The 70,097-nt window shown below is 45.0% G+C and overlaps 1 protein-coding gene and 1 long non-coding RNA gene across 2 annotated transcripts; one reads left to right on the forward strand and one right to left on the reverse strand.

Annotated features, from left to right (window-relative positions):
- Nucleotides 1–21,262: 21,262 nt before the first annotated feature.
- LOC142495745 (uncharacterized) lies at nucleotides 21,263–24,792 on the reverse strand. The gene is made up of 2 exons (XR_012801806.1): nucleotides 24,696–24,792; nucleotides 21,263–21,918 (listed from the first exon to the last, which is right to left on the reverse strand). It is a non-coding gene; the product is annotated as an uncharacterized LOC142495745 (long non-coding RNA).
- A 212-nt stretch (nucleotides 24,793–25,004) lies between these two features.
- On the forward strand, nucleotides 25,005–60,690 carry HSPA9 (heat shock protein family A (Hsp70) member 9). Its single transcript, XM_075601633.1, has 17 exons — nucleotides 25,005–25,241; nucleotides 33,196–33,254; nucleotides 34,337–34,424; nucleotides 35,815–35,996; nucleotides 36,742–36,866; nucleotides 43,185–43,258; nucleotides 43,627–43,733; nucleotides 43,822–43,984; nucleotides 45,205–45,297; nucleotides 45,773–45,982; nucleotides 47,041–47,268; nucleotides 51,003–51,107; nucleotides 52,065–52,182; nucleotides 54,538–54,632; nucleotides 56,416–56,508; nucleotides 59,229–59,369; nucleotides 59,844–60,690. The coding sequence occupies exons 1-17, from the start codon at nucleotides 25,155–25,157 to the stop codon at nucleotides 59,910–59,912; spliced, it is 2,037 nt and encodes a 678-aa protein (XP_075457748.1). The 5' UTR covers nucleotides 25,005–25,154; the 3' UTR covers nucleotides 59,913–60,690.
- Nucleotides 60,691–70,097: the final 9,407 nt, after the last annotated feature.

Raw genomic sequence — 70,097 nt, forward strand, 5'->3', positions numbered from 1 at the left:
ACACTCTTCTGGACACATCAATCCAATAGAGACACACACACTTGGAATATTTAATCCTTGTTTTAGACCCCAATATTTTAACGTTATGTCAATAATAAAGTTATTTTAAATAATCACCATATCATTTTGGAATAGAGTGCTACCACTAGGGGCTCTGTCTGTCTCTTTTGTGTATTCAAAATCTAAGTATACCACATCAACTGCATTACCCTGGTCTAAATTCCTACTTACCTCCTCAAAGAAACAAATAAGGTTAGTTTGGCAAGATCTATCCTTTATAAATCCATGCTGACTATTACTAATAATTTTGTTTTCCATTAGGTATTCCTGAATATTATCCCGTATTAAACCTTCAAGTAGTTTCCCTACTATTGAAGTCAGGCTTACAGGTCTGTAATTCCCCGGGTGTGATCTAGCTCCCTTTTTAAATATAGGCACCACATCTGCTTTACGCCAATCTTGTGGTACTGAGCCTGTGGAAATGGAGTTGTAGAGGGAGAAAGGGGGTGGCCCGGGATTAAAGGGGTTACACCCCATTTGGCCATCCCCTGACCTCACCAGGGAGACAAGGGGTTAACTGGGCTGAGACCCAGAACTGCGATTCAACCCCTGTTATAACCTGTAAATGTGTATTCCCCTGTTTCTCCTGTTTTATTGTAACATCTCGTCTGCAGCACACACACACTGGGATCCATCCGGGAGCACAAGGGTTAATAGTTGTATAGTGGTTATAGCCCTTTGTGTAATTTTCCCGCCTTTTCAGGCACCATTTTGCAGGTTTCCATAGGCCGCCATTAGGGCTCAATGCTATTTAATGGTGAATCTTGCTGTGGAGTCCTGTACCTGAGAAGAACAGCAGATGGCGTCCGAGAGGGAGAGCGGCGGTTTCCCATTGAAAGTCAATGGGCTCATTGACTTCAATGGAGAAACCCTCGAGAGAGCTTTCCAGGAACGAGTTGGCTGCCGTCCAAACCGCTTAACCGCAAAGCGGATACAATTTCAATAGGAGAGCTTTGATCACTTACAAGTCAAGTTCAACGACAAGTGGCGTGGAAATAAACAGTTCTAGGGCCCCTAGGAATAAAATTCTTTCTGTCCCTAGTTCCTAGACCTCCCCCCACTCGACCACAACCGGGTCCCCGTATCCTGGACCCCCGATAAGGGTCGAACCGAGAAGAGCGGGCCGCGCCATAGGTTCCAATGGCGACGGCAGAAACAGCTCAGGAAAACGGCTAAGTGTCAAATGCAGAAATTTGGTATTCCATAGCTCCGGTTCCGGAGGGTCCAGAGAGTCAGGGTTTGGAGTATCTGTAGCAACTGCTCCGGCATCGCTGCAGAACCATCCTTGACCCTCTGGGACCAACCCGACGGAGTATGGACCCCCTTGAAAGTTCGGGATTTTTCCCATAGACTCCAATGGCGGCCAAATACCATTGACCGGCTACGGCGGAAAACTCCCATTGACTTCAACGGCGGCATCGCCCCGTTGAAAGTCTATGGCGGGGATTCCCATAGCCGCCAACGGCGGCGGTTTTCCATTGAAAGTCTATGTCGGCGAAGCCCATTGTTTTCAATGGGGATTTAGTGAAAAACCGTGATTTCATTTACAGCGGAGATTTGTGTATTAAAATGTAAAACGGTTTTAAGTGTATTTGTGTATCTCCGGTTTCCCAGGTTGTAGCAGGTCGCAAATTGGACCATTGGGTGTCCCAGTTCCGGCATTGAGAACTGGGAAGTTTGGACCTGCTGGACCCAAAGGAACCGGATATTTTAAAATGTTCATGTTTTATCCAACATACTGTATTCCGAGATATGGGTAAAACTCAGAGGAAATTCCTTTGCATACCAGGGTAGCAGATGGCCAGAAAGGCGACCCAATGTCTAGGACCTGAGTATGTTTCAAAGGATTTTGTCACCTCCACTGTTTGCATGAGGGTGGAGACTACTCAAACCAGAGCAGTCTTCAAGTGTTCCATTTCACACCTCTCAACAAAGGATTTCCTGCCAGGTACTCCATTTGGTAGACTAGCTGGCATTCCTGATATAGAGGAGGGGTTATAGAAATGAGACCCCAGAGCTCTACTGCGCATATGCCAACTAGCCGGGGGGCATGGGTCAAAAAGTGTTCCCACGTTAACCACTGGCTGGAGTTAATTGAAAACCAATCCACGGTACTCAAGGTTAAGGATAGGGCACAAAAGGTTTATAAACTGATGTCCACCCTGTATCCATTGTCTTCAATTTATCATCTGAATGCTACCTGATTGCGAGAGAATTGCTATGCTCCATACTTCTCATTCCCGAACCCCAAAGTAAGTGTACTTCTTGTTTGTTACTGTATTATTTGTGTGTTCACCTATCCAAAGGAATAAATATACTTTATTATATCTAAGACTCGTCCCAGTTCAGACCCAGTGATAAATATATATCATCTGTTATATATTTATGTGTGACTTATACAGCCTGCCATAATCTCACCGTGACAGGCTTGTATAATAACTGGTGGCAGCGGCGGGATTGAACTGGACCTGGATTACAGTATTCTGCGGGGTACTGTGATCTAGCAGGAACTTGATGGTAATTGCGAGTTCTTGGGTCTAAAGATATTGAACACACGTTAGTGCAACAAGTAAAACAAGTTGTCACACCACCTCACCTACTGCGACCCAGAACCATGAGTGAAGCAGAGAACGCCTATTACCTGAAAACTAGAAATCAGCTAAAGGACAAGTGCCGTGCCTATGGACTGGAATATGTGGACCAGGAGGTCGAGGACATGATTACCGCAATCACAGCACATGAAGCCGAGCTTGCAGAGTCTCAGGATACGACTCAGCTCACCCTGGTACAGCCGCCCGGAGATCAGAGACTGAACCAAGTGCCGGAGCGGCAGGATGCCGGGGAGGGGACAAGTGCACCTCCCGGGACAAGTGCGACGAGGGGCGCTGATGGCTGCGGCCACCAGCTCGTTTACCCCTGAAATGTTGGCACTGATCACCACGTGGGGAGACCGAGGGACAGCGGAGGAGCGGCTAAAGTTTCTCTCAATGGCAGTGAACAGACCCGCTTATTGCCCCCCGGTCCAACCCTGCAAAGATGAACTCCAACTGGACAAGCACAGTCTCACCAAGTACGTGGAAGGCACTGATCGGATCGACATGTTTCTAAGGAACGTGGAAATGCAGTGCCGGCGGTACGGGGTGCTTCCCCAGCATAGGGTTGCACGCCTGGACCCGCTACTCTCCGGCTTGGCTAAGCAGACCTTGATGGCGCTTACAGATGAGTTCGCTGAAGACTATGACCACCTGAAAGAACTTTTGCTATTTCAGCACGGTTTTACCCCTGAAGCGTACCGGGGTAAGTTCCGGCTGGAGGAGAGGCACCCTCAGGAGACCTATGTCACTTATGTGACCCGCATGGCTTTGTACGGGCTACACTGGGTGGAGGGCTCTGAGGCCAGGACTTACCAACGCCTGCTTGACCTCATCTTTCAGGAGCAGCTCCTGCAGCAGTGCCCGTCGGCGGTGAGGGCTTTTGTGTATGATAAAAAGCCCAAGACCTACACCGAGGCGGCGAGGATGGCCGATGACTATGTGGTCAGCCGGTCCTAGATGACCGCCAAGGTACCAGCCAAAGCGGTAACCCCACCGGTGCCGGCCAAGAAAGCTGTGAGTACCCCCCTGTGGACCCAAAAGCCACCTGCGGGCAGCGGGCCCCAGAAGGCGGGAGAGCTCCGGCATGAGCGCCGGTGCTACAATTGCAATAGCACCGGTCACCTCAGACCAGATTGCCCGGAACCCCTGCATTCCAACAGACCCTATCGAGGGCATCTCCCCTCCTGAAATCCCTCTCCTGGCTTCCAATCAAATCCCGCATCTCACACTCCATTCTTCTCCTCACTTTTAAAGCTTTACACTCTTCTGCCCCTCCTTACATCTCAGCCCTAATTTCTCACTATGCACCATCCCGACTCTTGCGTTCTGCTCAAGGATGTCTTCTTTCTACCCCCTTTTTATCTAAAGCCCTCTCCCGCCTTAAACCTTTTTCACTGACTGCCCCACACCTCTGGAATGCCCTTCCCCTCAGTACCTGACTAGCACCCTCTCTATCCACCTTTAAGACACACCTTAAGACACACTTGCTTAAAGAAGCATATGAATAGCACTGTGGACATTCTGAACACATGATACATAAAGCTTGGCCCCCTGCAGACGCACTTACCAGAACTCCCTCCTCCTGTCTCTGTACGTTCTCCCTACCTACCAATTAGATTGTAAGCTCCTCGGGGCAGGGACTCCTCTTCCTTAATGTTATGTTTGTCTAAAGCACTTATTCCCATGATCTGTTATTTATATTATCTGTTATTTAATCGATTACCACATGTATTACTACTGTGAAGCGCTATGTACATTAATGGCGCTATATAAATAAAGACATACAATACAATACAATACAACGCACCCCAGCTGCGAAGCCAGTAGCCCGCGTGCGGGTGGCTTCCACCAAAGAACCAGCACCGGTCATGGAAACAACTCCCAGCGAGACGTCCCATGTCGCCCCTATCCCGGTTTCATCGGTGCCTACAGCCAGGAGCGGAGGACATCTCGGCGCAGACCTGCAGCAGACGGACGGCCGGAGCAAACATCTTACCCCGGTCACAGTCGGTGACCGGCAAGCAGTCGGCTTGCTGGATTCAGGAGCCGCAGTGACCCTAGTCCGACCAGATATGGTCCGGTCAGAGGAATTGATCCCAGGCCCTGGGATGCAGATCACTGTGGCCGACGGAGAGCCACGTTTCCTGCAGGTGGCCCGAATCTTTTTGGATTGGGGGGTGAGCAAGGGTGTGCGGGAGGTGGGGGTTTTACCCGGTTTGGATGCTGAAATTCTTTTGGGCAACGACCTGGGACCGATGACCTGCACCTACGACCGTGTGCCCCAGCCCGCTGCAGTAGCGGCGGTTACCCGGAGCCAGACCGCGGCAATGCCGGAGGCGGCCGCTCCAGTCCCCCAGCCTTTGGGACCAACGTTAGCGGAGGGCGCAGAGGAGCCCGGGGAGGTAAGCCAGGATCAGTTGCAACCACAGGCTGACTTACTGTTCCCCCTTACCTTGTCCCCTTCCCCTGACAATGACATGACTGGGGGGTGGCCAGACTTAGGAGCCCAGTTTAGGGAGGCAGTGAAGGCAGACCCTACCCTGGCCGGCGTGAGACTTCGGGCATCCGAATCTCAGGCAGGGGAGGGCACTGAGCGCTGCCTATGGCATAAGGGACTCCTATACAGAGAAGAAGGGAACCCGGGGATAGAGGAGGGATTGACCGGTAAGCGACAGCTAGTAGTGCCCCAGGGGTACGACAACAATTGTTATGGGTAGCTCACTCTATTCCGTTAGCGGGACATCAGGGGGTCACTAGGACGCGAGCCCGGTTATTGCAGCGTTACTACTGACCGGGGGCATCCCGAGATGCGAGCAATTTCTGCCGCTCTTGTGATGCCTGCCAGCGAGTAGGTAAGGCGGGCGACCGTGTGAAGGCACCACTGAGACCCCTACCGATAATAGGGGAACCCTTCCAGAAGGTAGCGATGGACCTGATAGGACCCCTCATGATTCCTAGCATGTCAGGGAAGCGCTACATCCTCACGGTGGTGGACTTTGCCACCCGGTACCCTGAGGCAGTAGCGCTTGGCACCATAAGTGCCAAGACAGTGGCAGCAGCGTTGCTGAACATTTTTGCTAGGGTAGGTTTCCCTAGTGAGATCCTAACCGATCAGGGGTCGCAGTTCATGAGTGAACTGTTACATTGTCTCTGGGATGCCTGCGATGTACAGCACCGGCGCACTACCCCTTACTATCCCCAGACAAACGGATTATGTGAGAGGTTTAACGGGACCCTGAAGCAGATGCTTCGGACCTTTATAGAGGCGGAGGGGAAAGACTGGGAGATTCACCTGCAGCACTTGCTGTTTGCCTACCGAGAGGTACCGCAAGAATCTACAGGCTTCTCCCCCTTCGAGCTACTATATGGCCGCAGGGTACGTGAACCTCTGGACCTATTCCGTGAGGGATGGGAAGGGGAGGCTACCGCTACTGATGCTTCAGTGATCCAGTATGTGGTAGATCTCATAGACCGGTTAGAGATGCTCATGGGGGTGGCCCAGGACCACCGTGGGCTGCTCAGACCAAGCAAAAGCGATGGTATGACCAGCAGGCCCGTAGCAGAGAATTCATCCCAGGACAGCAAGTGCTTGTTCTCAAACCCACTCGGGAGAAAAAGCTGATGGCTGCCTGGTCGGGACCGTACTCGGTTATCCGAAAGGTGAATGAGTGCAACTATGTTGTACAGGTAGCACCTGAGAGGCACAAGACATACCACATCAACATGTTGAAAGAGTACAGAGCACCGAGTATGGGAGCAGTGCTGGCCATTTGTAGCCCACTGCTGGAGGATCCGGCGAGCAATGCTCTGCCTGATCTCGTAGGGGAGGCAAGGCAGGGAAACACGGTAGAGCAGGTAGAGATAGGGGCACAGTTGAGTGCTAGGCAGAAGGGAGAAGCCAGGGACATGCTAGCTCAGTATAGCGCCCTCTTCACTGACATGCCAGGGACCACACATCTCACGAAACACACAGTACACACAGGGGACCTGCAGCCTCTGCATAAGCACGCTTATAGAGTGTCAGCAGAGGTCAAGACCAGTATGGAGAGAGAGATTGAGTAGATGCTGACCCTAGGGGTAATTACTCCATCCCAGAGCCCTTGGGCAAGTCCAGTAGTCCTAGTGCCTAAGAAGGACAAGACCACCAGGTTTTGTGTGGACTACCGGTTGCTCAACGCTGGGACGGTGTCAGATGCTTACCCCATGCCCCGCATGGATGAGTTACTAGATGAACTCGCGGGGGCAAAGTATCTGACCACCATGGATTTGAGCAAAGGCTATTGGCAAATCCCACTGACCCTGGAGGCTAGGGAGAAGTCGGCATTCATCACCCCAAGTGGCCTCTATGAGTTTTTGGTGATGCCATTTGGGATGAAGAATGCCCCGGCTACCTTCCAATGCCTGGTCAATAGGTTACTGGAAGGGATGCAGAGCTATGCCAGGGCTTACTTAGATGACATTGCTGTCTTTAGTAATTCCTGGGAATCCCACATGGGACATGTGTCTGCGGTGCTGGGTAGGATCAGGGAGGCTGGGCTTACCTTAAAACCCACTAAGTGTATGGTAGGGATGGCAGAAGTCCTGTACTTAGGGCACAGGGTGGGTGGAGGGCATCTCAAGCCAGAGCCAGCCAAGGTAGAAGCCATAGTTGAGTGGCCTGTTCCAAAAACCAAGAAACAGGTCATGGCATTTTTGGGCACCGCAGGGTACTATAGGAAATTTGTCCCACAGTACAGCGCCCTGGCCAAACCCCTGACTGATCTGACCAAGAAGCAACTGCCTGTGCTTATTACCTGGACTCCTGCCTGTGAAACTGCTTTCCAGGCCCTGAAAACTGCGCTTGCTGGAGCCCCTATAATGGCTGCTCCAGACTATACCAAGCATTTTCTTATACAAACTGATGCCTCAGACTTTGGTATGGGGGCTGTGTTGAGCCAGGTGGGGGACGACAGTAAAGAACACCCTGTGGTGTATCTAAGTCGCAAACTGCTCCCCAGGGAAGTGGCATATGCCACCATTGAGAAAGAGTGCTTGGCCATTGTGTGGGCACTCAAAAAGCTTCAGCCCTATGTATATGGGAGGGCTTTCACGGTCATCACAGACCACAATCCCCTGAGTTGGCTACAGAGGGTATCAGGGGAGAATGCCAAGTTGCTGAGATGGAGCTTGGCTTTGCAAGAATTTGAATTTACCATTCAACACAAAAAGGGCAGTGAAAACAGCAATGCTGATGGACTTTCACGCCAGGACTATCCCTCTGAGACTGAGTTCATTAAGGGTGCCAGCAGTGCCCCACTCCCCGTTAGGGCCAGTGGGCCACAGGTCACCCATTAAGAAGGGGAGGTGTAGAGGGAGAAAGGGGGTGGCCTGGGATTAAAGGGGTTACACCCCATTTGGCCATCCCCTGACCTCACCAGGGAGACAAGGGGTTAACTGGGCTGAGACCCAGAATTGTGATTCAACCCCTGTTATAACCTGTAAATGTGTATTCCCCTGTTTCCCCTGTTTTATTGTAACATCTGGTCTGCAGCACACACACACTGGGATCCATCCGGGAGCGCAAGGGTTAATAGTTGTATAGTGATTATAGCCCTTTGTGTAATTTTCCCGCCTTTTCAGGCACCATTTTGCAGGTTCCCATAGGCCGCCATTAGGGCTCAATGCTTTTTAATGGTGAATCTTGCTGTGGAGTCCTGTTCCTGAGAAGACCAGCAGATGGCGTCCGAGAGGGAGAGCGGCGGTTTCCCATTGAAAGTCAATGGGCTCATTGACTTCAATGGAGAAACCCTCGAGAGAGCTTTCCAGGAACGAGTTGGCTGCCATCCAAACCGCTTAACCGCAAAGCGGATACAATTTCAATAGGAGAGCTTTGATCACTTACAAGTCAAGTTCAACGACAAGTGGCGTGGAAATAAACAGTTCTAGGGCCCCTAGGAATAAAACTCTTTCTGTCCCTAGTTCCTAGACCTCCCCCCACTCGACTACAACCGGGTCCCCGTATCCTGGAACCCCGATAAGGGTCGAACCGAGAAGAGCGGGCCGCGCCATAGGTTCCAATGGCGACGGCAGAAACAGCTCAGGAAAACGGCTAAGTGTCAAATGCAGAAATTTGGTATTCCATAGCTCCGGTTCCAGAGGGTCCAGAAAGTCAGGGTTTGGGGTATCTGTAGCCACTGCTCCGGCATCGCTGCAGAACCATCCTTGACCCTCTGGGACCAAGCCGACGAAGTATGGACCCCCTTGAAAGTTCGAGATTTTTCCCATAGACTCCAATGGCGGCCAAACCCCATTGACCGGCTACGGCGGAAAACTCCCATTGACTTCAACGGCGGCATCGCCCCGTTGAAAGTCTATGGCGGGGATTCCCATAGCCGCCAACGGCGGCGGTTTTCCATTGAAAGTCTATGGCGGCAAAGCCCGTTGTTTTCAATGGGGATTTAGTGAAAAACCGTGATTTAATTTACAGCGGAGATTTGTGTATTAAAATGTAAAACGGTTTTTAGTGTATTTGTGTATCTCCGGTTTCCCAGGTCGTAGCAGGTCGCAAATTGGACCATAGGGTGTCCCAGTTCCGGCATTGAGAACTGGGAAGTTTGGACCTGCTGGACCCAAAGGAACCGGATATTTTAAAATGTTCATATTTTATCCAACATACTGTATTCCGAGATATGGGTAAAACTCAGAGGAAATTCCTTTGCATACCAGGGTAGCAGATGGCCAGAAAGGCGACCCAATGTCTAGGACCTGAGTATGTTTCAAAGGATTTTGCCACCTCCACTGTTTGCATGAGGGTGGAGAGCAGTCTTCAAGTGTTCCATTTCACACCTCTCAACAAAGGATTTCCTGCCAGGTACTCCATTTGGTAGACTAGCTGGCATTCCTGATATAGAGGAGGGGTTATAGAAATGAGACCCCAGAGCTCTACTGCGCATATGCCAACTAGCCGGGGGGCATGGGTCAAAAAGTGTTCCCACGTTAACCACTGGCTGAAGTTAATTGAAAACCAATCCACGGTACTCAAGGTTAAGGATAGGGCACACAAGGTTTATAAACTGATGTCCACCCTGTATCCGTTGTCTTCAATTTATCATCTGAATGCTACCTGATTGCGAGAGAATTGCTATGCTCCATACTTCTCATTCCCCAACCCCAAAGTAAGTGTACTTCTTGTTTGTTACTGTATTATTCGTGTGTTCACCTATCCAAAGGAATAAATATACTTTATTATATCTAAGACTCGTCCCAGTTCAGACCCAGTGATAAATATATATCATCTGTTATATATATTTATGTGTGACTTATACAGCCTGCCATAATCTCACCGTGACAGGGGTCCTTGAATATTAAATATAATGGTTTTGCTATTACTGAGCTTAACTCCTTGAGAACTCTTGGATATATGCCATCGGGGCCAGGTGCCTTATTTACTTTAATTTTTTCAAGTCGCTTATGAACTTCTTCCTCAGTTAACCAATTGGTCATTAATATGGAAGTTGTGGCTTCCTCCTGTGGCGCTACTATTGAACTTGATTCTTCCCTGGTAAACACAGAGGCAAAGAATTTGTTTAATACCTCTGCTTTTTCCTTATCTCCAATAATCTGCCTACCCATCTCACACTGAAAGGGTCCTATATTTTCTTTTCTCATTTTTTTGTTATTAAGGTACTTAAAGAACTTTTTAGGGTTGACCTTACTTTCAATTGCAATCCTTTTTTCATTATCCATTTTTGCTAATTTAATTGCCCTTTTGCAATTTTTGTTACATTCCTTATAATTCTGATACGATGTCTCTGTCCCTTCTGATTTAAAGAATCTAAACGCCTTCCTCTTCTTGTCCATTTCCTCCCCTACCTGTTTATTTAGCCACATTGGTTTTGACTTATTTCTTTTATACTTATTACCCAAGGGTATACACTGATAAGTGTGCTTTTCTAACAATGTTTTAAAGACTGCCCATTTATCTTCTACATTTTTCCCTGCAAAAACATCATCCCATTGTATTACTACTAGATTAGACCTCAGTTTATTAAAATCTGCCTTTCTAAAGTTTAAAGTCTTTGTTGAACCCAAGTAATCTGTTTTTTGATAATTTATTTCAAATGAGACCATGTTATGATCACTGTTACCCAAATGTTCCAGGACTTGAATATTTGTTATTACTTCTACATTGTTTGATATGACCAAATCCAGAACTGCCCCTCTCCTGGTTGGTTCCTCAATAATTTGGGTCATATAATTATCTTTAAGCACCCCCAAAAACCTGTTTCCTTTTGTTGTAACGCTAATCTCATTGCCCCAGACTATGTCTGGATAATTAAAATCCCCCATTATGCAAACATGACCCAGTTTTGATGCCTTCTCCATTTGCAAATGTATTTTAGCTTCCTCAATCTCACAGATATTTGGTGGTTTATAGCATATTCTCACAAACATTTCTTTATAATTTTACCTCCACTGCTAATTTCTATCCACAAGGTCTCTACATTTTCATCATTCCCTTCATAGACATCATCCCTTATAATAGGTTTTAGATCTGGTTTAACATATAGACATACTCCACCTCCCCTTCTATTTGTTCGATCCTTCCGAAAAAGAGAATACCCCTTTAAATTAACTGTCCAGTCATGAGTTTCATCCCACCATGTTTCAGTAATGCCTATGATATCATACTGCTCCCTTGTAGCTATTAATTCAAGCTCCCCCATTTTATCTGTCAGGCTTCTTGCATTAGCAAGCATGTATTTAAGTTTTTTTTCAGCCTGTACTATTGTCTTATCTGCTCCTTCCTTTCTGCTCCCACTTGGTTTAGTCTTTAGAAGTTTTCTAGTATTATCTCTATTTACTATGTGTATCTCACTGCTTGTCAAACTTGCACTTGCCCCCATTCTACCTCCATACCACCTTGTATCCTCATCTATTCCATTTAGTTCATTATCTGTTTCATTCCCTTCCCCCCTCCATCCTAGTTTAAAATCTCCTCCAACCTTTTTAGCATTCTCCCCCCTAGCACAGAAGATCCCTCTTCATTGAGGTGCAATCCGGCCCTAGAATATAGATGGCACCTCTCAGAAAAGGAGTCCCAGTGCTCTAAAAACCCAAACCCCTCCTTCCTGCACCACTTTCTTAGCCATGCATTAACGTCCCTGATCTCTGACTGTCTCCCTGCGGTAGCGCATGGCACTGGTAGTATTTCAGAAAATACTACCTTGGAGGTCCTTGCCTTAAGCTTTTGGCCTAGATCCCTGTAATCATTTTTTAGGACCCTCCATCTTTCTCTAACTTTGTCATTGGTGCCAACATGTACCAAGACCGCCGGGTCAATCCCAGCCCCCCCCCCAACAATCTGTCTACCCGATCCGCAATGTGCCGAACCCGAGAACCCGGGAGACAACAAACTGTTCGGTTCATGCGGTCCCGGCAACAGATTGCCCTATCTACCTTCCTAATAATGGAGTCCCCTACCACCACAATCTTTCTTTGCATCTGAGCATCCTGAGTCCCCACTGTGCTGGAGGAACTATTCCCCTGGCTGCTAGAGGAATTAGTCTCCCCCAGCCTTGCCATTTCTGCCCCAACATTCCCAATATCTTCACTCAACTTGGCAAATCTATTGGGATGTCAGCTCAGAAACGACCTGCCTCTCCCTATTGCCCCTGCTTCCACTTCTAACTGTCACCCAGCTACATACCTGCTCCTCACTAACAGCAACTAAGCTACCTACCTGCTCCTCACTAAAATCGCCACCATCTGCACCACTAGTCGAAGCAAGGGCCTGCTCAGTGAGCTCTAATTCCCTTTCAAGATTGCCAATGTCCCTCAATATTGCAAGTTGCCTCTTCAGGTCAGCAATCTCTGATTCTAAAGAGACCACCTGCTCACACTTCTGACAGCGGTATGCTCCTTGGAACAGCTGCTCCAAGTGCACATACATGTGGCAAGATGTGCATTGAGTGGCATTTTCAATCCTGCTCATTCTAGCAACTATGAAGTTTAGAAGTACTAACAGTAAACTGTACTTCAATAACTATACCTTGTTTAACTGCTTCCTTGTTCAAACTGCTTCTGGTTCTAACTGTACACACTTTAACCAACCAGCACTTCAATCAACCACACAGATCAATCAGTACACGCAAGCTCAGGATTCGTTAGAAGCCTCTGTTTAAATAGGAACACCCACCAGGTGTGTTAGGTTATCAATTAACTAACCCCACCCACTGCAGGTGTGTTAGGCCAGCCAATTAACCAACCACACCCACTCTGCCTCAGGCACGAGAAAGGGGACAAAAAGTTACAGGCTTCAAATTACAGCACACTTTAAAAATAGATTAACCCACTGCACACTCCCCAAAAACAGCCACCCCTGCTAGTATACCCAGTACTTCCCTTTCCTTCTGGTTCTAACTGCACACACTTTAACCAACCAGCACTTCAATCAACCACACAGATCAATCAGTACACGCAAGCTCAGTTACAGTTGGTACACTTATGCGGATACCTTCCCAGGTGCTCCAGCCCCCGGGTGTAGCTGAACAACAGTCAATGGTCAGTCTGCTCCAATGACGCCTTTTGCCTCCCCGTGGGGTGGCCTCCAGCAGGAGTGTCCCACCATAGAAATTCTCTGAACGTAGGTGGTCTGATCCCAGACCACAAGTTATGCATCACCGTGTGGCGTAGACACTGTGTCCCTGATACTGCACAACACAGGGAAAGGGGTCCCTAACTCTGGACTTCCCTATACAGCTGCAGGTGCCTACTGTGAGTCAGGAACTAATTGGGGCCTGCAGGGGAAAGCTGGCCTAGTCCCAGGGCTACTGGTACCTGGGACCGTACCTCCTTCTTCTGTACCCTGCTTCCAACTGCCACCTCGCGCGCAGAGTGCACCAAATGTATATCTCCCTTTACCGAGATCATGGCAACCCTATTGGCTGTATTCCCCCATATGTTGTGCGCCCCTGAGGCTGCTAGGAGTTGTAGTTCCCTTGTGGATCTTTCCTAACATGGCCGCCGCTGCTACTATGCCACTGCATATGCCCAATGTTCTGTAATAGCCACCGTGATAGTACCTGTACTGCGCATGCGCCATAACATTAAAGATGGCGGTGCCCTATGCTCCAGAGCCCCGGCGACCCAGTCGCCCCTCACAGCGCTGCCCGAAGCTCCCTTAGAAACCCGGAGCTCGCTGGGTGTCTGCACGCCCCGCCGGCGGCGCGCACCCGAGCGCACACCCAGGACCAGCAGGTAAAAGGATATCATGGGGTACCTGGCTACATCAGTATAAACAATAACATTCTCCTCCTTACTTTTAAGATTCTATACTCCTCTGTACCTCCATATATCTCACCTCTGATCTCTGGTTACACACCTATTCACCTGTTACACTCTACCCAAGGATGTCTCATCTTTGCACCTTGTACCTTCAGACCTTTTACCTGCTTAATTGATAATGAAATAAAGAAGGAATAGCCCACACCTGTCCATGAAACAGCTTTTGAGTCAAGTGTCCAATTACTTTTGGTCCCTTGAAAAAGAGGGGGCTACATATTAAAAAGATGTAATTCCTAAACCGTTCCTCCAATTTGAATGTGAATACCCTCAAATTAAAGCTGGTAGACTGCACTTTAAGCCCATATTAATTATTTAACTGTAACTTGAATTTATTTTGGTACACAGCCGAAATAACAAAAATTGTATCAGTTTCCAATTACTTCCGGACCTAACTGTATATTATATATACACATGCAGACATGTATAGTGTCAGACACACTTTCAATTTATAGAAGACAAATGTTTACAGTTATAAATAAATATTAAAGATATTAATGTAAAAATTTAAAAGAAAACATTTCTCTTTTTTTCAAGATTTCTTTCCACTGGAACCCCTTTTCGAGGATTGGCATTTTCATTCAAGATGGGTAGCACAACTGTTGGACTAATAGTGTGTAACCCATCTACCCCCCAACTATATTATTTCTGATTAGCAAGAACCACGTACGGTCCATACCTTTGTGGTACCCGGTGAACAGCGGTGCCCACCACTTATCTTGGTGCTCATACCCTGACCCTTCACTGGTAACTGCATCTGATTCCACTCGTGAGGACACACCTGACGTGGCCGCCTCAGTAGAGTGCGAGCCCCTGCGTCTACTTCTGGTATCATCGGTGTAAATGGTGGGGTTCATCTTATGTACCACCTTACTCCCAGGCCCTGCTTCTGCAGTAGTATGGGACCCTCGGGCCCTACCTCTATGTACAGGAGAAAAAGGCACAGGATTAGGTACATGAATCACACAATCATAAGGTATCTCCCCATCAGACCCTTCGTCACTGAGCTCCCAATCCCTCCAATCTGTAGAGTACTTGGGATTCTTAGTTAACTTATCCCCGCTAGGGCCCGGTGTCTTTACTCGTGACGGGGCAGGGGCAGTGGGCAGGGCAATGGCGCTAGGGGTAGGGACTGGGGCATCGGCAATGTCCGTTATAGTGTCCAGAAGTCGAGCAATGCCGCAACCAGTGGGCATCTTTCAACTTGCCCTTTCTGCCGCGCTTCGTGCTCCTCGGGAAACGCCTTGGGCCTTTAGTGCTGCAAGCGCGGCTGCCATGGCCATCCTCCTCTCTGAGAACAACGCTCCCGGGCCTCTTTTCCAGCCGGACCCGGAAGTGACGTCATCACTGGTGCCCGCGGAATTTCCATCTGCTCCGTGGTCTCGCACCAGAAGTGCGTCGAGGACCGGAAGGGGCGGTGGTGGATCATCCGGTCCGCGGACGGGCAGGTAGACCGCAAGCCTCTCTCTCTCGCCCTCTGCAGGTTCCTTCTTCGCCTGGCGGGAGTAAGTGGGTGGGGGTGTCTCCTTACCGCTCTGCTGCCGGCTGTTCTTTGGTTCCTCTGGAGCCGTCTCGGATCCCGTCTCCGCCGCACTGGGAGTCACCACGGCCGTGGGACTTCTACACGCCTCAGGCCACACCAGTGCTCGCCGTCAGTGGGTGTCCGGACTCGTCTGCTACCCCTCTCTGGTAAGTGGACCGCCATCTTTATTACAGCTGGGGTGGTTCGCCGTTAGGCGCATCACCACCGATGATAGGTCATCTCCTTCCTCCGAAGACGCCTTTGCCGGTTCCTCCGCTTGGGAGTCACCTGGGTCTTTTGCCGCACCGCCAGTGGGTATGGGTACGAAACGGGCCCGCTCCGGTACCTCCACTGCGGTCACGCTCTTCTCCGCCGGGACATCTCTCGGTTCTTTGGTTGGCTGGGCCTCGGTTCCCACCTCAGCGGTGATACAGGGAACCAGGGCAGCCTTCTCCGCCACCTCCGTTAGAGTTCCTGGAGTGGCACCCCGCGGGGTCTTGATCATAGTCCGTGGCTCGACAGGCCAGAGGTAGAACATGCCACATTGAGGGCATCATGCTGTCATGCTTGGGGGCGGTCCGGGTGTCCTGCAATGTATGCACAGGCACTGGAGATACTCTCGGCTGTCAACCTCCACCACCAGGAAGCCTCCTGGAAACTGAAAGGTTGTCATGTTTAATTCAGACATCTTTGCCGCGGGGGTTGAACAGTTCAGTCCTTTAGCTCCTTGCTCTTCAATTGTCAGACAAAAGTGAAGTTCCTCGCTCTCACTTCCTGTCCCTTTCTCTGGAGAGGACAATTATGATTGGTTCTTGCAGTGTCCCCTCCGTCTGGTGGAAACAAGAGGAGGGGCACACTCTCGCTCAGCGTGACGTGGCTTCTTTTGTCGGCCAGTCACTGCACAGGTGGATGGGCTTTCGGCTTTCGCGCCGCTTCTTCTACAGGGGATCTGGGTTTGGCGTCAAACCCCTGCACATCTCTCGCCACATTTCTCTTGCAGCTTGCTTGCACGCGGCACGTGCACGATCCAGGCTTGGCGGGAGTCGCCATTTTGGAACGGCTGCTAGCTGCTGGGCCGTGAATGACGCTGCTGTCGCCATCTTTAACTCCTTCATGCTCCGCAAAGCATATGTATTGGCGGCCGCCATCTTTAGTGAGCCCTCCAAATGTATACTATCGCTATTCTCAGTGTCTAGTGTGTAACTCTTTCCTAGACACTGACTGTTCTCACTGATACTCTCTGATGCTCTCTGCATGCTCTCTGAATGCTTTAACCCACTGATATGATGTGGCATACCCCAGGCGAGGCAGAACTCTTTCTTGGTACACCGCACTCGCTGACGGTTCCTGCAACTACTCTGTGGTGTGTTTTATGTGGGTGCTGGCTAGTGTACCGGGTATCTCCCTAAGTACGGGCGTCTCCTACTTTTGGCCACACATAGTGCAGGCCATGGTCCCTGGACTAGTTAACAGGCTAACCCCCCCCAGTTGCCATACACTATCTGCCTCAAGGGACTAGAACAGCTATAGCCAGATACCCTTCTTACAACACCCTCTTAGGGCACCCAGGGCGTACTGTGCGAGAGTCCACGCTCCCCTGACTACCCCTGATGTGCAATTGCGCCCTACTTTCTATAGCACTTGCATGGAAGATGTACCTAACACTTCCAGCTCTGCTTCGCTGTAAACCTGTCCTGTTAGATCTCAGCAGCTCGCCTCCAAATGTAACCCATCTACCCCTCCCCCCCCCCCCGGTCGCAGATCGGACCCCTAGGGTGTACTGAGGGCTGGCTACATGTCTCAGGGTGGTGCATACCTGTAAGGGACAGGAGGGCCCGAGTCTCCCGCGATGGTATGGGGGACAACAGGGACAGGTTTCTGGGGTTCTTGCCTTCATTTCTCAGTGGTGATACAGTGCCTCCATCTCTGGCAAGCCCTATCAGGGTAGGGTGAAATCCTTCCAGAGAACCCCTCGACGGGGTGAGAGATTTCAGTCTCACTCAAGTCTTTATAAAACAGCAGCAGCTTCTGTATTGTACACAGCAGCACACAGCAACAGCAGTAAGGTACAGCAGGTCTCCTTTCTCCAGACTGTACATCTTCAGGATGGTCTGGGGCTTCCAGTTGTTCCCTTCCACCACCCCAAGTCACAGGCACTCAGGGTGGGGCCAGCTCTTCCCTCACCCCCTAAGCAGGGTGAGGGGCATTGGTCCACCACAGTTCTATAAGCTCTACTCAGGGCCTGCCTGAGCTCCTCCAATGTAGCACACTCTCCTGGAACACCCTCCTCCCTGAACCCAGGACAGAACTCAACCAACTGTCACTGACAGGAACAGGCAACTAAATTTAGACAGCCCTGCCCCTCATGTCAGCAGTCCCCTCCCCTGTGTCTCTTGCCTTAGACACAGAGTCAGGTGGCCTACCTTCACCACTCAAGGCAGGGCTTGAGTGGGGAAACCCATGATAACTACTGGCAGCCTGTCCTTAGCAGGACTTACACCAGTAGGAGGAAAGACATATAGCCCAATTTCTTACCAGGGCTACAAGTGCATCAGACCTGCGATGCTATATACAATCATATTCATGCTGATCATATGCCATTTCCAACAGTAGACATTTTGTGTACTGTTGAAAGTGAATTTTACAGCAGATGGAATTTTCCTAATTGTGTTGGCTGTATAGATCAGCGGTGCGCAAACTGGGGGGCGCAAGATTATTTAGGGGGGGCGCAGGCGGCGTGCAGCGACACCTGGTGTGGGCGGGCCGGCAGACGCTGTGTGCGGCTGAACAAGCTCAAGCTCCGTGCTGGCTGCTTCTCTGTCTCTGCTTGAGGCGGGGGCAGGGCCTTGCTGCGGGGGGAGGGCATCCTCCTCCTGTCTGTTTCCCCACCCCAGTTTACAGCAGCACACGGGGGACCGGAACATGCTTAGTACTTCCCCCCCAGGAGAAAGTGTGTGACTGTTATGATTGTGTGTGTGGGTGTTGTGATTGAGTGTGTGTTGTGTATGTGTTGGTGATTGAGTGTGTTGTGTGTGTGTGTTATGATTTGAGTGTGTTGTGTCTGTGTGTGTTGTGATTGAGTATGTGTGCTCTCTGTGTTGGATTGTGTGTGTGTGGGTGTTGTGATTGAAGTGGAGGGCGTAGCTAGTGTGTGTGGCGAAAGCTGGTGTGCGCGGGCCGGCAGACACTGTGCACGGGAGGGCAAAAAAGCTGTGTGCGGGCGGGCAGCCGAAGAAGCTGTGCGTGGGCGGGCAGCCGAAGAAGCTGTGCGCGGGCGGCCGAAAAGGATAGTGCAGGTGGCGGCCACGTGATGGTGTGTGCACGCGCAGGGGCTGCGGTGGTTCGGGGAGGAGCACGCCCCAGCGCTGTGATGTCAAACGCTCCTCTTACGGTGTCTGTCCTGCAATAGCGCTGTGTTCCTGCTCTCCTCCGCTGGCAACCTGCTTTGCTGCGATCCTCTGCAAGTGAAAGGGTAGGCTGCCACTATATCAATCATACTATGAATGTACAATTAAAAATTTAAAAAAAAGTGAAAACACAACATTGAAAACGGAAAATAAATAAATAATACATAATACTGTAGGTAGGAGTGTGGATGACACTGGGGACAGCAAGCCAAAGAGCAGAGAGAATAAAAAGGCAAATGGGAGAAGGAAAAAGGGAGGGGGAAAAAAAAAGAAGGGGGAGGGAGAGAGGGAAGGGAGGAAGAGGTGGATGAATGCCCCCCCAAAAGGATTGCCTTTGTGTACGTACGCTCTCCCAAGCTTGGCGCTAGGGGAGACAAACAAAATTGACTTTGAAGCGAGCTCAGTAGCAGTCAATGCACACACACACAGCCACACACACATACAGAAATAAACCCGATCCATGTACCCCCCCCCGCTCTTGCTTAGAAATTGATGCAGGCCACCCTGTGCTCATGCTTGGAGAAATGGTGATGTCACCGCTCTCAGCAGCATCGTGGACGCAGCCTAATTTTGCAAGCGCGAGCTGTTGAAATATGTAAGTATTTAGACATATTTGTATTTACATTGTATACCGTTTAATAAAGTTTTTTTTTTTTTTTCATGTGATTTTGATTACATCAGGCAGGGGGGTCCCTGAGAAATTTCATGGATGAAAAGGGGGGCTCGGCCTAAAAGTTTGCTCACCCCTGGTATAGATGGAAAGCATATTCGTATAATGCTCCCCAAGATGTCTGGAAGCAAGTATTACAATTACAAACATTACAATTCAATTGTATTGCAAGCTGTTGCTGATGCAAAATTTAAATTTATAGCTATAGACAGGCACAAAAGGAAAACAAAGCGATGGCGGTGTGTTTTGAGCAGCGATTCCCAACCTGGGGGTCCGTGGAGCAGTCCCAGGGGTTCCGCCTAGCCTCCCGCACTCACTGTGCGGGCCGCAACGGCTTTCCTGACTCTCCCCCTCCCTCCCAAAGCTTGCTCTCAGGACTACAGGAGCGAGCTCTAGCAGTGCGGCACTTCTGGTGTCTGCAGAGCAACCGCGTGCATGCAGTCCTGCCTGCTCTTAGCTCACCGCCTCCAGCCCACTTTCGCCGCCGCCTTCTGCCTGCCACCGCCTGAAGTAGGCATATGAGGGGGAGGGAGATGTGAGATCCAGGGGGGTGAGGGGTGATGTGAGATGCAGGGGGGGTGTATATGAGGATGATGAGGGGTGCTGGGGGAGATATGAGGATGATGAGAGGTGCTGGAGGAGATATGTATTGGGGCGGTGGGGATTTTTTTTTAAATGTATTGGGCTGTGGGGGTCTTTTTAAAATGTATTGGACGGTGGGGTCTTTTAAAAATGTATTGGGGCAGTGGGGGTCTTTTTAATATGTATTGGCAGGGGCGGGGTATTTTTATTATGTATTGTGGGGTGGGTTATATGTATTTAGGGGGATAGGGTTTTTTGTTATGTATTTTGTGGGGGGATTGAGTGAGAGTAGGGTAATTGACGGAAGGTAGGGGCGAGTGAGAGGGGGGAGTGAGCGAGGAAAAGAGGGAGTAAGAGTGTGACACAGGGGAGAAATACATGCGAGGCGGGAGGGGGGGAAGAGTGAGTGAGACGGAAGGAAGAGAGATACTGTACATGGTTAGAGGGAGGGAAATAGAGGGGGCTCGTGAGGTGTGAAATTTTGTGATTTACCCGTTGAACCTAATATGTATCAGCTAGATAGGGGTTCCCTATAATCTCAGCCGTATCCGTTGCTCATATATAATGAAACCGTACAGTCATCAACGTTTATCCAGAGAAGAAGACATTTTCAATTACAGACAGTTACAGGCAATACGGTGTGTGGAGTGTTCCTTTGGGATTCTGACCGCTAAATGGCGTATACTATTAAAAACTCTAGAAACATCGAGAAATGTGTGACTATACTCAACAATATTGTTATTGATTTGGAAGGAACCAGTGATGTGACAATGTGTGATCATGTGCCCATACCTTCAACAGTGCTGCAAAGAAATAGGGCAAATAATCCTGCAAGTAAGATAGCTAAAATAATTTGTGATTCATTCAAAACTTATTTCAATGCTTAAGGTGCTTTGCCTTGGCAAGAACCTCTGTAAAAATTGATAACAAAATTTAAATTAAGGTTCTGCGATTTAAAAAAAACAATGCATTCGATGTGTTCTCACTGTTCAGTTAATAAAAATTTACATTTTTGAGTTTCTTGTCACATATTTATATTTTTGTGTATGTATGTCATTATATTATACTTTTTATCAGTCAATAATTTTAATTGACACACACAAGGTTTCAAACTGTATAAAAAATGTTTATAATTATAAAGTGCCAACAACTGTAACATAGTTAACTTTTTATAACATGGGGAAACAAAAAAATACAAAGACAAAAGTGCAGTTACATTGAAACGGAACCACAATGATTAAAAACTGAACTACTGTTTTTTATTTTCACGAACTGCATTGATCACAAGGTCAATCATCTTTTTACGCAACTCCAACTTTCGCAGCGGCTCCAATTGTTTAATATGCGGTAGGAGGCTATAAAAGAAGTTCACATCTTCATCACGTTTCCCTTGCATTGTAGTAGTCATAAATTCAGACATTTTTTCTTCCATGACAAGGAGTTGTTTCTTTATATCATTAATTTTAACCTCGCTTGTCAACTTGATTTTTTTCTTTGGCGGTGCTTCTGGAGAAGTGGCAATCTCACTCATTGATGCATCTAGAATATTCGAGGTGGGCATGTCAGAAGGGACTTCTTCTAGATTAGAACTGGTGTTGGCCGGAGTCATCTGCACTTTTAAAAATGACATTAAAGAAAAATAGGGCTAAAATGAGGTAAACTCCTGGCTGCTTGGTCCTGGGTCCCAGAACGTGGAACTTTAACTTTCTTTAATTCTCTCCGATTAGAATTGCGTAGATTCTTCCACTTATTTTTTCCAATCTATATATAAAAAAAATGTTAACATTTGTCATGTTTATGTTTATAACACTCCTGTTTGACAACAACTGTACTTTTGATAATGGCCAGCACATTTATTAAGTTATATCAATAGCTGCAAAATATTTTTCATATTGTTTATAACATCAATGCGTACTTTATTTTTACATTTCTATATTAATAAACCAATACACTTACTTGATAAATTCATTATCCCACCAATATCTCCACAACTTGTCATGGAGGTATCCATCATAAGCTTAAATAAGTTGGTTACACAGGGCTTGCCTCTCATACACCAACCCAATCAATTCCTCTATAGAAGATTTGTCAATAATTACTTTTGAATTATTACACTGGAATTTGCTGTCGGTATACTCAAATCTTAAAACTTTCTGTTGTCTGGCAGTAAATGTAATGTTTTTGGTGCACTGTGATTGGCTACCATTTTGTGGCCTGTGATTGGTTTGTAAGGGATGCCCTGTGATTGGCCTTTCAAATCACGTGACACGGCCACCACATGAATAAAACAAATTTGCAAGTCTGTTCAACAGTCTCCACTGCGCGTGCAGTATGCTCGCTACTATTGGAATTCAGCATTTTGTTTTTGAGCCACGCGACGCCGCCGGGCGATTCTGGTATAATCACGGCCTTACACGTGTGTGACTTTCTCTACTACAGTTACTTATAGCAATATTTATATCGCCATTCTTTGGGGCTGTGCCAATACATTTTTTCAGACCCCAGACTACCTTGCATTTCAAGTTTGCGTGGTTTTTCATTATTTTCCCTTGATTTGAGAGATATTTTTATCAAAGTTTAATTTGATTTAAAACTAATTATGTATCTGTTACTGGTTTTGAGTCCCTTTTAAATGTATTGAATAACCTTCTATATTTGTATCTTTTATAAAATATTTTACACTTTTCGATATGGTTATTAAAAACTCAAGCAGCTTTTGCGCTGGTGGCAACGCTAATAAAAATGTTAAAAAAAGTAATCCATGTAAAAGTTGAAACTCTGATTAGTTAAGTAATGCAGTTTTTTTCCTGTGATGCAAGGCTACAGATTCCCTCCTCCCTCCCTAGTGCCAGGTAAATAAGGCGATTGATTGTTCAGCCTTTTATAACGGGCAGCAAGCTAATTAAAAGGTTTGGTTTGAGGCCCTCACTGTAACCTGCCAGCCTAAGTTTTACTTTAACCCCAATATCCAGCCCACACTGAACCCCAACTAGCACCAGGCCCGCCAACAGGGGGGGGGGGACAAAGGGTACTGGCGTCCCGGTTCCCATGCGTCAGGAGACCAGGGCCAAGCCATTTAATAAAAAAAAACAAAAAAAAAAACGCTGTGCCTGGTCTCCCTGTCGGCAGCGCCAGAAGTCAGCTGGGCAAAGCTTCCCGCGAGCCGACGTGAGAGGGAGGCCCGGCGGGAGCAGCATCGTGGGACAGGTGCCTGCAGCAGGGCCGGCCCCCTCCCGCAGCCTCGGGCACCGTCACCACCGCCCCCCCACAAAACAAACGCCAGCCACTGCCGCCCCCGCAACACCAATGCCTGCCACTGCCCGCCCCGCAGCACCGCCACCACCGCCCCCCACAGTCAATTACCCCCCGCAGCACCACCGCCAGCCATCGGGATCCCCTCGCGCCACCAGGCCCCCCCCCCCCCCCCGCAGTCACTGCCTCCAGCAGCACCACCGCCACCGTCAATGACCCCCTGCAGCATCACTGCCAGCCAGCGGGCTCCCCCCGCAACCACTGCCCCACGCAGCACACCGCCACCCACCGGCCTGACCTGACCATCCCCAAGGTAAGTCTGATTTTTATATGTATTGTGGGTATATTTCTATATGTATAGAGGGGCTGGGGTATTTTTTTTATATGTATTGGGGGGTTGGGGTATATTTGTATATTTATTGGGGGGCTGGGGTATATTTGTATATGTATTGGGGTCTGGAGTATATTTGTATGTTTTTGGGGGGGCTAGGGTATATTTGTATATGTATTGGGTGGTGGGGGTATTTTTTTAATATGTATTGGGGGGGTCAGGTACTTTTTATATGTATTAGGGGGTATTTTTATATGTTTCGGGGGGACGTGTGGGTATTTTTTATATGTATTGGGGAGGGGCTATATTTTTATATGTATTGGGAGGTTCTCGCATATTTTAGCATTGTGTACAGTATTTTTGGACATGCTACCTGGCAACACTAGCCACCGTCCCTCATCAGTCATCCTGCAGCCACCAGCCTAACGTCCCCCCTCCCCGTAGCAACTGCACCCCCTTCGCAGCCACCGGCCGTACCTAAGCAACCGCACATCCTGCAGCAACGGCCCTCCCTTCCCCTTCGCAGCCACCGGCTCTCTCTAAGCCAACGGCCCACCCCGCCCCAGCAGCCATCCCACCCCGCCCCAGCAGCCATCCCACAGCCACCCCCCACCCTGCAGCCACCGGGCCTGACCTGAGACCATCCACAAGGCAAATCTGATTTTTATTTGTATTGGGGGTGTATATTTTTATATGTATTTGGGAAGTGGGATGTATTTTTATATGTATTTGGGGGGTTAAGTAAACGTTGCGCGCTAAAAAAAATTCCTGTGGTTGGGGGGGGGGGGGGGGCTGCTTCTTTCATTTGTACTGAGCCCCATGATTTCTGTTGGCGGCCCTGACTAGCACATTATCATTTCTAATAATCAACCAGCTGCCGGTTAAACAGACACTTCCTTTCCCGTTATGTAACGCACCAAAAAATCGCATAATTTTCATCTGCGTACTTTCTTACCAAACACCATTACTATCCACATGCACGTTCAATGATGCAACCACGCAGCAACCGCTTTGCACTTTGTCCCCGCTGACCTTGAGAGGCATCACTCAACAAGGACCCAAACTAGCTGCCAAGTATTCTGCCTGCAAAACGTTACACTACCCGCGCGCGTAAAAATCGCCCCAAACTCACCGTCCTCAACATGCTTAAAACATGCATCCTTCTGAATGACCTCTGCGTGTTTTAACGTAGTATTTGCGCGTTGTTATTCCAACAGGCATGTAAAGGGCAGAGTAAGGCGGGGAGAGTTGGGTCTTTTCACGCCTTGAACTCTGCAGTCACACCCCACGTGGTTTGGAGACTTCTAGAAGTGGTGGTAGAGTGCCCGGCTCTGTCCTTTTAATTACTGTCTAACTGACAGGGCGAGTAGCCTGTTGTTCTCTTGTGTCGGTCTTCGTCTGTCCCGGTCGCATCATGCTGAATGCAAGCAGAACAGCTGCTCGTCTCCTCTCACACGTTCCCCGCAGCGGCGCCCGCAGTATGCTCACCTGTGCCCGCAAGGTATGTTTCACGCTGTACACCGGTGGCAAGGCCCGAGCACACTGTGCATAGAGATATCTTTACATGTTACCCGTCATATGATGAGGGCTTTGGTACAAATGCACCATGCGGTTATTAATGCGGAGTTTTCTAGTCTACATCACCAGGGTCACAATTTTGGCAGTGTCATGTGCCGCCATCATCTTCCATATACTGTCCTTCTATATCATCGTTAAAGGACCGAGACCGCGATTTGAAATTGGGCAACGTTGTAATGTTGTTGTTGGAGCAGAGGCATGCGTGTTGTTTGTGGAAGAATACAAGGGTAAAGTCTCTTTTCTCCATCAATCATGGGTTACATGATTATCATGTATCGGGATTACGGTGTTCCTTAAAACATGCTGGATTAACAATCTTCGTACATTTGTTTTATTTCCTTTTTTTTTTATTTTAACAAATGGTCTTTAACATTTATCATAACTAACACATTATGCATGTTATGCAAACCTCTTATTCATAAACCTATGGCCATTTTTGTTTGGGTGAAATTTGGTGGAGAGAAACCATTCATAAATGTGACTGGGGAGCACTTGAGTTGAGTTCTTTGAAATGTCATCAAGGTTACAAGAATCGTCTGAGGTTTTGCGTCATCCTGATTTATATTGCTACATTCGGTAACCAGAAACGTGGTTCTGTGTGGAAGTCTACGGAATTTCATGTGATGTTTGAGAAGATGCCCTGTTCTTTTACTTTATTAATGCTCTTTCCTTCGTACACTGTTTGGAACCCGTGCATGACATAATTGTGGTTGATTAAGTTACTACCTTAGTGGGTTTTGCTAATTGCAGAGATGACTAGTTAATGATGGTTGATTAGCAATTGCTGTTCTGTATATTTGGCAAATATATTTCAAATGACCTTCAAGCAGTCATTGACAAGTCTTCCTTTTTTTTGCGCCTCACATGGTGTGCCCCCCTCCTGCGCCTCACATGGCGACCCCCCCCCCCCTCCTGCGCCTCGGCAGTGGATATTCACAGTTGAGTGCAAATAGCCGCACGGCTATTCGCACTCAGTAGGAAATAAAATGGGGGGGAAAAAAGTCAGAACACTCTCCTATTGACATTCTATACCCCCTGCATCTGTAATCAGCGCGGCTTTAGGCTGAGTCCCCAGTCAGCACTGTGACGCGCGCCTGGCGGGGGGGCGGCGCATGCACAGCGCTAGTCTGCGGTCTGATGAGAGAGAGAGAAAGTTTGTGACGGGAGGGAGTGTGGCGGTAGGTTTGCGGGGGCGTGGCCATGACGTCCCGCGGCTGGTTCGCCCTCATTGGCTGAACCGCCAGCGGGGGTGTGGCCACGCCTCCTTCACAAATGCCGGAAGCTTAACCCAGACTACTTCCGGCGCTACCACAGGTAGATAACGCGATTTTTTATTTTTTTTTGCAGTGATTTCTTATTTTTTTTAATTAACAGTACCCTTTCTCCCCCGCTGTTGGCGGCCCTGATTAAGATCAATGGTGTACAGCACATATATCGTAACCCAGTTTATAATTGGTATACATCATTATGCATAAGGCCGCGTCCATTTTTAGTGCTTGCGGGCGGAGGCGCGCTTCCGCTCGGCACTGAGCCCCTACAGCCGCAATGAGAGCGGCTTTAGTAGGGGCTCGCCTACGCTTCTGCGCGCTTGTGGAAGCGTAGGTCTTAGGGAAATTTTACATTTCCCCACTTGCTGGCGCGCAGGTCCGGTCACGTGAGCGGTTCGCCGAATGAGGGCGAACCAGCTCTGTGACGTCACTGGCCCGCCTGCCGACGCACCCCCGGACGGCGCGCTGTCTAAGGCCAGGGAAAGCACCCGCTTTCCCTGAGCCTCAGCGCGCCTCCGCATGCTAGCAGGAACCCTGGCCGAGGCCTTATGTGTCTGGCCAGTGTGAGCATCGGGGCTTGAGACGCTTGCAGAGCAAGCAAAATTGAATTTGCCGCCTCCAAGCGCGTCACGTAAGCGGTTCACCTAATGAGGGCGAACCAGCTCAGTGCCGTTGTGGCCGCGCCCCCAGATGAGCGTGCACCTAGCCACAAATTGCACGGCCGAGCAGGGCGCAGCGCTCGTGTGCCAGCACGCCACGCTCCCTCTCAGGCTTTGAGAGTTTGGGATTGTGCCCAATGAGGGCGAACCAGCCGCGGGACGTCATGGCCACACCCCCGCAAACCTACCGCCACACCCCCTCCCGTCACAAACTTTCTCTCTCCCCTCAGACCGCAGATCGCGGACTAGCGCTGTGCATGCGCCGCCCCCGCCGCCAGGCGCGCGTCACAGTGCTGACTGGGGACTCAGCCTAAAGCCGCGCTGATTACAGATGCAGGGGTTATAGAATGTCAATAGGAGAGTGTTCTGTCTTTTTTTTTTTTTCCATTTTATTTCCTACTGAGTGCGAATAGCCGAGGTGTTATGAACACTGTAATGTCAGTAGGTTTCTATGTCTTTATTCACTACACAACATCATAAAGTCTTATAGCTCAATGGTTATGCTCCAGGCCATTAGCAGAGTGGACCAGGGTTCGATTCCTGGCTGGGGTGTTTATTTTTTTCCATTTTATTTTCTACTGAGTGCGAATAGCCGAGCTGCTATGAATACCGTAATGTCAGTAGGTTTCTATGCCTTTATTCACTAGAAAAGCATCATAAAGTCTTATAGCTCAGTGGTTATGCTCCAGGCCAGCGTTTCCCAAATGGTGGGTCGCGACCCGGCACCGGACCACGGCACCAAAATTGCCGGGTCGCAGCGAGGCTGGCCGCGCAGTGTCTCCTCCTCCCCGCTCCCCCCCCCCCACCCCTCAAGTTAAAAAAAAGGCAACCCCTCCCGAGCCCACCTCTTGAGCCCACCTCCGTGTCACCCCCTCCCGAGCCCACCTCCCGTGTCACCCCCTCCCGAGCCCACCTCCCGTGTCACCCCCCTCCCGAGCCCGCCTCCCGTGTCACCCCCTCCCGAGCCCACCTCCCTTGCCACCACCTCCCAAGCCCACCTCCCAAGCCCACCTCCCGTCCCGGGCAGCAGGGGATATCGGGGGCAGCAGGGGAAAGCATTCGGCGGCAAGGTAAGTCACCCCACCCAGTCACTGTCACCCACCCACCCTGTCACTGTCACCCAGTCACTGTCACTGTCACCCACCCACTGTCTCCCACCCAGTCACCTCACCCACCGTCTCCCACACACCCACCCACCCAGTCACTGCCTCCCACCCAAGTGTCCCAGTCCCCCCTCCGAGTCCCCCCTCCCAGTCCCAAAGTCCCCCCTCCTCCCCACCCAGTCACCCCTCCCCCCACCCAGTCACCCCTCCCCCCACCCAGTCCCCCCTCCCCCCACCCAGTCCCCCCTCCTCCTCCCACCCACCCAGTCCCCCCTCCCACCCGTCCCAGTCCCTCCCACCCACCTAGTCCCCCCCCCCTCCCAAACACCCAGTCCCTGGCCCCCCGCTCCAGTCACTCACATCCGTCATTGCCTGTAATTCACTGTTTGTGTCTGTGTGCGTATAGGGGAGTGTGTGTGTGTGTGTGTGTGTGTGTGTGTGTGTGTGTGTATATCGGGGGGGGGGGGGGGGCGTGTGTGTGTATCGGGCGGGGGTGTGTGTGTGTGTATCGGGGGGGGGGTGTGTGTATCGGGGGGGGTGTGTGTGTGTATCGGGGGGGTGTGTGTGTGTATCGGGGGGGTGTGTGTGTGTATCGGGGGGGGGTGTGTGTGTATTTCGGGGGGGGGGGTGTGTGTGTATCGGGGGGGGTGTGTGTGTGTATCGGGGGGTGTGTGTGTGTGTATCGGGGGGTGTGTGTGTGTGTGTATCGGGGGGGGTGTGTATCGGGGGGTGTGTGTGTGTGTGCTGTGTATCGGGGGGTGTGTGTGTGTGTATCGGGGGGTGTGTGTGTGTATCGGGGGGTGTGTGTGTGTATCGGGGGGTGTGTGTGTGTGTGTATCGGGGGGTGTGTGTGTGTGTGTATCGGGGGGTGTGTGTGTGTGTGTATCGGGGGGTGTGTGTGTGTGTGTGTGTATCGGGGGGTGTGTGTGTGTGTATCGGGGGGTGTGTGTGTATCGGGGGTGTGTGTGTGTGTGTATCGGGGGGTGTGTGTGTGTGTGTATCGGGGGGTGTGTGTGTGTGTATCGGGGGGTGTGTGTGTGTGTGTATCGGGGGGTGTGTGTGTGTGTGTATCGGGGGGTGTGTGTGTGTGTGTGTGTGTGTGTGTGTATCGGGGGGTGTGTGTGTATCGGTATCAGTGTATGTGTATCGGTATCAGTGTATGTGTGTGTCTGTGTGTATCAGTATCTGTGTGTGTGTGTAGCAGTGTCTTTGTGTGGCTGCGTGTGTGTATCAGTGGCTGTGCGTGTGTCAGTGGCTGTGTGTGTGTATCAGTGGCTGTGTGTGTCTGTGTGTATCAGTGGCTGTGTGTGTGTCTGTGCAGGCCCTATAGGCCAGTATAGGCGATAAATTTTTTAGTGGGTCACGAAGGAGAAGTTCAAAGTAACCGGGTCACGGAAAAAAAGTTTGGGAAACCCTGCTCCAGGCCATTAACAGAGTGGACCAGGGTTCGATTTCTGGCTGGGATGTTTATTTTTTTCCATTTTATTTTCTACTGAATGCGAATAGCCGTGCGGGCTATTTGCACTCAACTCTGAATATCCACTGCCCCGCGCCTCACATGGCAACCCCCCCCCCCCCCTGCGCCTCACATGGCGACCCCCCCCCCTGCGCCTCACATGGCGACCCCCCCCTGCGCCTCACATGGCGACCCCCCCCCCTGCGCCTCACATGGCGACCCCCCCCCTGCGCCTCACATGGCGACCCCCCCCTGCGCCTCACATGGCGACCCCCCCCTGCGCCTCACATGGCGACCCCCCCTGCGCCTCACATGGCGACCCCCCCCTCTCTGCGCCTCACATGGCGACCCCCCCTCTCTGCGCCTCACATGGCGACCCCCCCCTGCGCCTCACATGGCGACCCCCCCCCCTGCGCCTCACATGGCGACCCCCCCCCTGCGCCTCACATGGCGACCCCCCCTGCGCCTCACATGGCGACCCCCCCCTCTCTGCGCCTCACATGGCGACCCCCCCCTCTCTGCGCCTCACATGGCGACCCCCCCCCCCCTCTGCGCCTCACATGGCGAGACCCCCCCTGCGCCTCACATGGTGACCCCCCCTGCGCCTCACATGGCGACCCCCCCCCCCTGCGCCTCACATGGCGACCCCCCCCCTGCGCCTCACATGGCGACCCCCCCCCCTGCGCCTCACATGGCGACCCCCCCCCCTGCGCCTCACATGGCGACCCCCCCCCCTGCGCCTCACATGGCGACCCCCCCCTGCGCCTCACATGGCGACCCCCCCTGCGCCTCACATGGCGACCCCCCCCTCTCTGCGCCTCACATGGCGACCCCCCCTCTCTGCGCCTCACATGGCGACCCCCCCCTGCGCCTCACATGGCGACCCCCCCCCCCCCTGCGCCTCACATAGCGACCCCCCCCCCCTGCGCCTCACATGGCGACCCCCCCTGCGCCTCACATGGCGACCCCCCCTCTCTGCGCCTCACATGGCGACCCCCCCTCTCTGCGCCTCACATGGCGACCCCCCCCCCCCTCTGCGCCTCACATGGCGAGACCCCCCCTGCGCCTCACATGGTGACCCCCCCTGCGCCTCACATGGCGACCCCCCCCCCTGCGCCTCACATGGCGACCCCCCCCCTGCGCCTCACATGGCGACCCCCCCCCTGCGCCTCACATGGCGACCCCCCCCCCTGCGCCTCACATGGCGACCCCCCCTCTCTGCGCCTCACATGGCGACCCCCCCCCCTCTGCGCCTCACATGGCGAGACCCCCCCTGCGCCTCACATGGTGACCCCCCCTGCGCCTCACATGGCGACCCCCCCCCCTGCGCCTCACATGGCGACCCCCCCCCCTGCGCCTCACATGGCGACCCCCCCCCTGCGCCTCACATGGCGACCCCCCCCCCCTGCGCCTCACATGGCGACCCCCCCTCTCTGCGCCTCACATGGCGACCCCCCCCCCTCTGCGCCTCACATGGCGAGACCCCCCCTGCGCCTCACATGGTGACCCCCCCTGCGCCTCACATGGCGACCCCTGCGCCTCGCATGGCGCCCCCCCTCCTGCGTCTCGCATGGCCCCCCCCCTCCTGCGCCTCGCATGGCGACCCCCCCCCCTCTGCTCTTCACATGGTGACCCCCCCCCTCCTGCGCTTCGCATGGCGACCCCCCTCCTCCTGCGCCAAGGATGGCGCGGCCCCCCACGGCCTCGCATGGCGCGGCCCCACCCCTCTTGCGCCTCACATGACGACCCCCCCTGCGCCTCACATGGCGACCCCCCTCTGCACCTCACATGGCGACCCCTGCGCCTCGCATGGCGCCCCCCCCCTCCTGCGCCTCGCATGGCGCCCCCCATCCTGCGCCTCGCATGGCGACCCCCTCTCCTGCGCTTCGCATGGCGACCCCCCCTCCTGCGCTTCGCATGGCGACCCCCCCCCTCCTCCTGCGCCAAGCATGGCGCGACCCCACCCCTCTTGCGCCTCGCATGGCGCGACTCCCCCTCTTGCGCCTCGCATGGCGCGACTCCCCCTCTTGCGCCTCGCATGGCGCGACCCCCTCCCCCATCTTGCGCCTTGCATGGCACCGCGGCCTACATGGGAGACGCAACAGAGGCGCGCCTACTGCGGGAACTGACAGTGCCGCAGTATATCAAATTTGTTAATTGACGAACTTGTTTAACTAGGATTTTTTATTTTTTTATTTACGGATTTGTAGAATATCGTCTTGGCCTACGTCCATAGTGCAGGAGATGGCACGAGCCACGTAGCTTGCGCTGAAACAAACACTAGGACGATAATACATAGTGCGCTACGGGAGACTGGTGCTTTGCGCTATAAACCTGTTTGTATTTCCTGTGTAACGAACGGGCCACATGAGCGGTTTGCCCAACGTGAGCGAACCAGCTCCACGACATCACGGCTGCACCCCCGACACACCTCCCTGTCGCCTCTGACTGCAGGACAGGAAATATCTCCTGCTGCAGGTGAGCGTGCGCTGCTCTAAGGAACGCGGAAGCTAGCATGTTCCACTATAGCCGAGGCCTTACACAAGGAGAGCCTGCAGTGCGCACACTTTCTGACGAGTCTCTTCGCATACATTTTTTTTAATGTAATTTTTTATTGTATAGAGTTCTTGGGGCCAGATACACTAAGCGCCATTAAATCTGAGCAAATGTTAGGTTTTCTAAATTAGTATAATTAGAATAAGTTTATTGCATCTCTGTCCACATAGGTAAATATATGCAAAAACATTGTCTGTTTAACTCAATAGCAAACAAGCCAGGTTAAATTGGCACTAAGGAGAAGACAGACTTTTTGTACTAGAGTTCCCAAACAGATCTTTATTCAATGTGTGGAAAGGGAACCGTTCACAAAAAGGAACCCCGCAAATACACGAGATACAAATTGGCATATAAGTGCAAAGTGTATTAAAATTGGCATATTTCCCCGGTCCCTCAGATGTGTCCCTTTGTCACAATCCGTAGTGCCCTGTTTCGCCTCTTTTCTTCCTTTGCCAAACACATTCTCTCCGTGTATTGTTCAAAAGATTTTTGGAGGAGGTATTGAAGTCACTTAGGACTAAAATAAAACAAATCTCCGTCTCTCAAAGTCAGTAAAAAATTAACCAAACACAAGGATCAAAACTGGGTTAGCATTATTTATTCCATTTAGCTGATTGGCTTTACGATTGACCCTAATGTTAATTTAGGCTAGCATTGGATTAAATAGCCTTAACAGATTTGTGTATTTGTTTCTTAGTTTACAGTTACTTCTACTCCAAATAGTGTTCTGTACAAGGAAATTGAGATGCCTCTTGCAAACATAATGGCACTTAAACAAAATTGTTGGTAATATTTCAATTATCATATTATTAACGTTTAGTTATTATTTTTTTAGGGTTGCTGGAATATCCTCAATGAAGATGTTGTTAACTCCATGTTTAAACGTGGTTATGCGTAAGTATTTTCAATAAAATGTAACCATCAGAATCTAATTCAAAATGTTTGTATTAAGTAGATTTTGTATGATAATCTGAATTTATTGTTTTTGGAATTAAAAAAAAAGGCTGGAAAACATGTATAGAATATTTTCACCATGTAAAATGATGTAACACCTTATGCAACTTGTGAGCTGTTTTATTTAAGTGCATATTTTCCCCCTATATATTTTAATATCCGTGTTGACAAAATACACTAAAGATGTTACACACTGGCTGAATAATTTCAGTGTGTTTTTTTCCATCTTAAGGTCATTATTTCAATGCTTGAGCAACTGAAGACTGATGACTGGCATCCCAGTCAACCACAAACGTTAAAGCAGTATATTTGGGACTGCAGAGCCTGTGGTGTTGGTGTTATTTACCATGCTGGGATCCCCTGTGTCCCCCTACCGCTCCATGTTTCCTTCCCTAGTGTTTTTTTTTTTTTTCCTCCTCTCCCTTCTTTTCTCCCTTCCCCTGTACTATTTGTTCTTATTCAGTCCTGCTATGAAAGGTTTGCGTAAGAAACCTGTTTTGGGTCAAAGTGTACAGTGCTTGAAATTTAGGGTGGTCATCAACCATGTACAGGCATACCCCACATTAGCATACGCAATGGGTCCAGAGCATGTATGTAAAGCTAAAATGTACATAAAGTGAAGCACTACATTTTTTCCAATTATCGATGCTTCGGTACAGGTAGGGAGCCGGTATTTCTGTTCAGGACGTGCTGACAGGCGCATGCGCGAGCTGCCGTTTGCCTATTGGGCGAGGGGAAACGGCGCATCACTACTACTACGGCGGTCTGTAGGGCAGAATGTGTCCGTACTCGCGAGGTGAGCGTACGGACACGGGTATGATGCTATTAAAAATATATTTTATCCACTCCTTTGTGGTTGAGGCTTATCTGGCAACTGTATCGATCAAAAATGTGTTGACTTGTTGATTCAGCGTCGAAAATAAATATAAACCGTATAAAACCAGGGTAAGGGAACAACTTTTCAAGCGACATGTTGAATACAGCGAATGTGTTTTTTCGTTTTTATTTTTCTTCTGCTGCAGTTCTGAGGCTATTAAAGGAGCAGTTATTGGTATTGATCTGGGGACAACAAACTCTTGTGTCGCCGTTATGGAAGGAAAGCAGGCAAAGGTAAGATGAAAGACGATGAATTGTGTAAATCTCTTCCTGTGGCTATGGATGTTTTAGCTTAATGGCTGAAACACAAAAAAAACAAAAGTGCAGACGCATATAGTGAAGTTCCAAAATTCATATATATTAAAATGGTAAGATATCTACGTACATCAATTCAGAAAATATTAGGCATTTCATGCACTTAAGTCATGTGTTACCCGGCACCTCAACGACCACAGGATCAGTTTAATGTCCACTTGACCGTCCGCATGGAGATTCAGGCATAAAGACGCTTGACGGCAATATCGCTTTACGGACAGTCGCAATCTGCACGGAACTTCCGAGGAACGAGCCTGACGGCGGCTCCAATGGTCCCGGTATCCGAGGGCGATTACCCATACACACAGAGGCGAATTGAGGGTCCCTTGAGGACGACAGACGAATAGATCTTTATGCCTGAATCTCCATGCGGACGGTCAAGTGGACATTAAACTGATCCTGTGGTCGTTGCGGTGCCGGGTAACACATGACCTAAGTGCATGAAATGCCTAATATTTTCTGAATTTATGTACGCAGATATCTTACCATTTTAATATATATGAATTTTGCAACTTACTTCACTATATGCGTCTGCGCTTTTGTTTTTTGGTGTTTCAGTTGTTCTAGGGGTGTTGAGTCACTCCTATTATCTTCAGCTGCAGTCGTAAATTTGCAACTCCAGAGGTTGTTGTTATTTATATCACATAGGTGTTTAAGTGGGATATTTTCTCTTCACAATAGAATTTATTAGTTGCGCACTTCTATTCTATTCTTTATCTTAATGGCACCTGTTATCCAATAAACTGTGATTTACAGAGTGATATTAATGACTGATCTTACAAGGAACGGCTATGCTTTTTTTGTTGGCTGTGTGGCACATGTCCCCGTGCAAACTACTTGTAATATTTCAGAATTGTTGAAGCTCTGCTCACAAGTTCATAATGCAATTCTTCATTTATTGTAACAGTCAAGAACAGAGGAAAAACAATGTTTCGGGTCCTGAAACGTTGTTTCTCCTCTGTTCTTGGCTGTTACAATAAATGAAGAATTGCATTGTGAACTTGAGTAGCGCTGTACTTTCCCTCTGTCCTGGAGGTCACCTGAATTTTGAGAGATTTGTTTGTCAATGTTGTGTTTGCTGCACAGGATTCTCCTTGCCTGAAACTGTTTCCCCACACTTTGGAATAGAACTGTAGAGGCCTCGTGCAGCAGCCAGTACATCGCACCTCTGAGTTTTAAGATAGATTTGTTGTGTTGTGTGGGGAAATGTCTCTGATTTTTAAAGACATTTTGAATAAAGAACAATATCTGGGATCCGATGATGAATTATTATTATTATTTCTTTTTAACTATTGTGTTTTCATTTCAGGTACTAGAAAATTCAGAAGGTGCCAGAACCACCCCTTCTGTCTTAGCCTTTTCAGCAGATGGTGAGCGATTGGTGGGAATGCCAGCTAAACGCCAATCAGTGACTAACCCTGAAAATACATTCTATGCAACAAAACGACTTATTGGCCGGCGCTTCGATGATTCTGAGGTTCAAAAAGATCTGTATGTATTAGATTTATGAAAACCGTGTAACCCTATTTTACTGTTTTTAATGTCATTTGACCCTAAAAGTGAAGGTTTAGGGTGGTGGATTTTGTAGTAGTAATCCACATCAACAAAAATAGTCTGGACTGCACTCGCATTGAAAGTGTATACAGTATATCCCAAAAAAGTAGATGTCAAGGAACTGGTTACTTACCATAAAAGTAACCTGTTAACAATCAAGAATACCAGATTGTCCAAACAGTCCATTTATAAAAAAATAAAAACTTGGGTTAACTGAAACATATAAATATATGTTAAGTCATGAGATAATCTGATATTAATCAGATGCTGTGAGGAGTGGTTTACTCCATTAAAAAAAAGAACATTTCTAAAACTGTGTTGTTGTCCTGTGTTTGAGGTTTCGGAGAGGAAAAGTAGAATTTAAAATGGGTTTGCATCACTAAAGGCAACAACTGATGGACTCCACAACTTGAATAAAAACATGATAAAGTTTTATATATTTTAGAAGAACAGAGGAGATTATGGGCGCTACAGGGTAGAAAATGGAAGGGGCTACTAGATTGTGTCTGTGTGTGTCTCTTCTATATCGATTTGAAAACCCGTAATAGAAGCATGGCACAATGGATAAAATGCCCCACTTTGTCAAAAGGTATGTTTTTTACTACATGTACTAGGTACTTCAAATTAGAATCCTCCTTTATTAATAATTACTTTATTTCTCCCCTTTTTTACTCTTCTTCAGTAAAAACGTCCCTTTTAAAATTGTGCGGGCCTCAAATGGCGATGCCTGGGTTGAAGCACATGGAAAACTGTATTCTCCAAGTCAGATTGGTGCATTTGTGTTGATAAAAATGAAAGAAACGGCAGGTTAGTGCATCATATTTTGTTAGACATGTTTTATTTGTTAGTGAAAGTGTGTTCTTCATGAGATGCACATATCTGTTCGGTGTCTACTACACACCAAATGAACGTTGTTTACTGCAGTACTTTTACCAATTAAGGTTTAGTAGTGGATTTATATTTGTTTTCTCCAGGATAGCACAATAAAAATTCTTAAACTGCAGATTAAGTTTGTTTATTGGGCAAAAGTCTGCTTACGCCCCCCCAAAAATGACATGGATCTAAACTACAAAATAACACTAGTACAGGTCTATTTATTTTATTTATTTATTTATTTTTTGGTACATGGAAAGAAAACTATCAGGTATGGAAACCTGATACAATAAAAGTTCCCAATTCTCTGAATGTAGGAGCAGTTCGTGGGTCCGGAATTCGATATCTCAGAGTCTCTTGGATGGTAGTTCTGAATCTGCAATTACACAAAACAAAACGACCATTGCGCAGTAACCTCTGATTATTCGTTCACACCCCCACCGCTGCTAGCTACTTACTTAAAAGTAGAAGATAAAGGGCCTTGAAAGGTATCTTTAACTTGTGCTCCGGTGTGCAGGCTGGATATCAGTGGATTACCAGATGGTATTAACCCTCTCCACACAGTTGCGAATACATGCATAAAATGGAATACAATAGAAAAACCAATGGTATGATACCATATAAAATTTAATAAAACAATAAGGACTCACCGCAGTACACTCACATGCTGACCAGCCCTATGGACAGGATACAATGTGCCGTCCGCTTGCTTGAGAGGATAGAAAAGCGGTGCATATGGAGGTAAGGTCCTGCGTTTGCCTCCTTGTGGCCGCGACTCGGAGCGCCAGGTCCACCTCCGATGACGTCACTGCTAGACCGCCCCTTCTCCTCTACAAGCCCGTGCATGCCGTATCACGTCCTGCTGAAACTCCACCCTACGCGCGTTACGTGACTGCTGACGTCACTTCAGGGGTAATGGAGTTACGTGCTATTTAAGCACATACAGAGCTAACCGCATGGCTCCTATGGGACAGCTAATTCTAAAGGGACCGGCTTGATGTATATCAACACAAATACAAATTTAGGACGTTAATCACGATCAAAAACTTCCTAAATAGCAATTAGACATTAAAAAGAATTTACACATTATGTATTCCACCTAGAATTCATAAACAGACACAAAGTTGATTAAAATAAACATGCTAGCAACTTGAAAGAGATAATCTAGCCAACCTGCACTGGCCTGAATGGGCTATAATATGAAATAATAGCTGGAAAGGAACAGAGGATGCAGAGGAGAAATCGGACTAGTGGAACAGATAACAAATACCTCAAAAATACATAGAACAGACCTAGCCATCCTTTAAAAAGGAGGCTAAATCGAATTCTATATTTAGACCTCTTGGGGTCAATGCCTGGATATTAGGTTTATCTCGTCACCCCCTCTCCAATTTTGTTTGGGGCATTCAATGCCCTTACAAACCAATCCTTCTGGATTTTGATTATGTTTAATTTTGAAGTGGTTTGAGACGCTGTGTGTCTCTAAACCTCGGTCTACCTGTTCGCCCTACATATTGTAGCCCATAAGGGCACTCTTAACAGGTAGACCGTGAATAGACTCCTGCAGGTTATGAATGATTTGATTGGAAATGTTGCTCCTGTATTATTTGATTTAAAGTCTCTACATTTAGAGCTAAACCTACAACCAATACACTTACTACATGTAAAGAAACCAATCAATTCTTTTAGCCATATAGTATTGCGTTCTTTGGCTATATTTAGTGGACAGCTAGGAGATAGCCTTAGTTTTAAATTATCCACCTTTTTAAATACTATTTGTGGACATTTAGGTAATATCGTACTGAGTAGTGTATTTGTAGTAGTGTAATTGAAACCAAAACATTCTATAAAAAGGTGGATGCCAATACCTACCTTTTAGCATCAAGCTATCATAATCCGAGATGGATTAATAATATCCCAAAAGGCCAGTTTATGAGAACGAAACGTAACTGCTCCCAGTTAGAAGTGTTTAACACACAGGCTGATCTAAGGGACAAATTTATGGACAGAATATAGCTATACTAGGGTGACGAGAGCATTAGAAACAGTGACATACCAGCAGGGAGGATCTGATCCTCATGAATAATAAAGAAAATAAAAGCAAATCAGAAGGGGTTGAATTTATTCCATTTATTACTAAGTACAACGGAATGGCTAATAAAATAATTCAAATAATTAAAAAACACTGGTGAATTCTACAGGGTGATGCACTACTCAGTACGATATTACCTAAATGTCCACAAATAGTATTTAAAAAGGCGGATAATTTAAAACTAAGGCTATCTCCTAGCTGTCCACTAAATATAGCTAAAGAACGCAATACTACATGGCTAAAAGAATTGAATGGTTTCTTTACATGTAGTAAGTGTATTGGTTGTAGGTTTAGCTCTAAATGTAGAGACTTTAAATCAAATACAGGAGCAACATTTCCAATCAAATCATTCATAACCTGCAGGAGTCTATTCACGGTCTACCTGTTAGAGTGCCCTTGTGGGCTACAATATGTAGGGCGAACAGGTAGACCGTTAAAGCGACGCTTTGCAGAACATATATATATAATATAAAATGAGGTTTAGAGACACACAGCATCTCAAACCACTTCAAAATTAAACATAACCAAAATCCAGAAGGATTGGTTTGTAAGGGCATTGAATGCCCCAAACAAAATTGGAGAGGGGGTGACAAGATAAACCTAAATATCCAGGCGTGAAAGCTTTTGGATCTATACCCTAAAAACATTGACCCCAAGAGGTCTAAATATAGAATTCGATTTAGCCTCTTTTTTAAAGGATGGCTAGGTCTGTTCTATATTTTTTTGAGGTATTTGTTATCTGTTCCACTAGTCCGATTTCTCCTCTGCATCCTCTGTTCCTTTCCAGCTATTATTTCATATTATAGCCCATTCAGGTCAGTGCAGGTTGGCTAGATTATCTCAAAGAAAAAACAGTGTTCAGCCAGTGCACCAGATGGTGTCAGCGTTTGTCATGTGGGCTGAGTGGGAGGAAGCTGAATGTGACCTCTAGAGTGACCGGAGTGTGTGGAGAAGGTAGAAAAGTAATTAAACCCTTACCTGTATCTCCACTCCGGTCTGGGTACTGCTTGCCTCTGCTTCACCAGCTCCCGCGTGCAGCCTTCAGAAGAATAACATGGAAAGGAAGGGCTCCGGCGCAACTGCGCATGATATTCTCCAAGAAGTCCCGGATGAATTCAAAAAACTTTATTGGCACAAGAAAACAATAGGGCTACACCACGATCTCCCCCTCTATGCGTTTCACCCTCTAGAATAGGGCTTCACCCTCTAGAATAGGGCTTCATCTCGGAGTGGGGAGACGTGGTATATGCCTGAACATTTATAGTAAAAAGCCCGCGAAAACGGGTGAATATAATTAACCCCTTCATGGAAAAATAGCACATAGTGACATGACATCATGCACATAATACAAAATACATATCTATTATATAGAAGCCTGCATAGTGGGTTATATCTATAATAACCACATATGGCTTATCTTATGGCAAGTCAATTAACATGAAGGGACTTCAAAAAGTTAAAAACTATTTGCAGCATTTCAAAGTAATGCTATGCCCCTGATGTAATTAATCCATTAATAAACATGCCGTCTCAAATCATCTAATCTAGGTAAAGCATATTATAATGCATATAACACTAGTGTTAAATGGTAAGTAATTAATAGAAACTGCTGGTTGGAATCATAATATCAAAGGGGAAATGGCATGAAAAAGGGGAGGGGGGGGAAGGCAGGGGAAGAAGGAAAGGGGGAGGGAGAGGGGGATTTGGGGGGGGGGGGAGAAAGCAAGAAAGAAACAGACGGTGAATATCTAATAGAATATCTAAATCAAATAATCCTTCTGTAATGTTAAAGTTAAAATATTCAGAAAAAATACAGAAAGAACACGGCATGTCACAAAAATCTGGTATTGTATTATAGGAAACATCGTAAATCCCATTCTATGTTGAGTCCATTGGGTTGCAGAGTGTTTAATGCAAAAATCCAATGAGCCTCTCGTTGATACAAGATTTTGATCCGATCTCCTCCGCGAGGAGGTAAAGGAATATGCTCAATGGCTAGACATTGCAACGAACCTACTGTACCCAATGGACAGGTGTTAAAATGTGAGGATACCGGATGCATCATATCGTGATTACGTATAAGTCTCAAGTGCTCTAAGATGCGAATCTTAAGCACTCTGCTAGTAAGACCAACGTATTGTTTCTTACATCCACATTGTAATAGGTAAACCACAAAAGATGTCTGACAAGACATAAAGGATTTAATCTTAAAGTTACGTGTTTCATCACAGTTGGTAAAATATGTTGATTTTCTCATGAAGGAACAGATCTTACAATGACCGCATTTGAACGAACCCTGTAATTTGGGAAATAAGGATAATCTATCGTTCTTATGCGTACTGGGCTGTAACATACTAGTTTACAAGAGATTGCCTAGTGTAGCCGCTTTGCGAAAGACTACACGAGGGCCAGTGCAAACCATTTTTTGTAGCAAAGGGTCCAAGGATAATGTGGCCCAGTGCTTCTGAATTATTGATTTAATAGCATTGGCTTGCTCGCTGAAATTGGTGATAAAGTAGGGCGCATCAATGCCCTCAAAGGGCATACCTGCGTCCGATTTATTTAAATTCATATTGATTAACAAATCTCTTTCAGTGCCCAGGGCTATTTCTAGACACAGCTTATGAAATAGCCCTGGTCAGCAGTCACGTAACGCGCGTGGGGTAGAGTTTCAGCAGGACGTGATACGGTGTGCGCTGGCTTGTAGAGGAGAAGGGGCGGTCTAGCAGTGACGTCATCGGAGGTGGACCTGGCGCTCCGAGTCGCGGCCACGAGGAGGAGGCAAACGCAGGACCTTACCTCCATATGCACCGCTTTTCTATCCTCTCAAGCTTGCGGATGGCACATTGTATCCTGTCCATAGGGCTGGTCAGCATGTGAGTGTACTGCTGTGAGTCCTTATTGTTTTATTAAATTTTATATGGTATCATGCCATTTGGTTTTTCTATTCCATTTTATGCATGTATTCGCAACTTTGTGGAGAGGGTTAATACCATCTGGTAATCCACTGATATCCAGCCTGCACACCGGAGCACAAGTTAAAGATACCTTTCAAGGCCTTTATCTTCTACTTTTAAGTAGCTAGCAGCGGTGGGGGTGCGAACGAATAATCAGAGGTTACTGCGCAATGGTCGTTTTGTTTTGTGTAATTGCAGATTCAGAACTACCATCCAAGAGACTCTGAGATATCGAATTCCGGACCCACGAACTGCTCCTACATTCAGAGAATTGGGAACTTTTATTGTATCAGGTTTCCATCCATTTTTTTTATCTTTTCTGTTACCAATTGTACTAGCCGTATGGATAGGTTTGTTGTTAATCCTTAGGCAGCCACTCCCTCATTCACTATTAGGCGTTTGTGGGATCCCTTGCACACCTGGTATACCTTTCATTTAAGATATATTCAGTTTACTTTCATTCATAATTTTGTATTGTTTAGGTTTGGTAATAGGTTGAGCGCTTAGTATATGTTTAGTTTTTTTCATTTTTTTTATCATTTTTTGGTACATACTGCAATTTTCTTTTATTCAAAGTAGCATACACAACCCCTGCAAGTTCTGAAGCCAAACCCACTACGTCATATATATTTGTGCCAAAAGGAATGCAACTAGGTTTGTGACCTAATGTATACAACAAAAAACACATTGGATGTTGCATTGGGGCTTTTTGTCGTTTTGTTCTATTCAAAGTAGCAATGAAAATCTGTGTGACACAGTAAAAGTGTACATTTCATTGTACAGCTAAAAGGCTAGTTGACATTTGGTGTTCACTTTAAGTAGAAGACTTAAAGGGGGGGTGGGGTTTACAACGGCACTACTGTTCTGCTTCTTTATAATTGTGCCTTCTTCAGGGACATCCTGATCCCAGACCATAAATATTCTATAATGCATTGTTGAATTTTGTTTTTTATATATCCATAAGGGTTGACTTTTTCATGTTCTTTTGATGCTTAACATTTTAAGCATGTTGTAATACTGTGCTCGAACAGCATCAATTTACCACATTTACATCACTAAGGTTTAAACTGCACTTTGACTCGGGTGGCGTACCAGACTAGTCTGCCTTTTAAATAAGGGACTCCTAAATCCATTATAAAAATTTGGATGTGGACATTCTTTTGGTGTTTTTGCTCCTCCATACTGATTTTTTTGTTTTGGCAGAAAATTATTTGGGTCATGCTGCAAAGAATGCTGTTATTACAGTGCCTGCTTACTTCAATGACTCGCAGAGGCAGGTACGGCTTCATCACAATTGAATTATTTTGTTATGGGAAAGCAACTTGCTTCAGGATTCTCCATTACTGAACGATTAATGTCTAAATATAATTTTTTTAGATATGCATATTATCTATTAGCGGTGGTTTTATTAATTTTTCTCTTCGTCTTTTGTATGTAGTATGCTTGGTGCTGGCCCGGTTGTTCTTTGCTTTTTTTTAATTTATGTATTTGCCTGTTTTTGTATTTGAATGGTTTGTAGAAATGTACTTGTTACCAGATTCTTTTGAATTCATGCTCAATACGAATTCTCCTTTTTTGAGCTCCTTGTTATTGAGAGCATTGCTGCGAGCCAAGTATTCTGAAGAATTTCCAAATGTATTTTTAGGCAACAAAGGATGCTGGGCAAATCTCTGGGCTGAATGTCTTGAGAGTTATAAATGAGCCCACTGCTGCAGCCCTCGCTTATGGCCTGGACAAATCTGACGATAAAATGTAAGCAACGTTTTATAGCCCCGTTTCAACAATCTACTCAAACATGTTTCTGACCGATTATAACCATGTGCTTTTTTTTTCTTTGCAGTATTGCTGTCTATGACCTGGGGGGTGGCACTTTTGATATTTCAATCTTGGAGATCCAGAAAGGAGTATTTGAAGTGAAATCCACCAATGGTGACACCTTCCTGGGGGGTGAAGATTTTGACCAAGCTTTACTACAGCATATTGTGAAGCAGTTCAAGAGAGAGGTTAGTTAATTTCTGTTTGGGTCAGCTTCCAATCACTTTCTGAATAGAGAAATTTGGTGCCTGGCATGTAAAGCAGCCGTCAAAGCTGTGGTGGGTTTTTTTTTTTTTTTATTAATTTATTTTCCCCTTTTAATATGTGCATCAATACAATCCACACAATAAGTAATTAGCTAAGTTGCTGATCGATCCGTTCTCCTTTGGTTGATCAGCGATGATTCGGCTCTTGGGTACACTAAATGTCTGTGAGTGCAGAATAAGAGGACCAAAGATGCAAAGTTCTTTGGGGAAGATCATGTGACCAGGCAGTCACTAAATACATTTGGTGCACTGCTAGAGGGAAGGCAGGGCTCGAAGAGGGGTGTGCCAGAGCCTGTTTCAGAAGAGGAACGAAATGTGACTTTGTAAATGGTTGCTATAGAAACAATGCTTGTTAAATATACATTAAAAATATGATTCAAAGTTGTTTGTTTATTTTTCAACTTGTAACATTTCTTTAATAAATAAATATCAAGTATTTTCTCATAGTACAGAACTGATTTACTAATAAAATAGTAGGATATTGCTTGGTCTGTAACTTTAACTAACAAAAAAACCATAGCGTAGGAGCGTTCAATCTAAAATAAAGGAAGAATAAACACCATCTTCTGAAGGGGAATGCCACCAACACACGAAGCGATATTTGAGAAAGTGGTTTATTAAATATCAACGTTTTTGTCACATACTTTGACTTTTGTCAAGATTTAGTCAAAGTATATGACCCCAAACAACCACAGTCTTGCATCTTAGTGAGACTATACAACAAAGGCTGTCTATTTGAAACATTGATGGCGGGAAAAATGGCGCAGTGACTTAAATCGGCAGGTGATATCAATGTTGTACCAAAAAGTACAACTGTGAACCGGGGAGGTCCATCTGGTTTTTTGATCTGGGGATCTCCCGGTTCCTGAGACTTTATTATTCATTTTTGTCAATTTTCACACCAATCCACTAGTGACTGCTGGGTCACTAACGAAATTGCAACATAATTCCCTGCTAAGTGTTTAAGGCTTTTGAAGCTCCCGTAGTGATTGACAGGTGTAGTAAGCATTGGACATACTGACTTGGGAACCAGTGATGTTGCCTGGGAATTGATTTATTTATTTTTAAAGCACACACATTGTGACGTTCTTATGTCTCAAGCAAGTTTGTGGATTTAATATTTTTGTTTAATTATTTTTAAGTCTGGTGTGGACCTGACCAAAGACAACATGGCACTTCAAAGAGTGAGAGAAGCGGCTGAAAAAGCAAAATGTGAATTGTCCTCATCTGTGCAGGTATGGTTTTTTATTTTTATATGTTGCAAAGTGAACTTTGTGCTAATTACTTCCTACAAGTCGTGAGTACTATAATTTTTCACAGTACAATGGAATAACTTGGTCTTTAGTTGTCATTTGACTTGCATTAGGTTATTAATATTTGCATGCAAGCTACAGTTCTTAAATATTAAATTAAAAGCAATTCCTAATATTTTGAGATTTTTTTTTTTTTTTTAAATCTGTACCATGACAAACGTTTTCTTGTATAAAGTGCTCCAGAAATATTTGTAATTTTTCGATGTCAAGCGGTAAAAGAAAATGTCTTATTTTCTCCATGGCATATAATGAAGTAGATCGTAGATGAAATAGAAAAAATCATTGCATTTCTGGGTTTTAATGATCAAATGGTACTTTTAATATAATTGTTAATTTGCCGTAAAACCGCTCTTTAATCTGTTCTATACAAGTAATGCGTTTAATTACAATATTGTAGACGGACATTAATCTGCCATATGTTACGATGGATGCCTCTGGACCGAAGCATTTGAATATGAAGTTGACTCGTTCTCAGTTTGAGGGAATTGTTGCTGATTTGATTAAAAGGACTATTTCACCGAGCCAGAAAGCTATGCAAGACGCGGAAGTCAGCAAGAGCGACATTGGGGAAGTTCTCCTTGTTGGTGGAATGACCAGAATGCCAAAGGTAAAAATTGTAACCATCAAAGTAATGGCTTGTACGATCAATGGCGTTCAAGTAATACTTCACTCTACAGGTGCATGACGAACTGTCAACATCCACCACGAACAATCCGGAACATACAGGATGAGAAAAGGTTCACAGCACTTCAGTTTTAGGCAAAAGCAAACTTAATTTTTTTTTAATGAAAATATAAAAAGTACTGAATTGTCATACGTTTTGGGCCTTCCCCAGCCCATTGTCAAGCTTCTAATGCAGTCACACTGAAGAGTACTATCATCATAACAGGCACAAAAGGTCAGCATTGGGTGGCAGAGGCCACCATCTTGAAACTCCTCCTCCCCCCCCCCCTTCCCCTCCCTGAAATTAGTTTATTAAGTGAGGTAGCTCTGCTAGACAGCCAGTTGATCACAAGAGTCTGAGAGGTGCATAAGTAGGCTATTAAAAATAAAGTGGTCAGTCCAACCTCCATTGGTGAGGCGCAACTCTCTAGTATCATACGCATCTGCCATTTAGGAACCATGAGGACCAAAATTACTTTTAAGAAATGTTTGTGTTTGGTGCCAAAGTGATGGCGCCATAAGCACCCATACACTATATGTAGCAGTCTTCTATGTGACTGCATTAGGAGCTTGACTGAAGGCAGCTTAGGGCCAAATGGTCACCCATTTCAGTACTGAAATTAAATAAAACTTTGACCTACAATTGGAGTGCTGTAGATGATCCTCCTTTTTTTTCCATCCTGTATGATTTATATATAGATATAAACAGATGAGATTTTCAAACTCTATGTAAAGTTTAACACCTTTAAAAGGTTGTTACAATAGGCACATTTTATTAAATTTACAAGGTAATTGTCATTATTCATAGAGTGGTAAATTGTAAGGCCAATGACCCCAACCTTTTTGCTCTATAGTGACTTAGATATTGTAGTGGAGGTTTGCAGTATGCTACAAATTTGTGTAGTTACACTTCTTTCCTTTCAGTTTTGTAGTTGTCTTTAGTATTTGTTGGGGGGAAAGTGTGTATATTTCTCAACAGATGTATGTTTTGCTTTTATGTAGGTTCAACAAACTGTGCAAGACTTGTTTGGTCGGGCACCAAGCAAAGCAGTAAATCCAGATGAAGCTGTTGCCATCGGAGCTGCTATTCAGGGAGGTGTTTTAGCTGGTGATGTCACAGATGTCCTGTTGTTGGATGTCACTCCTCTGTCCCTTGGCATTGAAACACTCGGTGGAGTCTTTACCAAGCTGATTGGCAGAAACACAACTATTCCAACAAAGAAAAGCCAGGTAACATATCTGTGTACACATTATCCAGGACAAAAGTCAAAGGCATGCACTGAACGAAGGAACACAGCACCACGCAGACAAGTAGTGTCAAAATGAGTTTATTGTAGTCACATCCAATGTTTTAGACCCTTTATGGCGCCTTGATCAGTGCATAGTGACAATGGTGAGAGGGCACGTAAATATAAAGAAAACTGGAACCTGTCCTGGCATCCAACATAATAAAGACCTGATGCATACCGCCTTTGTATACATAGGTAGCCAGATATAGTTAACAGTGAAACTAAAAATAAACTTAAAAAAACACAAGCATATCTAGCCTCATTTGGGCGGTATGGTGCCAAACATGACCGGTAGATTTAAAGGAGCGCTAAAACCTCTATGCAGCAATAAGGATGTGGATACATCTAATCGGTAAAAAATAAATGGGAAAAAAATATATATATATGTCTACAAATAACCAAAAAATCTACTCGCCACCTAGTACCACATGTGTGCTGCTTGGGCCAATAGGAGTTCGCCACGATGTTAAATCCACTCGCCCGGGGCATGCAGATGTTTAGGTTTGTAGAACACTATATAGATAGATCTATCAGTGGCAATATTAACGATATACCAGAGAAAAGAATCCCCTATAATGAGCACTTTAAATAATAATAAAACCTTAGTAGGTGACCAAGTGGTACTCAAATGATAAATAGCCAGGGTGATCCCTCAACAGGACCGGTTGAGAATGAAGTAGTATGATTCGAAGTTAAAAACAATAACTTTATTAGGAGTAATACTCAATAAAACTAAAATGATTGGTCGCGAACCTAAATAACAGAAAATAAGTGCCTACAAAACTTGGCGAATTAAAATGGGGGTGTCTAACTTCACGGACTTCCTGTATAGTTATGTCAAGCAAGTCAGGTAAGTATTAGATTAACTTCACGTGAGTATGGAAAAAAAAAATTAGGTTATGGTGGGTGAAAAACCCTCCACCGTATAGCATATAGCACCTAAGTCTTAAATTGCAAAGCCAGTACAACCAACCTCACGCTGAGGCCCCGCTGCACACGGCGACCTTGCTTGCCGGCGGCGCGTGCAAGTCACTACACCGCGATCTGCAGTCTGCAGCTGACTTTTCAGCGTGTGGGGGGGGGGGGCGCCAAGACAGGTCAGGGGCGCGGCCATGACTGGGTAATTTCCCGCTCCAGGCTGTGCGGTCGGTCCCGCTGATGTCACAACCCCCCCCCCCCCCCTCTCCCTCCAGCTCCCCACAAACCATAGCCGGGGAGACAGTGAGCGGATCTGTGTCCCGTCACCCCCTCAGCAAACACGGGGTGAGGGTAGCCGCCTCCCTCTTTCCTGTAGCCGCTTCGCTCCCCCTCGTAGCCGCTTCGCTCCCTCTCGTAGCCGCCTCGCTCCCCTCATTGGCTGACTGCCGCGCACCACGTGACACGTCAGAGCTGCAAATCACCAGGAGCTTGCAGCTCCGGCGGGCTGGCGCGTCACCGCACGCAGTCAGCCCTGTCAGAAGGAGGCAGTGGGGACCAGCACCCTTTAGGTAAGGGGCTGAGACCCAAAAGGTCGAAATAGCGTTCTGGGAGTTGGTTTACTGGCTTTGCATCTGATCCCAGGCTGTGTTTAAAACAGCGAGCATTTGCTTAGGGTTCCATGTAAAAATGGATTTAAGGCAAATATGGCAGTGTGCTCATTTGCATGTTATTTGCCAGAATCGTGTGTGTGTGTGTGTGTGTGTGTGTGTGTGTGTGTGTGTGTGTGTGTTCTAAAGTCGCCATACAAACAAACATTGCCATACTCACTGCATTAACCTAAACGGAAGTAGTGCGAGAGCTATGGGATCTACCACTGCCATACATGTAATATATCGATCTGATTTACTTCTGGTTCTAGTCTGTATCCTAGTAAAAGGTAAAGGAAAGGTTCCTTAAAAACAGTGCTTCAGCAAAATGGGGTACAATGGCAATGGTTGCTCAAAAATGTAGATGAACAGGTTAGGACAAGGTTAATTAAGTAATACAGAGTATTGGACCCAGTGCATCATGAAGCAGGGAGTGATATTAAAGATTAATCTGTCTTTGATGAGGACACATTTATAATGCTAGAAAAGCACCTCACCAGACAAAAAATCTCTCTTACCTGCGGCACTGTTACTGGTCAGCAACTCCCCTGAATCCATGAGTGGGGAGAATCAAACTCTTTTGGAAACCTTGATCCATCTTGTGCGTGCATCACGCTGAGTAGGTAAGTATATAGAAAATTATCCAAGGCTAGCAGCGGAGCACAGCTGAAGGACGGGATCAACACCAGCAATGAAAGGGTTAAAATTCTTCTTTATTGTAACATGGTGCAGTGGGGGAGACAGCAACAACTCTTTGTGTAGAGTTGTTGCTGTCTCCCCCACTGCACCATGTTACAATAAAGAAGAATTTTAACCCTTTCATTGCTGGTGTTGATCCCGTCCTTCAGCTGTGCTCCGCTGCTATCCTTGGATAATTTTCTATATACTAGTCTGTATCCTGTCACCATTCTCCCTCTACCCCGATGAAGGTCCCATAAAGGAAACAAAACATTGGATTATGTAGACTACGATAGTCCTTTGGACAGTACTTATTTGCGTGGTACTGTGTTCCTTCATCTGTTGCATGCATGTGACGATAGTCCTCGTTATTGTTGTGTGTGTGTGTCAAAACTAGATGTTGAAGGTGTTCCCCATTATGCATGCTACGTATGCATGAGAAATGAAAGGTATTCATTTCAAACGGACAATGTCCCTTCAGTCACCTGTGCTTTTGTAGTGCTATTTTCTGTTATGTAGCAATTTACTTTATTTTGCATTTATGTATTGATTTAAATACATTAATTTATGACGACACGTAGATTTCTAAAATTGACATTGAATTAACTTTGATAATATGGAATAAGTGCGAAACCATTAACTCTTATTTGGCCCGGTTTCTGTATTTCTACACTAAAAACATTAGAGCTTTAACAACGAACTTTCAAGAGCAGTGTATGTTTTTTGTATTTGCTATAAATTTAGATTTAAATTTTTTACCTTCGTTATGATTCTGGAAACAGAAAATATTTTTACTTGAAGGTGCAATTCATGACGTTAATTTTTGAACACTGGTTTGAAGCAGCGGGTCTCCGGAGCAGAACCACGTTGATTTCAGCTCTGAGTCCCCACTGATTCTAGAGATGCTCATTTTTGTTGACGGTAGCCACTCTGGCTGGGGTTAAAGCTCATGCGTCACATGGGCTAATAGGAACCCGAACCGGATGGTGTCACAGCCTCATATTGGCCCGCAGGGTGCGGGTGCTTTGAAACTCCACCAGAACATGAACCCTACTACGCAGAGCTGCTACCGGCACCCTCTACGGAGGAAAGTATCTCCGTAAGCAGGGTGCCCCCAGAATTGAAATGAATGGGGTTTAGCTCTGGAGACCCCCTGCTTCAGTCCAATGAAAAAAATAAATTTAAAACAGCTTGGATTGACGGTTTAAGAGAATCATTTTTATTTTATTATTTCACTCCACTAAGCAAATTGTAATACCAGTATACTGTAGCACTTTTAGGGCCAGTTTTATTAATTGGAGCTTATTTAAGTCTTCGTTCTAACATCTTGAACTGTAATTGAATACATATTTGATGATTTTACAATTAAAACCATTGCACCATAAGAAAATCTAAACATTACAGGCATTTTAATTTTGTTTTATATTTTCAGGTGTTCTCCACCGCTGCTGATGGACAGACTCAGGTGGAGATTAAAGTGTGTCAAGGAGAGCGCGAAATGGCCAGCGACAACAAACTTCTTGGTCAATTTACACTGGTTAGTTACTTTAAAGAAAAACGACATGTTTAGGTTCTCAAAATAATAAAGATTCAACATTTTAAGTTTTCTTCGAATTATTTGTTTTAATGACCAATAGGAGTGATGTTTGAACATCATGTGATTTTGTCAAATAAAAAAAACAAACTTAGAATTGTTAAATGATTTTATAGTTGGTTTGTGAACGTACTAAGCTGAGCAGGGATTTTATTTAATCTACCCTCTCCCTTTAAAGATAGTTTGGCAAAAAAAAGATCTCCAGAGCATCCCCTTTTTGGCTCAATCTGAATCAAGTAGCTCTTCCGTACACATTTAAAGTTTTACCTCTAAAAACAAGTTGTTGGATAATATTTTTCTCAATACTTACTTATTCATTCATCCTTTGCCACATCATTGGTGGGTCCCAAATACTTTTCTGTTGGCTTGTCGGTGAGACTGACCTGGTGTCCATATTTTATTTCTCTGACCAACATTAACCCTTTGAATGCCCGCAGGGCCGTGACACGAGCACCACGGCCCCTCCAGCACTCTGATCACAACCGCTGCTCTATAGTTTGCAAACACGACAGATCAAAGCTAAACTTTTTCAGAGGCTGTGAGGAATGTGATGTATAATGTAAAAAAAAAAAAAAAAAAACCCCATCCACCACTTTATAATAAAAATGTAAGCATTTTTTCCCCGAAGGTAGCAATTGGTTCTAGTTAATGTATTCAGTATAACCCTGTCCTTCGTTCACTTGTGTGTATAAATTATGTAATTTTGTCTGTTTTTTTTCGTATTTTATTGATTTGCTTGTCACAAAATTTAGACCTCTGCTGGGTATAGGAAAACCGTAATGGTTTACTTTACCAGCTGTCTCAGTGGCCTGTAAGCCATTTCAATCTGGGCTGGTATGTATTTAAAGTGGAAGGCAGAAAACACAACTTTTACCAGTGGAATATTTTAACTTCTTTTAGGTTGGAATGCCACCAGCACCTCGTGGAGTGCCACAGATTGAGGTCACTTTTGACATTGATGCCAATGGTATTGTTCATGTTTCAGCGAAAGACAAAGGAACAGGCCGTGAACAGCAAAGTAGGTTTTTATTGCTGGATTTTCTGAAGATTTGTTTTCTTGTCTTGATTTGTTTTTTTTTAATATTTTTTTTTAACAATCCATATGTACAACTTTTATTTTTAGGATGTCATCGGTGTGTAAGCAATTCTTTACTGCAGTAGTATAGTATACAAGACAAAATAAGCACATAGATGGGGACATTAAAAATAGAAGTTGCTGTGTTAAGCAGCCCAACTAGATTTTTCTTTTTTGTGCCTTATATGGGCTGATGAAACCAAATTTGTCAAGATTTATATTTTTCCTACCCACAGCTGAACACGGTTTAATTCCACAATGTTAAGAATGATTACGTATGTCCCTGTGGTAGCCAGTTAAAACCAGAGACGAACATGAAACACAGACAGAGCTCAATGCACATCCAGCGAAACTTTATACACGGTACAGTGCCTAAATATACATGTATAGATATCTATTAAATAAAATGGTCTTTTAATTTAACATTTTGGCCAAATTGTTGTAAGCCCCTGAGCCACTGCACGGCAGACCACATCTGATGTGGTCTGCCGTGCAGTGGCTCGGGCTTACAACAATTTGGCCAAAATTTTAAACTAAAAGACCATTTTATTTAATAGTTATCTATACATGTATATTTAGGCACTGTACCGTGTATAAAGTTTCGCTGGATGTGCATTGAGCTCTGTCTGTGTTTCATGTTCGTCTCTGGTTTTAAATGTATATTGCCATGCTCAATAGCACTCCTCTGTGACACTTATAAGCTTATATATATGTTGTGGTTATTTTGGGGGTTCAATATGAGCTTGTGGGTGTTCTGTATGTTTTACCTGTGGTAGCCAGTACATAAAGCCTCAACACTCCTGCATCCGGGTTCAGTGTTGGGACTTTCTTGGGACGATATCAGTCTCTTTATTTTTTTTTCTCTCTACTACGTGGAGGTTTTGGCGAGTTATTTGAATCTGGCTGTTACTTTTCCTTTCTCCGTTATGGATTGTACCCTGCTGCTCACTGAAGATGCAGTGGAGAGGAGGCATTAGACAGAAGCATTTGAATAGATCTCAGCGTTTTTTCTGGACTTTATTCCAAAACAGATTAAAAAATTGTGGGTCTCGAGCACGCGCATTTTAAGCGAAACTTCTGTCTCTTGTCACTGTTTTGTCACAGAAATTGAATTTGTGTTGGTGATGTTTTTAATTAAAAATCAAAATACAATTTCCTTGACCAAACACAAAGAAATTTGACTTGGAACGTGTGTGCTCGGTACACACCCCCTGTATTAACTGTGTGACTGGCGCTGACGGCTGCCGAGCTCCAGAGGCCTCTGCAGATGCGCACCGGAGACCGGCATTAGTATTCTTCTACGCATGTGCATATCAGCGCCTCTACAAGCGTGGAGGGGGACGGCTCTCGCTGGCTGTGGTCAGAGCCTCTGCACATGCGTTGAAGGGGATAGCTGCCAGTGTGAATGTGTTATGATGGCGCCGCTGATGTATGCGCAGAGATGGACGCCTCCGCACTTCTACTAATGACCTCGGTCAGCGCTGGATGCCTCAGCGCTTCTACTGATGGCTGCAGACGACTGTGGGTATGGAGGCAAGTGTTGGCCTCATCTGCCAGCACTGACGTCACTTCCATAACCTACTTCCGTCTCCTGGAAAACTGATTTGGTGCCTGCAAAGAAGTTTCACTTCAAAAACCGCTTTTGCTTTGATTGCATGGTTAGGAGGCACCGATTCCCAAAAGTGCTCTGGCCATTGTTGGAATTCTAGTTTGTAGCCATGGGGCTTTGACAAAGGGCTCGATCCAGCATTATTAAAGGTTTAAATTTCAACATCCGGAGCTTTTCTCTGCCAAGTGACAATAGATCTATATCCAGCTTTTTTAAAGTAACCCAAACTTTTAAGCACCAAATAAAGCCCCAGCTAGGAAGTGTATTGACAATCAACTAACGGTTTTCTTTTGAACCACATAAAGTAACATCAAATAAAATGGTGACATTATATTTTTTTTTTTACATCCGCAAAAAGTATGTTGAGCTTCAATATTGTGAAGAGAACTGTCCCTGAGTTCAGATTCTCTGCCAATATATATTTTTGCATGAATCACCTGAGACTTAATTAGACATATTTCCATTTTGTAAATCTAGTTATCTGAAATGTATGCTATTTTGATACCATGCTGCTTGTGTGTCCTATCCTGCTACATTCTGTCATTGAACGAAGACTGGTGATGATAAGTTAAGGCAATGTTTGGACAAACTATCTTTAAAAAATTTCAAAGTAAATTTCTTTTCAGTTATTTAATTACATTTACATTTAGGACCACCTCTCTGACCCCAACACTTTTTTTGTTTTGTAGTTGTTATACAATCTTCTGGTGGCCTCAGCAAAGATGATATTGAGAATATGGTCAAGAATGCAGAAAAGTTTGCTGAGGAAGACAGAAGGAAAAAGGTTAGTTATGAAATGTTTTTTCATAAATCTAATAAATTTGCACTTCTAAAGTAAAAGTTCAATGCTCTCCTCTTAGTAAAGTGAATAAAGTTCAGTGGAGGGTCAAAATATAAGATTGTAATCGGGCTATAAATTTTTATTTATTTATTTTTGTTTTAGGCCATTGTTTGGCTTAATCTCACTCTCCATTTTAATTTCCTTCGCTCCCTCTGTCTGCCCCCTTGTCTACGCATTGTATCACATTGCCTCTATCAATTTCTCACCACAATCCATCCCCCTACCACTGCAGAAGCTCTTCCTGTGGCTTTGTAGGGATTGTGGAAGTCTTTTTATTTGGCTGGGGACATGAAGGATCCAGCCCTACATAGAACAACTTCCCTATTTGCCTTCATCAGTTACTTTGCCTCTCCCCAGACATGGCAATCAGTACCTGAGCCTCCTGTAACACTCCACATACAGGAAGTGGCTTCCTGCAGCTGCTTGCTCTGCACTTGAACTTGTATGGGATAATGGGACAGAGGAAACTGAGCCAGCTGCAGAAAGCTCTGGTACAGATGTATAATTGCATCTGGTCTCTATGGGAGTTTTGGTGCCAATGGAACCAAGATCCGAGCACAAATGACCACAGGAATGTCTGCTCCTTCTCAATATGGCACAGGGGGTTAACAATGCAATGGAATGTTTTTTGGCATGGGGTATTTTATATGTACGGGTGTAGTAGGACTTAAGGTCTCTGTAGCCGTGACTGATTGTTGTGGTTCTGGAGATGGTGCTGTCACGACATCGCTGGGGGGTTGGGCGTCTATGCTCCTGGGTCCAAGGTGAGGGAGGGGGCTGGAATGTTGATTTTATCATGTTTTCAAATAATAGAAAAATAGTTGCAGTCTGGTTTTAAAGGAGCTGTTGGTTATTCCTATTCATTTTTTTTAAGTGAAGATGCTGGATTTTTTATTTTATATATATATATATATATATACATACATACATACATACATACATACATACATACATACATACATACATACATACATACATACATACATACATACAGTGTTCGACAAACCTATACATTTGCTCGCCCCGGGCGAGTGGATTTAACATCGTGGCGAGCTCCTATTGGCCCAAGCAGCATACGTTTGGTACTAGGTGGCGAGTAGATTTTTTTGTGATTTGTCAACCACTGTGTGTGTGTGTATGTATATGTATGTATGTATATGTATGTATATGTATGTATATGTATGTATATGTATATATATATATATATATATATATATATATATATATATATATATATATATATATATATATTATACACACACGCTTATAACGCGTTTCAAGCGTGGCTCCCAATTTTTGTATTTATGAATACTTTACAACACGATTTATTGGTATCTTAAATACTTTATTGTACAATGCATACAATTGTACATTATTTCCAACGTGATCCGCTTATAGCACAATGTTATTCTTTGGACCTTGAGCACAGCGTTATAAGGGGGTTGAGCTGTACTCTGGTCTTTTGTGTCTGCTATGCATTTTCAAAATCTAGTTCCCCTCAATGCATAGACTTTAAACCACAAAGGTGTATATTTAGTATTTTTCTACACTGAATGCAATACTTCTAGATCCTTTTATAAAGTGCAATAACACCGGTCTGACCATTATTGCACGGAGAGCCCCATTGACTTTAAATGTGGATTGCTATGTTGGATCGATCGATGAGATCGCGCTTCATAGAATAACAGCCGCAATATTTTATTAATGTTATGCTTTTTGTTTTTAGGAACGTGTTGAAGCAGTAAATAATGCGGAAGGAATTGTGCATGACACCGAATCAAAGATGGAGGAATTTAAGGACCAACTGCCAGCTGATGAGGTTGGAATTTTTTTTTTTCTCTCTCGTCACTTCAACAAAAAAGAGTACATTTTATAGTTCATAGACAGGCTTGATTACTAGCATGATTTAAACAGTCCGATTCGAACAGAGACGCAATTATTTCTGCTATTGTGGACATTGTTCAAGACACTTCCAGAGTATGCAGTTGCAAACACCGTAGTACAAGAAAGCAGCTAGACGAGTTGCAATAAAGTAACGGCTATATTTCATGTAGTGCTTTTCTCCAAGTGGGTTCCCGTGCATCAATCTGTTTTAAAAGGCTGAGCCACTCCTTCAGCATAAATTAATCGGTATTTGAATGACTAAAGTTTAAAGGAAAGTAGAATTTAAAACTTGTGAGGAATGTTTCACAAAAGTTTGAAGAGGAAGGTACAAATGATTGCAGAATGCATTACTGTATTTCGATATTCCTGTAGGATACAATGTTATAATATTTTACTAACTTGAATTGTATTCTGTTTGCACGATTTCAATGTTGACTTCCTGCAATTTGGACCTATTTGTTTTAAAGAAAGGAGCTGTGGTTTTTGTGCCCTAGCTCTTGTAGTAAATTGACAAGATATAACCAAGTGTCTTTACCTACAAAACGACAGAACAGTTTATTGACCATTGGTTATATTATTCTGTATTATAGGCTAAAGCAGTAAAATTCAGGGCATTATTGGAAAACCCTGCTCTCTGATTGGTTAAAATTCCGGGCATTACTGATTGGTTAAAATTCCGGGCATTATCTAATCAGTAATGCCTGAATTTAAGCAGCAGAACGTGTAGTTTTCAATGTGTTTATTTCCAGCCAATCAGCTTTCAGAACAGCTGAGACAGGGCAGGGGATTCGTCTGATTGAAGTAACAGCTCTGAGACAGGGCAGGGGATTGGTCAGGACGTATCAGCCATGGGTTGACTCCTCCCCCTCCCGAGCTGACTGAGATTTTCAGTTGAATTGGGGGGGGGAGGGGGGGCAGGGAGGGGAGAGAGAGTCTGCAAAGCAAATAAGTGGCTGTCTGCAGTTTCTTTGTGGCTGCAGTGTGTGTGTGTGTGTGTGTCAGTAGCAGTTTGTGTGTGCTGTTGTAGAGGTGTCAGTGTCAGTGTCAGCAGCAGTGTTTATGGGTGTAGCGTGTGTGTGTGTGGGGTGTGTAGAGGTGCTGTGTTGTGCTGTAGAGGTAGGGGGGAGTGCAAAGTTTAGTAAGTGGCTGCATTTTTTTAGTGTGTGTGTGTGTGTGTGTGTGGTGTGTGTGTGTGTGTGTGTGTGTGTGTGTGTGTGTGTGTGTGTGTGTGTGTGTGTGTGTAGAGGAAGTGCTGTGTTGAGAGTGTAGAGGAAGTGCTGTGTTGTGAGTGTAGAGGAAGTGCTGTGTTGTGAGTGTAGAGGAAGTGCTGTGTTGTGAGTGTAGAGGAAGTGCTGTGTTGTGAGTGTAGAGGAAGTGCTGTGTTGTGAGTGTAGAGGAAGTGCTGTGTTGTGAGTGTAGAGGAAGTGCTGTGTTGTGAGTGTAGAGGAAGTGCTGTGTTGTGAGTGTAGAGGAAGTGCTGTGTTGTGAGTGTAGAGGAAGTGCTGTGTTGTGAGTGTAGAGGAAGTGCTGTGTTGTGAGTGTAGAGGAAGTGCTGTGTTGTGAGTGTAGAGGAAGTGCTGTGTTGTGAGTGTAGAGGAAGTGCTGTGTTGTGAGTGTAGAGGAAGTGCTGTGTTGTGAGTGTAGAGGAAGTGCTGTGTTGTGAGTGTAGAGGAAGTGCTGTGTTGTGAGTGTAGAGGAAGTGCTGTGTTGTGAGTGTAGAGGAAGTGCTGTGTTGTGAGTGTAGAGGAAGTGCTGTGTTGTGAGTGTAGAGGAAGTGCTGTGTTGTGAGTGTAGAGGAAGTGCTGTGTTGTGAGTGTAGAGGAAGTGCTGTGTTGTGAGTGTAGAGGAAGTGCTGTGTTGTGAGTGTAGAGGAAGTGCTGTGTTGTGAGTGTAGAGGAAGTGCTGTGTTGTCTAGAGGTGTGGGTGTGTGTGTACACAGAGGGGCGGCAGTGTGTGGATATAGATATCTGCCGTGTAAGCGTATATGGAGGTGGTTTCCTGTATTTACCATTTTATTTTAATAAAATAAGCTATTTAACTATACAAAAGTCTATTTTTGAAAAAAGTCTACATTTAGCCTATAATAGTAGTAATCCCCTCAGAACAGGGCATTACTGGCCAATAATGCCCTGTTCTTTGGGGATTATTACTTAAATAGCGTGTTGCTCTGGTACTTTAAGAGCAATATCCACCAGTTTTAAAAACCTATTTATGCTTGAAATATTGTCCAGAATGCAGTAGCATTCTTGAAATATCTTTTCACTTATGTAGCATTTTAGAAGTGATTTGGCCTTGTTTTAATGGGATTAGTCTTCAAAATGACTAGTCTTTTGAAAAACAACTGCATTCTTCAACGCTAAAAATGTATTCTGTTTCCTGATGTAATAAGAATTGGCACTATGGTTAAATACATTTACTATAACTTTTGAAGGAAACAAGACAATGTTCATCTTTAAGAATGTGATATTGATATATATAATTTTTGAGCACTGCTACTGTGAGATGAATGCAAATATCCCAAAATGTTTGTAAGAACTTTTTTTTTTTTTTAACTACTTGTATGAACTTAATCATGTTCTATTCTACAGTGCTAATGTTCTAGTAAAGAAGTTGTGCAGGTCTCATTAATATTCTGATTCCATTTTGTTCCTATAGTGCAACAAGCTGAAGGAAGAGATTAGCAAAGTGAGGGAACTCTTGGCTCGCAAAGACACAGAAACTGGAGAGACAATTAGACAAGCTGCATCATCCCTCCAACAAGCTTCTCTGAAACTCTTTGAGACTGCATACAAAAAGGTAGGTTTCATTGGTCATTATTTGCATGGTGAGTTAGTAATTTTGGTCTGCCTTTAGGATTTGACAAGGCTATAAACTAAAGTTTGAATCTACTTGCCTTCCTAATTAGTTCATGTACAGAAAAGCTAAGCTAAAAATGTTTTTAAACTTCAAGCAAAATTAAATAAATGATTGGTTCCTTTGAATTGTCTTGTTTCCTATTGAGTTATTTGCATTTAATGTTCAAAAAGGAACATGCATACAATTTATACAAGCTTCAACTTTGCAAAACCATGTATCTTCATTTGTTTATAATTCTTTTGGTTCAAAATGACAGGCAGGGCAGTACCTCTGTATTTATAAGGGGGTGGTGACCTAGAGAAGATGTTACTTCACTGATGTGTAATAGTGTAATATAAATGTATGGTCATTAATTGTCTTACAAGTGACTGGATTTCTATTAGTTTCTAATGTTTTCACTTTGACCTTTACCAGATGGCATCGGACAGAGAGGGCTCTGGAAGTGGGGAACAGAAACCAGATCAGAAGGAAGATAAACAATAAATATGCCTCTCAATGAGAAGAAAGGAAATTAGCTTGGGAGCAAAGCTCTTCACAAGTATCCTGAGCAGAAATGGGCAAAAGTCAATCTTTTACTGTGTTTTTGCAGTACTCTATATAATTTCTTTATTGTATTGATTTAGTTCTATGTTTACTTTTTATTTTTTAGCTTTTTTTTTCCCATATATTAAAAAAATGACTAATTTTCTATGTAAAGTTCCATATGTTCGTCCATGGTTTCTCAGAACATGTGGGGAAAGGGTTTATTGTATACTTCAAAGAAATTCTTCATACTGGACTATGGGGGGTGCTGCCAGTAAACTATGTGGATGGAGTAAGGAAGCTTGCTCTCAAAACAGAATAAAAGCAGTATATCCGCTTGCTAGACTGTTGTACATTTGGAGTATTTAATTTTCTTCATATTTCGTGTTATTGAAAGTCTTTTTTCATTTGTTTTCCGAATATGAATCGACGTGGGTTTTTTTTTGTTTTTTTTAAATACATACAATTCATTTGACCATCCTATTTTTATCAATAAAATTAGTCCTTCTACTGAAGCTTTCTTTTAAGGGAGGGGGGGGGGGGGGAGAGAGAAACTATAAGAATTATAATAGTATCCAAAGAGTAGGTAAGTCAACTGGTTATACTTACAATTTTAGGCCTTTGTTGCACTTGTTAAGAATTGGAGGTATTCTCACATGGTGCACAAACATTTTGTAAGCAACAATGTAATGGGCTCATTTAGATTATATAATGCTTAAAATAAAGATTTGTCAGATTATTTTATTTTTGATTCTCTTTTTCTCAATTTTAATGTTCTAAACAATTGAAATGTTGCTATGGTGTCTACTTGCACACTCCCCTTGCTGAGTCTGATCTTGCTGGTCTTCTTTTAATCTCTTATATTTATTTATAAAAATGTACCAGTAAATACATGGAGAATTCTCGTTTTCAAATGTCCTGGGCGCAGACATCTGACAATACATTGTTGCACGTTATATTTACAGACATTTCATGGACTGTTGGGGACAATACGTTATGGGTGTATTTAACAGACCATTAACAGTTAGGCCAGATTAAAATGTGAGACCGCTGAAGTCTTGCAAGAACTTAGACTATTGGTGGCTTTGAGAGTCTGGTAGATTGTTCCAGTCGTGAGGTGCACAGTAACCGGAGAATCAGCCAGATTTTACTTTGGAACCATGTACAGTCTTTGGAGTCAGATCAGAGGTGATAAGAGCTGCGTTTGGTAGGAGGGAGGAGTTTGTTCAGATAGCCTGTTGGCTTGCCCAGAAAGTATTTGAAGGCAAAACCAGAAACATTTACTTGGTGCCTAGATTCAAGAGAGCCAATTTTTAGTTCTTTGAGCATTTCGCAGTCGTGTTGTAGTTGCATTGTATGACAAAGCAGCATATTGATTTGAAGAGGGTGATTTTTTGGGGTGCTTTACCATATACTATGCTCCTATAGTCTTCTATTTGCATTCGCATCTGCTGGGCAATGTGCTTTTTGACCGGCGGGTTTAGGGAGGATTTGGTCGTATAACGTACATCCAGTTTTTGGCATAGGTTTTTGCTGTCGGGGTATCAATATGCAACCCAAATGTTTAATGGAAGTCAAGCCATATCCTCAGATATGACTAGTAACCAGGGCAATAATGTTGCATTTGGTTCTGATCTAAAGCTCTGTCATTCCATTGGATATTTAGCCTTGGACCCTTTGTCAGTGTTTAACGTTTGTTTTGGTAAATCTAGTTTTAGTCTTAAAATCAGATTGAAGTACATTTTTAAGGTCAGGAATGCTAGGGCTGTGCCTTTTAAGATTGTTTTCTGCATTGATGTGGCTTTACAAGCTGTAGGTAGATCCTTACTGAAGAGTAGGAGACCCAGAACATTGCGGGACCCCACAGGTGACATCCAAGGGATTGAGTTGGAGCTTGGGGTACTCGTTTTGGGATCTACCAGGTAGGAGTGAAACCAGTTGAAAGCGTGTTTCTCTATTCCAGAACACTGATGCTTGTTTAACAAGGTAACATGGTCAACAGGGGAGAAGGAGTGGCTCAGTGGGTAAAGACACTTAGTTTGAATCAGGGTGTCTGCTCCAAGTCACTATCTCCCTGTGACTCAGGCACCAGAAAGCATAGATTGTAAGCTCCACGAGGCATGGACCTGTGCCTGCAAAAGGCCTCTGTAAAGCGCTACGTAAAACCAGCAGTGCTATACAAGAACATGCTAAAAAAAAAAAAAAGTGCCTTTTCAAGCCTTTTCAAAATCTAGGCATTTTGCTCCATCCAGTACGTTGTTCCATTCCACAGTGGATCTCATTGCAAACTTTTAAGCAGGTAGTTAATGTGAGGTGGTTTGGGTAAAGAGCAGGATTGGATTTGGAGAAGATTGATTGGCCCGTATTTTGAGATAATGTTTTTGTCCTCACTTTTGTTGACCGTGACAACTCTAGCAGTGTTCCTGTTCTTTGGCATATGGCCTGAAGACAGAATAGAGTTCATTTGGGAGGCAAGAGCTATAGAAATGTCTGGGGCACCAAATTGTAGTAACTTTTGATTTGCAGTAGGTCACTAGGTTAAAGTTAAAATTGGCTGTTTAACTTTAATGTTCTCTTCTGAGCACTTGTGTGGTCTCTTCAGATACTTGGACAAATTGAACATTTGTAAACACAAATGGAGATAAAGGGGTTCTCACAGGTTGGGCTTCATGAATGTAGTTAGTGTTGCGCTTTGATAGTAGTAGGTAAGTAGCACACCCCACAAAGTATTCATTGAATGCGTTTGCTCTGTTAATGGGATTTGTGAGTAGTAGCGGCCTCTTTAATATTAGATGGTTGTTGATGGCTAGAAGGCTGAAATATATTGTTGATGAACTTCCAGAGTTTGCTGGATTTTATGTATTTTGATAGATTCTGTGTAATTGGCTTTGGCTAGTCTTGTTTGCTTTGTGCATGTATTCTGCAGGCATCTGTAGCGAAGATCCTTGGTATTGGCCGTTACTTTGTATCTTTTGCACCAGGCACCCCCAAGATTGTAAAGCGCAATAATGTCGGTTGTAACTCATGGAAGGTGGGACCCTCGTACTCTGCGTAGTGGACATGAGTATCAGTTTTAAGAACTCTGGGAATAATCAATCTCTGGGTCAGGTATAAAGTTGATTATGTACCATGGGCAGTTGGTAAAATCAGACAGATTGTGTCAAAGTTTGTAAATATTCTAGTGAGTACAGGCATACCCCGCTTTAAGGACACTCACTTTAAGTACACTCGCGAGTAAGTACATTTCGCTCAATAGGCAAACAGCAGCTCACGCATGCGCCTGCCAGCACGTCCTGAACAGCAATACTGGCTCCCTACCTGTACTGAAGCTGTGCACAAGCGGGGAGGCTATAGAGCCTTTAAATATGCACTATTTAAATCAGTTATGCCCGTATATGACAATTGCAGTACAGTACGTGCATCAAAAGTGGGAAAAAGGTAGTGCTTCACTTTAAGTACATTTTCACTTTACATACATGCTCCGGTCCCATTGCGTACGTTAATGCGGGGTATGCCTGTAGAACTTTAGGGCTTGATTTGGGTGGTTTAATTTATCTTACACAGTATCTTATTGCATGGTCACTGAGATACTAGAGGATAGGAGTCAATTTGGCAAGTAGTGGTTGCCAGATTTTAGATTTGTCCATGTGAATTGGGAAATTAGTTGGGTTAAATTAAATTACCTTAAATGAATCCAGATTTTGTTTTTGGGGTCAAGCCAATTTGAGATTAAATCACCTAGGACTAACCGCTCATTCTTCACATTCAGAGAAGAAATTGTGACAAGTTAGGGATTGTAGTGGGTCTTTTGGGGGTGGTAGATGTCCGCAATAAGACTGGTCTTAGAGAAGGCGAGGCAAATGGTTTTAGAGAAGGGTTTGGTCAATTTAGCAGCATCAAATGTAAGGTGTCTTCAATATAAAATAATGCCCCTCTTTGACCGATTTTTCCTAAAAATGGAGTATCCCTGAATGGAGATGGATGCATCAAGTGTTTTAGGCGTTAGCCATGTTTTGGTGCGAATTATGGCTTTAGGCTTATGCAAAATATGCCATGCCCTTGGTTGATCCAGTTTGGGCAGCAGGCTTTGAATATTTATATCGGCATCAAAGAATAGCAGTAGGAATAGAAATTTGCGTAATTGTTTGCAGTCTGCAAAGTTGCAATGTTTGACATTAGAATGAGGGGTGCTAGATTTCAGAGCACTCCACCAACATTCGGTAGATAATGCAATGCTTTTGAGTAGTCCAGGGTGTACGATTACATTGTGTGTGTGTGTGTGTGTGTGTGTGTGTGTGTGTGTGTGTGTGTGTGTGTGTGTGTGTGTGTGTGTGTGTGTGTGTGTGTGTGTGTGTGTGTGTGTGTGTGTGTGCCAGTAGCGAGACGTTTGTAGTGGATAGAGTAACATTTACACGAGACCACAGTAAAGAACAGAATTGGGGTAAGTAGCTGGTTCATTTCCAGAAAATTATATTTAAAAAACAAAAGGCTCTGTACCTTAGTTTATTAGTTAAGGCAGTCAGTAGAATTGCAAATTGTTTAGTAAATAGATTATCCACCCCTTCCAATCTGGTTGGTATGGCATTCTCGTAAACGTTCCTTTTTATCAATGTATGCTTATTATTCAATGCGTTAACGTCTTCAATGCCTTTTAAAACTGCTGTGTTGACCGAATAAAATGCTTTTTTCATAATCTACGAATCGTAAGCAGAGTGGTAGATCATATTCATTACTCCAAGAAATCACTTTGACGATTATGGACCATTGTGTTGTATCCGCTGCAAAATCCTGCTTGTTTTCTCGGCTAAGCAAAGAGTCTGTTGTAGCCAATTAGTGAGTATCTTCATAAAAATCTTCTCCGGGATTGGAAGTTGACGTATTGGTTTGTAGTTCTTAAGGTCTTTGTCTCCTTTCTTGTGGATGAGGATAACTATGGCATTGTGATGGAATGTTCCTTTCTTCAAGCAGCATGGAAAGTTTTACAATGATTTTCTATACTTCCCCAGCTTCCAAAATTGTAATTGTAATTCCATCTCTCCTGGGACCCTTCCCATTCTTCATGGATTTTTTACTACCTTTGCCATTTCTAGGAGAATGGTTATTGGAATGAAGAACATACAATGCAATCAGAGCCACGGGAACCCTATCCCACGAGCCAAGAGACCCTGTTTCTATTGGCTGACAGAGGTGGATGCGTATCAAGCTGGCCCAGGATGCCCCGTGGGTGGGACATACAAATTGACCAAGGGGAAATGCGCCGACATTCTGCCGTGTCCCCAAGTCAACGCATTGCACCCTGATACCAACATCCTGTCTCCTCTTTGAACTTAAATGTATAAACACAATAAAACATATTTGAATAAATGGGGGACCTTGATTCATAGCTGTGAGGGAAATGGGATTGAGATATCTGGGCTTTAAAACCGGGAGACACTGGGCAGCCCAGGTGTAATTCACCCTGTGTACCAGTAAATCACGCCTGCTTGCCGGGGAGAATTTGGGGGACTACTAGTAGCTCTTGCCCCTGAACTCCTGCAAGCAAAAGAATTGCATTTCTACCCGAATATCCCATATACAGCAAGTTTTAGGAGTCTGGGGCAAATGGAACATGAAAAGGGGAAAAGCAGGCATCACTTTAACTTTTCATGCAATGATACCTGGCTTATAGTGCTAGGTAGCTGCCAGGGGTCCAAGGGTAACAAGATGGGCTTAACCTTTTTGTACAGCCTGGTTACCCTTGCCTGTCACTATGCACCTTGTAGTTCCTACTATAATTGCTTTTGGAATTTTGAAGAGCGGTGGGTCAGCATTTCAGTCTTCCACTGGATCCACTCGACGATTATCTATTTCGATTCTTCAATTAAGTCATAATATAAATTCTACACAATTCCAAACTCGCTATGAATGTTCCTATTACTGTAACCAGAATTGCTGTCACGATGGACACCAACTTTATCAACACATTTATATTTCTGGGTACTCGATTGAACAGAAATAGTTGCAAAATAAATTGTGATTTATTTCCTTAATAGACAAACACACGACATCTGCAGAATACACTTAAAACAATGCTTACTGGGAGAAGGGAACAAAATTAATTGTCCTTTGCTTGCAAGTGCAAGAAATGCAGCCTTGGTTTAAAGGTTCTGTAGGCAGATCACAAGTTGCCGATCTGATATCTCCGCCACCTCACAGTATTTCGTGGAACTTCGTTAGCCCTGGTGACTCTGGAACGAATTCTAATGAATTCCGAAGTTTGGGGCAAATCCTTGGTTACAACCACTTCACTCCTGGACCAGTTGCCGCTGTGCTGGAACAAAGTCTAGCATCTTTACATCATGGATCAAAATTCTGGAATCACACGGGATACCTGGAGAGCCATGGTTATAGACAACCCAAAGCTATCTTTAACATGTGGATCCAATCCCCCTTGTGGGAACCATTAACCCACCAATAGTCAGGTTGCCACAGTTCATAAGACTGGTCAAAAAGGCTGTCCGGTATGCAAAGCGCATGGCCAGGTTGACACCCATGCCACTTAGCATACCTGGGATACACCCGTCCCTTGGTGCCGCTGAGTCTGATTTTTGACCCAGAGGTGTAAATAGCCTGGCGACTGTTGAGCATCAGTTTGCCAGTTTTGTATATACTGTGGGTCTCTGGGGCTTTTCACGACTGACACTCTTTTAGGCTGAGGGGTGCTAAATCAACGAGACCCTTTTGAAGCTCAGCCATGAAAATACCCCCAGCTCATTCACCCATATCACAGCTGAATGTCCGAGGAATTCCTTCTCGGACTTACAAAAATACCTCCTGCCTTACATTTAAAATCTGCAGTTTCTACACGCTTTATTAAAACATGTACTGTTCGTGTCCCCACTGTAAGATTTATATGTATGTGCATGTAGTGTTGTACTTTATTTGCACCCAAAAATCAGGTTTCTGGGTGCTTTCGTTCTAGAGTTAACATTTCTAATTGAAATGCCGGCTTCTATATCGCCATCATGTGTCGGTTAGAGGGAATGGCAAGCAATGCATTTTGACTTTTAATATAGCAAGCAGGGAATGGCTTGCCAATGGGGGAAAAACAGGCTGGGACAGGGCAAACGCAGTAATGCATAGCAAATCAGTTTAACCCCTTCCTCCCCCGTTACAATTGCCAACGGATGCTTTGTCTTTCTGCTGGGGAACAATATTTGCATTGAAGTCGCCCATAAAGGAAATTGTCACCAAGATCATTGTTAGTTGATTTTATGGTAGAAGTGTTCGACTTCATTGTCTGTTTTTTTAGCTTGCTGATGGGGTATACAATTGGATAACTTGAAGCATGTATGTTTGTCAACTGCTGCTCGTTCCAATGAGCTATCATATAACTGTTATTTCTTCATCTCTTGTTAACGATGTAGCCTACTCCACTTTAATTCCCATTTAATCTTTCCAAGTTCGTCTTCCAGTGCTTGATCATTTATGCTGCAATTCAGCGTAAATAGCCCGATAGAGATTTGAATGATTGCTATAGTTTAACCTTCGGGGATTCTTATCACCCTGTCTTCCTGAACGCTATCAAGCCCAGGGACAATACAGCCTCTGTAGAATGAGGGCCATTGATTTTCGGTATATTCAATGTCTGAGGGTCACATCCTTACTTGCCAAGCTGGCAAGTGCTTTTCCCACTTTAGGTGGGTATATTGTTCAAGCTTTCATGGTATGGTTGAACTTACCAGCACAAATGCCACTATACTACATCTTGAATACTTGTAGCCACGTTCCCACGAATTTGAGACAATGATAGAGCGAGAGAGACCGATACCTTTCCCGGCATAACAGATTGATCTAGCAGATCTTAATGGTTATTAATTAAACATTATTCTTTGTTTTCATACCTCCCTGTAATGCCTTGCTTTCTTTTGTCCCCTCTTCCGCCACCTTACTCTCCTCCATCATGCCCTACTCCTCTTTGCACACTCCTCCCCTCTCTTTGCACTTATGTCTGTTCCTGTCTGTTCATGCTACATTCCCTCTCATCTTGCTATCTGTTTCCTCCTCACCTTGCTGTCTCCTCCCCTCTCTTTGCACTCCCTCCTGCCCCATGTGCCCACTGCTCTCCATCCCTCTTCGTTGACATCACTGGCGCCTCTACATGCTGCCTCTGTCTCCTTGCTGTCTTTCCTCCCCTCCTTACTTACTGTGTGGCAAGTCAGCCACTGGGTGCTGTACCTGGTAGGCTCTAGCACGTGATGTGATATACAGGTAAGTGAGAAATTGGAGGGGGCAGTGTCTCATTTGAATATACTGAGGGGATGTGTATTTTGATGTCAAAAGTTAATTTTATATGTTTAAATCAATTGTTCTGTCAATGTACGTTGGTTTCTTTTGTGCGAAATTATGCAACAATGGATGCAGTTAGTACTTGTTGGCAACGGCCATACCATGAAGAATATGTAAATCTTCACTCATTAGTTGTCCCTGGGTGAGTGACAGGTTGAACAGCCTAGCGTAGAGGAGGAAGAGATGCACAGCCTACATTAATTAGGACATTAACACCTGTCATTCTCCCCGTGCACCCCACTGCCATTAAAATTCCTGGGCGAGTGAGAGGCTGCTCAGTCTAACACAGGGGTGTGTTCTGCAATCTTATTGGCTGTCTTTTGGTGAGTGACAGGCCGCTCAGCCTATCACAGAAGGATATACAGACATCCTTGGAGAAATATAGATGTATAGATCACATTAATTAGGACCATAATTCCTATCACTCTCCCTCCACTCCACTGCCATTAAAATTCCCTTTCTCACTTTTTCCTGGGTGAGTGAGACGCCACTCAGTCTAAGAGAGGGGGTGGGGGGGTAAGAGGAGATGTGCTGTCTGCGTGAGTGACCAATTGCTCAGCCTGTCACAATGTGATGTACATATGTCCTTAGAGAAATATGTCTGTCCAGCTGATCAGCCTATTACAGAGGGGCAGGAATGGGCAGCCTCACTGGCAGTCTACGCTGCGTGACAGGCCTTTCAACTTATCATGGAGGGGAAGGTATGTGCAGCCTTGGCTGTTCCTGGTTGATTGATGGGCTGTTCAGCCTATCACAGGGGGATTGTGCAGACAGCCTTAGTTGAATTATTATTTTTTTAAATATACACACAAGTAGTGCATGTTCTAGTGTTAAAAAAAAAGCATTTAATCCTAATGATAATAGAAGACAAGTGAAAATAGACTAAAAAATATGTATAACAGAACCAGTCTAGCTAATCCATTATTTACCTGATGTGCAAATATATATTTTTAACTGTTTATACATTTGATCATAGTTTAAGTTACTATATTTAAAAATATTTTTGAACAGATCACTTTTTCACATTAACTTTAAAATTATAAATGTCAATTTTCACCCACTAATCATTGATTATTTAAATCACCAAATTAGTCAAGTCCTAGTCAATTTAATGACTTTAAAATACAAATGAATGAATCCAATGTATCGTGCCACATGCACCTAATCAGCGATACAGAAAACACAACTACATACCAATATTTATACTCCTACCAAAGTCCCTATGGACCCTGTTAATGCAGTCACAAGGAATTTCGGGGGTTTGATGTCATGATGACCCTCAGGACAGTGCAGGCAGAATGGAGGAAGATCGTCATGGCAATCTACCAACACAGCAACATTCGGTCAGGCCAAAATGAGCATAATACTGCATGTAGAAGAAAAATTTCAGTAATATAGAGAAAAGACATATGTGAACTTATATGGGTTAAAAGGCCTCCCTCCCCATCTGACAAATGTCACCACTTTGTCCTAATGGGGAGATATGGTAAATGTGCATAAAACACATGGATGAAACATTATGTCTATGTTGTCTACAATTTCTCAGCAGAGTGGTTGTCTCATCACCCTTAATGTTACTGCACTGTTCAATGAAAAATGTTGAGTTGTACTGTCTTCCCAATATAAATATACCCACCAGGACATTTTATTAGATATATCACATGGGAGGTTTCACATGTGATTCTTTGTCTAACTTGCAATTTGAAACCATCAATGTGATGATGATAAAATATCACCTACAATTACGGAGTTACACACCGAACAGCCTTTTATTTAAAATAAGCTGTCTTTTCGTGGCTCAAAAAAATGTGTACTTCA

The sequence above is a fragment of the Ascaphus truei genome, chromosome 5 (assembly GCF_040206685.1).
Source record: "Ascaphus truei isolate aAscTru1 chromosome 5, aAscTru1.hap1, whole genome shotgun sequence".
Classification (NCBI taxonomy): Eukaryota; Metazoa; Chordata; class Amphibia; order Anura; family Ascaphidae; genus Ascaphus; species Ascaphus truei.

Excerpts from the sequence above, each read along its gene's own strand:
- HSPA9 (XM_075601633.1), top strand. The coding sequence starts at position 25,155 with ATGCTGAATGCAAGCAGAACAGCTGCTCGTCTCCTCTCACACGTTCCC. Across the intron at positions 35,997-36,741 it reads TCTGAGGTTCAAAAAGATCT|TAAAAACGTCCCTTTTAAAA; the intron begins GTATGTATTAGA and ends ACTCTTCTTCAG. Across the intron at positions 45,298-45,772 it reads AATTGTCCTCATCTGTGCAG|ACGGACATTAATCTGCCATA; the intron begins GTATGGTTTTTT and ends ACAATATTGTAG.